This window comes from Sapajus apella, unplaced genomic scaffold (genome assembly GCF_009761245.1).
Source record: "Sapajus apella isolate SASKATOON/1434 unplaced genomic scaffold, GSC_monkey_1.0 scaffold75, whole genome shotgun sequence".
In the NCBI taxonomy this organism is placed as follows: domain Eukaryota; kingdom Metazoa; phylum Chordata; class Mammalia; order Primates; family Cebidae; genus Sapajus; species Sapajus apella.
The window spans coordinates 5,488,421-5,560,509 of NW_022437015.1; the positions used below are offsets into that span (position 1 = coordinate 5,488,421).

Consider the following 72,089-nt stretch of genomic DNA (forward strand, 5'->3'; position numbering starts at 1 on the left):
AGGCAGGGCAACATTCAAGTCCAGGAAATACAGAGAACACCACAGAGATATTCGTCAAGAAGAGCAACCCCAAGGTACACAATTGCCAGATTCACCAGGGTTGAAATAAAGGAAAAAATGCTAAGGGCAGCTAGAGAGAAAGGTCGGGTTACCCACAAAGGGAAGCCCATCAGACTCACAGCGGATCTCTCAGCAGAAACGCTACAAACCAGAAGAGCGTGGGGGCCAATATTCAACATCCTTAAAGAAAAGAACTTTCAACTTAGAATTTCATATCTAGCCAAACTAAGCTTCATAAGTAAAGGAGAAAGAAAATCCTTTATGGACAAGCAATTGCTGAGAGATTTCGTCACCACCAGGCCTGCCTTAAAAAAGGTCCTCAAAGAAGCACTAAACAAGGAAAGGAACAACCAGTACCAGCCACTCCAAAAACATACCAAATGGTAAAGAGCATCAACACAATGAAGAAAATGTGTCAACCTACAGGCAAAACATCCAGCTAGCATTAAAATGGCAGGATCAAATTCACACATAAGAATGTTAACCTTAAATGTAAATGGACTAAATGCTCCAATCAAAAGACACAGACTGGCAAATTGGATAAAAAGTCTAAACCCGTTGGCGTGCTGTATTCAGGAAACCCATCTCACTTGCAAGGACACACATAGCCTAAAAATAAAGGGATGGAGGAAGAATTATAAAGCAAATGGAGAGAAAAAAAAAAGCAGGAGATGCAATCCTAGTCTTTGATGAAATGAATTTTAAACGAACAAAGATCAAAAGAGACAAAGAAGGGCATTACATAATGGTAAAAAGATCAATGCACCAAGAATAACTAATGATCCTAAATATATACACACCCAATACAGTCCTTAACGACCTACAAAGAGACTTAGACTCCCACCCAATAGTAGTGGGAAACTTTAACACTCCACTGTCAATATTAGACAGATCAATGAGACAGAAAATTAACAAGGATATGCAGGACTTAAACTCAGATCTGGACCAAACGGACTTAATAGACATCTACAGAAATCTCCACACCAAATCCACAGAATATACATTCTTCTCAGCACCGCATGGCACCTACTCTGAAACTGACCTCATAATTGGAAGTAAATCACTCCTCAGCAAATGCAAAAGAATGGAAATTATGAAAAACAGTCTCTCAGACCACAGTGCAATCAAATTAGAACGCAGAATTAAGAAACTAAATCAGAACCATACAACTTCATGGACACTGAACAACTGGCTCCTAAATGTCGACTGGCTAAACAATGAAATGTAGGCAGAAATAAAGATGCTCTTTGAAACCAATGAGAGAATGAAGACCCAACTTATAGAATCTCTGGAACACATTTAAAGCAGTGTCTAGTGTGAAATTTATAGAAATAAATGCCCACCAGAGAAGCAAGGAAAGGTCTAAAATCAACACCTTATCCTCAAAATTGAAAGAGCTAGAGGAGCAAGATCAAAAATACTCAAAAGCTAACAGAATACAAGAAATAACTAATATCAGAGCAGAACTGAAGGAGACAGAGACACAAAAATTCCTTCAAAAAAATCAATAAATCCAGGACCTGGTTTTTTGAAAAGATCAACAAAATAGACAGACTGCTAGGCAGATTGATAAAAAATAAAAGGGAGAAGAATGACATAGATTCAATAAAAAGCAGTATAGGGGATATCACCACCGACTCCACAGAAATATAAATTACAATAAGAGATTAGTACTAATAACTCTATGCACACAAACCAGTAAACCTGGAAGAACGGATGAATTCCTGGACACTTGCACCCTCCCAAGCCTAAACCAGGAATAAGTTGAAACCTTGAACAGGCCAATAACAAGCGCTGAAGTTGAGGCAGCAATTAATAGCTTACCAACAAAAAAAGTCCAGGTCCAGACAGGTTCACAGCTGAATTCTTCCAGATGAACAAAGAGGAGCTGGTATCATTCCTTCTGAAACTACTCCAAACAAGACAAAAAGTGGGAATCCTTCCCAAATCATTTTATGAGACCAACATCATCCTGATACCAAAATCTGGCAGAGACTCAACAAAAATAGAAAACTTCAGGCCAATGTCCATGATGAACATAGATGCAAAAATCTTCTATAAAATACTGGCAATCTGATTGCAACCGCACATCAAAAAGCTTATCCACCATGATCAAGCAGGCTTCATTCCAGGGGTGCAAGTCTGGTTCAACATATGCAAGTCTATAAAGGCAATCCACCACATAAACAGAACCAAAGACAAAAACCACATGATCATCTCAATAGATGCAGGCAAGGCCTTTGACAAAATTCAACAGTCCTTTATGCTAAAAACTCTCAATAAACTAGGTATCGGAGGAACATATCTCAAAATAATAAAAGCTATTTACGACAAACCTACAGCCAATATCATACTGAATGGGCAAAAACTGGAAGCATTCCCTATGAAATCCAACACTAGAGAAGGATGCCCTCTGTCATGACTCCTATTCAATAAAGTATTTTAAGTTCTATCCAGAGCAATTAGGCAAGAAAAGAAAGAAAAAGTGTATTCAATTAGGAAAAGAAGAAGTCAAATTGTCTATATTTGTAGATCACATGATTGTATATTTAGAAGATCCTATCATCTCAGCCCAAAATGTCCTTAAACGGATAAGCAACATCGGCAACGTCTCAGGATACAAAATCAATGTGCAGAAATCACAAGCATTTCTATACACCAATAACAGACTAACAAAGAGCAAAATCATGAGCAAACTCCCATTCGCAATTGCTCCAAAGAGAATAAAATACCTAGGAATACAATTAACAAAGGATTTAAAAGACCTCTTCATGGAGAACTACAAATCACTGCTCAAGGAAGTAAGAGAGGACACAAACAAATGAAGAAACATTCCATGTTCATGGTTAGGAAGAATCAATATAATAAAAATGGTTATACTGCCTAAAGTAATTTATAGATTCAACACTATCCCCATCAAGCTAACAATGACTTTCTTCACAGAACTAGAAAAAGCACCTTAAATTTCATATGGAAACAAAAGAGAGCCTGCATAGCCAAGATAATCCTAAGCAAAAAGAACAAAGCTGTAGGCATCACGCTACCTGATATCAAACTACACTACAAAGCTACCGTAATCAAAACAGCATGGTACTGGTACCAAAACAGAGGTATAGACCAATGGAACAGAACAGAGTCCTTGGAGGTAACACCACACATCTACAACCACCTGACCTTTGACAAACCTGACAAAATCAAGCAATGGGAAAAGGATTCCCTGTTTAACAAATGGTGTTTGGAAAACTAGCTAGCAGTGTGCAGAAAGCAGAAACTGGACCCCTTCCTGACTACTTACACTAAAATTAACTACCGATGGATTAAAGACTTGAACATAAGACCTAACACCATAAAAATGCTAGGAGAAAACCTAGGCAAAACCATTCAGGACATAGGCATAGGCAAGGACTTCATGACTGAAACACCAAAAGCATTGGCAACATAAGCCAAAATAGACAAATGGGACCTAATTAGGCTCCAGAGCTTCTGTACAGCAAAAGAAGCAATCAATAGAGTGAACCAGCAACCAACAGAATGGAAAAAAAAATTTGCAATCTACCCATCTGACAAAGGGTTAATAACCAGAATCTACAAAGAACTAAAACAGATTTATAAGAAAACAAACAAACAAACAAACACATCCAAAAGTGGGCAAAGGAAATGAACAGATACTTCAAAAGAAGTCATATATAAGGTCAACAAACACATGAAAAAATGCTAATCATTACTGATTATTAGAGAAATGCAAATCAAAACATTGAGATACCACCTCATGCCAGTTAGAATGGTGATCATTAAAAAATCTGGTGAGAACGGATGCTGGAGAGGATGTGGAGAAATAGGAACACTTTTACAGTGTTGGTGGGAGTGTAAATTAGTTCAACCACTGTGGAAGACAGTGTGGCACTTCCTCAAGGACCTAGAAATAGAAATTCCATTTGACCCAGCAATCTCATTACTGGGTATATACCTAAAGGATTATAGACCATTCTATTATAAAGACACATGCACACATATGTTTGTAGCGGCACCGTTTACAATAGCAAAAATCTGGAACCAACCAAAATGCCCATTGATGATAGACTGGACAAGGAAAATGTGACACATATACACTACGCAATACTATGCAGCCATTAAAACCGATGAGTTTGTGTCCTTTGTAGGGACATGGATGAATCTGGAAAGTGTCATTTTCAGCAAACTGACCCAAGAACAGAAAATGAAACACCACATGTTCTCACTCATAGGTGGGTGTTGAACAATGAGAACACATGGACACCCTGGGGTCTGTTGGGGGAGCAAGGGAGTGACAGTGGGGTGGGGTGGGGAGGTCGGGGAGGGATAACATGGGAAGAAATGCTAGATCTAGGTGACAGGGGGATGGAGGTAGCAAACCACATTGCCACGTATGTACCTATGCAACAATCCTGCATGATCTGCACATGTACCCCAGAATCTAAAGTACAATTAAAAAACAAAAAAAAAATGTTTGTGAAAAAGTTTTGTTTGTAACGAATTGGAACATCCACCAGTGAAGCCAATTGCTCCTGAAATTTTCTTTCCATGTTTTTTTAAATCCTAACTTAGTCTCTTTACTTATTATATGTCCATTCATATTTCCATTTATCTCAAGTCAGTTTAAGCAATTTGTGCATTTCTAGAAATTTGTCCATTTAGTCTATGTGGTCTAATATGTTGGAATACAACTGTTCATAATGCTTCCTTATGATAATTTCTTATTTCTTTAAGGTCAGTATTAATATCTACTCTTTCATTCCTGGTTTTAGTAACATAAATTTTCTATATTCTCTATCAGTGTAGCCAAAGATTTGTCAATTTTGTTGATTTAGTCAAAGAATCAATGTTTGTGTTCATTTTTAATTTAGTAGCCTTCCACCATGAATTTCCTTCAACCATAAGTTTACTTCAAGTTTCCTGAACTTCATAAGTCTTGATAAGTTGTGTTTTCATCTTTGTTCATCTTATTTTCTCTTATAATATCTTCTTTGATCCACTAGTAATTAAGAGTGTATTGCTTAATTTCCACATGAAAAAAATCCCAAATTTCTTTCTGTTGATGATTTATAATTTAAAATCATTGTGAATCATCAACATACTTTATAATATTTTTAATCTTACTAAATGTATTGAAGCTTCTTTATGGCCTGCTATATGGTCTACTTGCCATATATTCCATTGGCAATGGAAAAGAATGTACAATATTGGCACTGGAAAAGAATGTACAATATATTTTGTTGTTGTTCAGTGGAATGTTCTATAAAGCCCTCTCAGGTCTAGTTGAGGTATAGTGCTGTTCAATTATTCTGTATTCTTCTTGATCTTCTGCATATTTGATCTTTCCATTGCTGAAAGTGAGATATTGCAGTCTCAAACTATTATTGTTAGATTGTCTCTTTCTTCCATTATGTAAGTTATTGTTTAATGTATTTTGTGCCTCTGTGTATGGGCGTGTATATATTTATAATCATAAAATCTTACTGATGGATCAATCATTTTATCATTATAAAATATACCACAGTAATATGTGATTATTTTAAAATCTCAGTAATAGGTGCTTATTTATTTTAAAATCCATTTTTGTCAATGTTAACATAGCCACTCCATCTCCTTATTTTTGGCTATTGTTTTAAGGAATATTTCCATCCTTTTACTTTCAAGGTATTTGTGTCTTTGAATCTAAATTTGTCTTATAAACAGCATATATTTTAACTTTGTTTATAATTCAGTCTTATAATCTGTGACTTTTGATGGAATTATTTAATCAATAATATTTAATGTTATTGACATGCTTTATGTTTTCATGCAAGTTTGCTTTTTTGTTTCTATATGTATCATGACTCCTTTTGTCCTGCATTCTTCTTATTGTCTTGAGTGGTTATTTTCTGTGCAACTTTTTCATTACTTTAATAATTTTAAACTATATTTTTGAAGTTTTTTAGTGATTGCTTTTGGGTTTTGCATATATAGCTTTACTTATCAAAATTGACTTCCTATTTACATTAACATAATTCCAAAACACTTACATTTTGATTTGATTGTAGTATTTATTAGCTTTGTTGTCTTAGGTAAGTCACTTTTCTCCCATTCATTTGAGAGACAGACTGTATTTTAGATCTCATATTAACAGATTTTCAAACCTTAGAACAGTTCAAAAGCCACACATTTTGTTAGCAACGCTGGTCGAATTGTAGTGAGAAGTTTGTATCACAAAAGATAGAATCCTTATATTTGCTCATGAACAAGACGATTTGGACAGAGTTCTGAGTTCACAACCAAATGAAGATATGATTATGACTATTAGCCCAGAAATTATCAAAATTAATGGAAGAATTATTAGCTGTGTGAGCTTCAGCAATTTACTTAACTTCTCCATGCCTTATTTTTCTCAAGTATAAAATAGGAATAACGGTAACTAAATCATGGAGTTGTGAAATTTGGTAAATAAATATATGTAAGGCACTTACAATATTGCTTGACATATAATAATGCCGATTAAATGTTTTCTACTGTTATTATTATTTTTTGATACGGTGTCTTGCTCTGTCACCAGGTTGGAGCGCAGTGACACAGTCTCGGCTCACTGCAACATCCACTTCCCAGGTTCAAGCGATTCTTCCGCCTCAGCCTCCCGAGTAGCTGGGACTACACGTGCGTGCCAAACACCTGGATAATTTTTGTATTTTTGGTAGAGACGGGGTTTCACCATGTTGGCCAGGATGCTCTTGATCTCTTGGCCTCATGATCCACCCGCCTTGGCCTCCCAAAGTGCTGGGATTACAGGCGTAAGCCACTGTGCCCGGCCTCTACTGTTATTATTTTTATTGTTACCTTGAAGTTTTTCTAATATATGCCAAATATGCAAAGTTCCTGGGCTTTTTCCAAAGTTCTTTGGTAAAAATGTTTATTTCTATTGATCTATGTCTCTGTTTGGTACCAGTACCATGCTGTTTTGATTATGGTTGCCTTGTTGTATAGTTTGAAGTCTAGCAATGTAATGCCTCCAGCTTTGTTCTTTTTGATTAGGATTGTCTTGGCTGTCCGGGCTCTCTTTTGGTTCCATAGGAAGTTTAAAGTGTTTTTTCCAGTTCCGTGAAGAAGGTTATTATTAGTTTGATGGGGATAGCATTGAATCTATAAATTACTTTGGGCAGTATGACCATTTTCATGACATTGATTCTTCCTAACCATGAGCATGGAATGTTTTTCCATCTATTTGTGTCTTCTCTTATTTCCTTGAGCAGTGATTTGTAATTCTCTTGAGTAGGTCCTTTGCCTCCTTTGTTAGTTGTATTCCTAGGTATTTTATTCTCCTTGTAGCAATTGTGAATGGGAGTTTGCTCTTCATTTGGCTCTCTGTTTGTCTGTTATTGGTGTATAGGAAAGCTTGTGATTTCTGCACATTGATTTTGTATCCTGAGACTTTGCTGAAGTTGCTTATCAGCTTAAGGAGATTTTGGGCTGAGAAGATGGGGTCTTCTAAATATACAATCATGTCGTCTGAGCAACACCACACATCTACAACCATCTGATCTTTGACAAACCTGACAAAAAAAAGCAATGGGGAAAGGATCCCCTGTTTAATAAATGGTGTTGGGATAACTGGCTAGCCATGTGCAGAAAGCAGAAACTGGACACCTTACACTAAAATTAACTCCAGATGGATTAAAGACTTAAACATAAGACTTAAACCATAAAAACCCTAGAAGAACACCTAGGCAAAACCATTCAGGACAGGTATAGGTAAGGACTTCATGACTAAAACATAAATAGCAATGGCAACAAAACAAATGGGGTCTAATTAAACTTCAGAGCTTCTGTACAGCAAAAGAAACAATCATTAAAGCAAACTGGCAATCAACAGATTGGGAAAAAAATTTTGCAATCTACCCATCTGACAAAAGTCTTATGTCCAATATCGTCAAAGAACTAACACAGATTTACAAGAAAAAAAAAAAAAACAAACAAACACATCAAAAAGTGGGCAAAGGATATGAACAGACACTTTTCAAAAGAAGACATATATGAAGGCAACAAAGATATGAAAAAATGCTCATCATCACTGGTCATTAGAGAAATGCAAATCAAAACCACATTGAGATACCACCTCATGCCAGCTAGAATGGCGATCATTAAAAAATCTGGAGACAACAGATGCTGGAGAGGATGTGGAGAAATAGAAACACTTTTACACTGTTGGTGGGAGTGTAAATTAGTTTAACCATTGTGGAAGGCAGTGTGGCGATTCCTCAAGGACCTAGAAATAGAAATTCCATTTGACCCAGCAATCCCATTACTGGGTAGGACTATAAAGCATTCTATTATAAAGACACATGCACATGTATGTTAATCGTACCACTGTTTACAATAGCAAAGACCTGGAACCAACCCAAATGCCCATCAATGATAGACTGGACAAAGAAAATGTGGCACATATACACCAGGGAATACTATGCAGCCATAAAAAGTGATGAGTTAGTGTTCTTTGTAGGCACATGGATGAACCTGGAAACCATCATTCTCATGACACAAGAACAGAAACTCAAACACTTCATGTTCTCACTCATAGGTGGGTGTTGAACAATGAGAACACATGGACACAGAGAGGGAAGCATCATACCCTGGGGTCTGTTCGGGGGGCTAGGGGAGGGACAGTTTGGGGGAGGGTGGGGAGGGATAACATGGGGAGAAATGCCAAGTATAGGTTATGGGGGGATGGAGGCAGCAAACCACCTTGCCATGAATGTGCCTATGCAACAATCCTGCATGATCTGCACATGTACCCCAGAATCTAAAGTACAATAACAAAAAAAAAGCTTATTTTTCTGTTAATACCAGCTCCACTTCTAGCAATGAAAACTTGTTTTCTAAGCTGATTCAGTTAGTGAGAAGGAAAGCTCATTTGTTTGATAAAACACTAGGAAGTAAATGTAATCCAGTATGAAGGATGCACTAAAAATCTTCTAGGGCATTTGCTTGAAAATAAATGTTATGCCCTTTCAGAGATCTAGTGTCCTAAATTAGCTGATTGGGTACCTGGCCATGTGATCCTTTTTTTTTCTTTTCCATTGAAGCGAAAGAAGATTGTATAAAAAAAGAAATGAATGCAGGATCCAGGATTTTGCCTTTCTTTGTTTCCTGAAAGACTTCAATACATCTGCTAATTAGGGGTTGCAGTGAGCAGGTATCGCACCACTGCACTCCAGCCTGGGCAACAGAATGAGACCCTGTCTCAGATGAAAAAAAGACATCCACTAATTAATACAAAGTTAGTAATTAACTGGCTCCCTTTCCCTAGAACATGGTCCAGGTACTGTGTTCATTTAAAGACGGTCAAAATTACCAAAACTGTTAGCTGGACCCATATAGGCATGGTTAAAATCCTTTGGTTACATTTATACTGTTTCTAGGGAACCTAGCATAGTGCTGAATCACTTGCACTATGGGTGATTTCACCCAGTCCTTTGATATTGTTGGCAGAAAAAAAAATTGATTTGGGTTTGAAGTGTGAAGCTCCCAACCGGCTGTTCTTAATCAAATGTTTATATTTCCATTTGAAAGTTAGTTATATTTCAGTTACTTTCTTTTCAAACAGATAAAAAATGAAGTGCATATTCCCCCAGAGAGTTCTGAATGCACTTTTTAAGCTGCATATTCATTTCCTCCCCCAGTAGCATGGACATCAACAACTCAATGAATGTCTTTTTTTAAAAAAGGACATTTTGATTTACGTTTTACATATATAAATTGGCTGATTGAAAAGAGCCCCGGGAAAACTTTGTTTTCCCCCTTCCACCTTACAAATTTTGGAGCAAGCAAAACTCTAAGGTTTGCAGCAATAAGTGAGGTAAAGGAAAAGGATATTGTAGTGGATAAACCTTAGTACTTTGTTGTTAATGGGATTTTTTTTTTCTTTATCTGTGTGTATTCTTTGGCCTAAAATAACATCTTGATGTAAATTTGTTTAAAAATTGGCAAAATGATACGTATTTTCAGCTGGTAAGTAAAAACAGTCTAGTTGTTGCTTTGGTTCATAAAACAGAAGGTCAGGGAGAATAATTTTTGCCAACACCACTATCAATTTTGGATTAAGCAGATATGAATCCTATCCTCTTGGAGTTTACAGCTGGGAGAGCTCAATGTTAATAAAATTGTCACACAAACAAATTACACAACAGTATGTAAAATATACCAGTAAAAAATGTAATACATGAAAGGTCCATGATGCTGTAGGACATACAGTGTGTGTATATGACCTAAACTAGGGGTTAAGGAAGGATTCCCTGAAGTCATGATTATTGGGATAGGATTTGAAGGAGGAATAAGAATTAAATTGGTGAAAGGAAGATTAGGGAGGGAGGAGAGTGTTCCAGGCAGAGGAAATAGCACTTAGAAATATCTGTGGTATGAGAAATCCTATCTCATTCTAGGGGCTGCAGAGGATCAATAAGGCTAAAACTCAGGGGAAGGGAGGAAGACTGATGCTAAAAGAGCATGTGACCCAGTGGCATTGCAAAAGATCTGCTACATTGTTAAGATTAATCAGAAAAGTACTTGTGTCTTTGAGGGAGAAATGAAGACAGAAGAATTGGAAGACTGATGGGTATTCACTCTAAGAGGAGAAAGGTAGTGAGCTGATCATATAGACAGGCAGTGATCATGACTATAAGTTAACCCTTCTATCACTACAGTACATTCAGTTGCTACAATAAAGTACTCCTCCCAAAGGCTTTTCTCCTTACCCTTATTTTCCCTTTACAAACTGGTCTTTCTCTCAGCTACTCTCACTTCACATCTTCTGCATTTGATCACTTGGTTCTGGTCATCTAGAAAAATATCCTCTTCCATTCCTGGTTTATTTAATACTGAATCATCCATCCCAATGTAGCACAAATGCTACTTTTTCTAGGAAACCCTCCTGGCCCTATCTGTGGGACTTCATCTCCATCCTCTGATCTATTACAGAAATCAATCTCCATATAACTGCTTTTTTTTTCAAAAATTTCCTTTGGTATCCCACTTTTTTTCATATGTCCTTGTGTCCCTACCTAGACTGTGGCATACTACAGGTCAGAGATTGTATCTTTCTCCTGTGGACTGACAAATGCACCAAGTGCTGGTGTAGGATGAGAGTTGATAAAAGACCATTTATAAAGACACAGACAATGTCAGCAACTGACAGAAATAGACATATTTGAGATAAACAGAGAGAGGAATAAAAAGAACGGAGGTTGGGGGTGGAATGGAGAAGAGGAAGCAACAGAGAAAGTGGTTTTATTTTAGAGACAGTCAGAAGTAAGAGGGCTAGTGTCAGCTTCACACTAACTTGTTTACTGGCCTTCACTGTTAGTGAGAGCAGCCACAATAGAACTGAAGAAATAGGGAAATAAACAAGCTTAAAACATGTCCTACTTGGGAGGCAGCTTAATTACTCAAACTGAAGCTCTGAAGCAGATAGAGGATCCCCCAAGACTCCAGGGGCTCTGCTCTGACAAGAGAAAGAAAGCACCTTATCCCTGGTCAGAGAATTTCATTCCAGAGAAGGGGGAGGGGCTGCTGTTGTTGTTGGTGTTGGCAGTGGGTGGAGATAGAGTAGTGAAGGCTTGCAGGGGCGGGCTGGCAGAGGGGAAGGGCCAACAATGAAGTTACAGATGGATGAGTGGGTTTCTGCCACAAAATCAGATCAAGGAGAGGGAGGGGAAGAGAAAAATATAGGGAGGAAAAAAAAGTGTGAGTGACCAAGGCAGTAAACCTGTAGAAAATTAGAAAAGAAAAACTTGCCATGAGGGAAGTAGGAGGAGGTAAACAATTGCAGATAACTCTCTATTATAAACAGATTGCATCTGTACTACTTATTTTGTTTTTTTTAGCAGAACTCTGAAATTTTCATGGTAATTAGATTTACCATGAGGCAGTTATTTAAGAGTTATTTAAGAAGTGCAGACCCTCCTTTTGCTACAAAACACTCCCTAGTCCTTGGAAGGTGAGTGTCAGGAGCTCTGGGACCCTAGTACATCTCTATCTGAGAGCACGTATCTGGCTTAAGTGAGCATAGTATTGAATTTTACTTTATATTTTTGTTATGGTGGGAGTTTGAATTTTGCAGTGTGATAGGAATATATTTATGGTACCTTTCATTTTTGCCTTTTCCTTGCCCCCTACCTATTATTTTCAATATTATTGGTGTAATTATTTTAAACAAGTAGGAGCGAACATGTTATGCATAATTGAAACACTCCTCCTAGTTTGAAGGTTTGTCTGCTCCTCTGCAGTCTTGCAGCAAAGACGGCACACAGGCTTTCTCTGTGGATTAATTGGTCAGGAAAGACACTTTTTATATTGTCAAGTGGCACTTAAGCTATTAATTCTTGACTGTGAAACTGCTTTTCCTGGGCAATGCTCTTTAAGGAAAAACTTTTTCAGTCCAGTGACTGGTGACTAAGGGAACGATGGAGCACAGGGGATTGGGCGGGATCTAGACTCCTAATAATGCCTCCTTATCCAATGAAAAGCATTTCCTATTGAGACCCCCAAGAGTTCCCCTGGGCCTCGGCTCCAGCTCCAGCTCCAGCTCGGACTTCAGGCCTTTTTGTGTCCTGTTTGCTAAAGGCATGCGGGCTACAGCATTCGAGAGAGCCGGTCGATAACAAAGGGAAAGAGATAAATGTAAATAAGCTCACATTTTCAGAATGAGCGGTTTGCAGTAAGAAGCTGCGGCAGCCCAGAGTCTGCTACTTTAGACTGGGCTAACCTTTCCCTGAGAAAAAAAAAAAATGGATAAAAATATGCACTTCCAAAGGGCGAGTTGCCCATTTACATGTTTATTAGCTACTTATCTACAGGCATCAGCACATTCTCTCATCTAGCACACTCTTTCTTGGGGTAAGTTTCTCTTTGAGAAAGATTTGATTTTGGTGTTTGGGGGTGGGGGAATAGCATAACTACAGTGGAAACACTGATGCTTTGAGAGTTTAAGGAAAGAAGTGAGACTTCAACTCTGAAGTACTGAACAAGGATCTTCGTGTTGAATGGTAAAAAACGAGAATTTCCATTGTTTTGGCAATAATATTGTTTCTGTGAAAGAGATACAGGATTTTCAGGCTGCTGTTTCACGTAAACGCAGTTGTTCTAAAGAGCTAATTTAAAATCACAGTGTGGAACAATTTAGAAAGTATGTTGGCTTGCTTTGTATTTCTTTGGTTTACAATTTATTGTGAGCTAACGTGGCTTGTATTATGATGAGGTTTCTTCTAGTAAAACTTTACATGTCATGTCTTTGATGCTTAAATGATTTATGGAGAATGTGACATTTGCTATATTGAATAATTCATGAACTTGCCCATAAAGGAAGAATCATGTTTGAATGAAAAACTAATTCTGTCATAAACCGAATTTGCTATTACATGTAAAATTAATTGCTGTTTGCCATACAAATGCATCAGTGTGACATCTTTAAATTCTCTTGTTGTATATTTTAAGTATTTTCAGTAAAAAAGATCTTGCTGAGTTATAAATACTGTATTTCAGTTACTTTTTAAAAGGAAATTCAGAAATGTAATTTATCATTATTTCAGCGTGGAAAAGACCAGACAAATTAAATAGTGCATTCAGAGCTTGGTGAGGTTATTCACTTTGCTAACTTACCAAATTATAGCATCTTTCTTTTTCTTGACTAACATGAAGACAATAATAATAATCTGAGATTCAAATTATCCAATGGCTTTACAACACGTTTATTTTTCAGAACAAAATTCCAAACATCATACCCCATCAACATAGATTATAAAATCTTTTGCCTTGTCACAGATGAAAAGTTACACTCTTGCCAAGAAGGATGAGTTCACCTGATAAACTTGATGGCATCTACATTCTGAAGCATCTCCTGCCAATTAGAGATGGGAATGAAGCCTTATTGGAACAATCAGGCCGGTCTTTCAGAATGTGTGCTCCCTGAAAGTTAAAGGGAGAACCTAGAAGATGCCTCACAGCAACACTCAGGCCAGGCTTAGCTAAAGCTTGATCTATTCAATTGCCTTTGTGAGAAAATGCAGTGAGAATTGTTGCCCTTGCTGTGGTTTGGTCAGTGCCTAATTGTGCACTTGTCTTTTGTCTGTGTATATGGCCATCATATATAGTCTGCCCTTGGCCTTCTTGATGGGGGAAGAAAAAAACCTGTAATTTGTTTGTGAATACTGGAGATCGGGAGCCTGATGAAAGGTTACCTACCACTGGGAATCCAGCCTTACTTTAAGTGGATAAATAATCAGTTATCAGAAAAATGCAAAGGGTAAATGATCTAATGAAACTACATGGCTAAGTCCTGAAGTATGCTGATAACCTCATATTCTGAAGGCTGAAGTGACCAGTAAACAGGTGGGAAGGGTTGAAGACTGAGACTAAACAATTAGAGTTGATATGCCGGCTGAAGAGAGCAGGACAGAGGATGAGGAAAGTATGGGAATTTGGAAGACTTTAGGATATTAGTGGCATCTTTCTCTGTGATTCGTAGCTTCTGGTATTAATACTATTTATTTCTAATTTTAAAATAAATTTAGAAATCATTTAATTAAGTCTAATAAAAATGAAAGGCCATCCTTGCAGACATTGAGGAAATAAAAAATGTTTTACAGTGGTGAATGTAAGCAGGTGAAAATAAATGGTGGAAAAGAACAGCTAGTAAGGCCACCAGCATGACACTCGTTGAAGGTTGCTTTTCTGTCAGTCAAGACTAAAGATTAAAGGAGAAGAGAAACTGAGACTCAGAAATGGACTGTGACTTACTCTCACAGAGCTCGTGATGGGGCTGGGTGTGTTTACACTTAATTAATATCAACTATAAAAAATTCTGGGTATTTGAACTTCCCAGTTTGCTTGAAGTTTGAATAAAAGGTTTTCTATGTAATATTTATCAACTGTGAAAGGCATAAAATGGAGAAATGTTAATGCTTCTATCTTCCTTTAAGATAAACAATAAAATAATATTCATTTCATTCCAGGAATACAGATCCCTGGAGGAGTGTGAAAATCAACTCTCCTTAATATTAAGGTGATCTCAATATATCTTAAATTATCTAATCATTTTATTTGTTTATTTTGGTTTTTTAGTTTATAGAAAAATCATTTTGGGAGAGTTGTAATACTATTTAGCAGTTTGCTTTATTTTAAGGTACCTCTGTTTAGAAAAGGATGAGATGTAGCAATAGTGTAAGTTTGGAGCTAACAAATAATTCTACTTTACGGGTAGAGGCACTGTAATGGGTAAAGTCTAAACGCAGTTGCTATTTGTAAGAATTCCATTGCAGAGTAATTCTGGTTCTATTCAAATATTTTGCGCAGAGTTTGAATTAGAGATGTTACAGACATGCTATGTTGGGTAGGTCTGGGACATCCTGGTAAAGGTGCAGTGATTGTCAGTCAGTGTGCTAATACCCAGTAATTGAAGCCTTGATTATATAACTGTAGTTCAGGGGAGAGAGAAATTGTGTGGGCTGCAGGTAAGAGACAAGACAGTGGAGTCTCCACCTGTTATTCCAGTTGTCTTTCCTCTTCCCTTATTAAGGATCCTGCCCAATAGTAACAGTTATGGTCAAGAAAAAAAAAAAAGACTCAATGTAAATCCGGGCCAAAACAAAATTCTCCTTTGTTTTCTTATTTTTAATGTAATGCATTACCTTATGGAAGTGGGGGAAATATTTTTATGCCTTTTGTCACTTATTATCATTAAATGATTATAGGTTATCACATATGGATATTATGCTTTAGTGTTTAGCCAGTACTACCAATAAAATATAGCACAGTAGTGACAGGTTGGAAAATACATTGTTGCCTGCAATTGTGTAATAATGAAATCCACTGCATGTAAATACCATTTTAAAATTTATTGGTTCTCATTTACTCTGCTTTATATCATATAATACTTTTTTCTATTGTATGATCTTTTATAAGATCATTTTATTGAAAGTATACATTTTGTTGAAAATCTATCAGCTCTCTTTATGGCACACTATTATGACTATTTCTATTTCACAGCACCCGTTGGAGGAAATCTATAACTACAGTGCCTCCAGGAAGCTAATTGTTTATTGCAGTCTTAGATAAAATTGGTGCCAACATTTGGTTCGAACTAATGTGGTGAGTCCTACCCTCCTGATAATAGCTTTCTCTACAAATTCCTAATTTAATTGTCCAACTTTTGTTGTAAAAATAGTTCTAACTTATTAAAGAGTAAATGATTTGAAGACCCAGAAAGAATGGAGGGACTGTAATTTGTTGTAATTCAGGCAATTTTGATGTAGATGAATGTTGATTCTTTAGCTCAACCCCTCTCTGCCATTGGGATTTACCTTTAGATAATGGGAGACTTTTTTATTGCTGTTATCAGGTTCAGTGTTGGCTTATATCACATGAATTCTTGTCCAAATTGACAACTGATTTGGCTGCTCAAATATAAGGAATAATGCTAAAATCCTGGCTGGCATATATGACCCTTACAGAAATTGGAAATGAGTTCTTTTGGGAACACCCAAATATTGTCCCAAAAAATCTGTGGCTTCTGCTGAGATGAGATATTGAGTCTCAAGACTCAAGACAATTTCATAATATTAGGTTGAGCAATTTATCTGCAGTTGTCTTACTCTGTAACTAAGTACTAGGGAAAATTTCACATTAGTGGGGCTGATGCAATCTTTGGCCCCATCATGTTGAGCACCAGACCACATTACTCCCAAAAGATTGGACTGCGTTTTCAAGTGAAGTGTTAATGAGAGACTGAAGTATTTTTTTTTTCTTTTTTGGTGAAAGGAAAAAAAAAATATCAAGTTAATCACTGAGAATAGGATCTTATCAAATTGAGGCCCATGTCCTCAAATAAAATGGAGGGACAAAGCAGCCTTAATAATCTCAGTGAAAACCAGATTAGATATAGATACGCCACTTTTAAAAGAATGTTTCTTGTATCAAAAATAAAAGAGATTGATGTAGATCAATTTCCTAGCTCCATTCTTGAGTGAAACATTTATCTACAGTTTCCTCCATATGGAATGCCGTAAAGTTAGATTTTGTTTTGAAAACTATTATGAAGCATCAACCAATGCATATGAATATTGATATAAAACCTGTATGATTATGACTTGTGTCTGTGACCTGACCTAAAAAATTTCCTTAAGGAGTCTTATCTGTTAGAAATCACTAATTTGAGAAGCAACAGTCTGAATGTATTCCCTATTGCTCCAGCAGGATTGTTTTGAGCTGTATTTTTCACAACATTTGTGTATTTTTAAATCTATTTCACTGCTAAGTATCGATAGGCAAGAACACAATAGATTTCATCTTCGTCTGAAAACTATTGTATCAACTTTCATTAGCTTTGACTAGAGTTGAACAAGAAAATGCTCTGGAGATGAGAAGCACTCTGACCTGGCCTGCACTCATGGAGCAAAGCAAAAACTATTTTAGTATACTCTGCATTCAAGACCTTATCTTCCTGAGTTCTGGACTGTCTTCAGAAGGGAGCAAAAGCAAGTTAGCTTTTCTTGTTTTTTGTTTTTTTTTTTAAAGTACATAGAAAAAATTTAATAAATACACAAGATCAATTTCAAGAAATTTTAAAATAAATAATGATTTAAAGTACAAACAATACTTAAAATTAGAAAACACACTATTTTGTGATAGAAAGACTGCACATCATTACACATCACGAAATGATTAATTTTACAAAGTTAATTTATAAATTTAATAGTATTGCAATAGAAATACAACTTGGCTTTTCTTTTTAAAATAGAGAAGATGATTCTGTAGTTCACATTGAATTATTAAAAAAATTAGGAAATCTTCAAAAAGAAATTAATGTGTACAGGTAGAATAGAAGGTCATTGGAGCAGGGATCTAGTTATAGCTCAAATAATGATGCACATTTATTTATTTTGTTTTTATTTTGGGATGGAATCTCGCCCTGTTGCCAGGCTGGAGTGCAGTGGCATGATCTCGGCTCACTGCAACCTCCGCCTCCCAGGTTCAAGCCATTCTCCTGCCTCAGCCTCTCGAGTAGCTGGGACTAAAGGTGTGTGCCACCACACCCAGCTAATATTTGTATTTTTAGTAGAGACAGGGTTTCACCATGTTGGCCAGGATGGTCTCAATCTCCTGACCTTGTGATCGGCCTTTCTTGGCCTCCCAAATTTCTGGGATACAGGCATCAGCCATTGTGTCTGGTCAATTATGCACATTTAATACATCACAAAGTTAGACCTCAAATCAGTGGGGAAACATGGACGATTCATTAACTGGTGTTGGGATATATGTGTAGCCATCCAGGCAGAATAAAATTGGATAAATGTCTTCTAATTTACAACAGAATTAGTTGCAAGAGGACCATATAGTAAATGAAAAGAAAAAAGAAAGAATAAGTGTCCTAAAAAGAGTCATGCAGTTGCCAACACAGTCTTACCTACTTTGCTCCCCACCTCTCTTCTCCTGTCTCCTTATCTATTTTCACCATAGTTCAGTCTACACTAACCACACTGGCTTCCCTTGAACACATCAGGCAAATTCCCAGTGGAGGCAACTTGCTCAAGGTGTTGCATTTGCCTGGAGTGTTCTTCCAGATGTCTGTTTAATCATCTCATCTCTTTTAAGTGTCTCTGTCTCCCTTTCTTTCTTTTTTTTTTTAATTGTACTTTAGGTTCTGGGGTACATGTGCAGCTCGTGCAGGATTATAGTGATTATCTCAATAGATGCAGAGAAGGCCTTCGGCAAGACAACTTTTCTAGGATATTGGGAAGTCAAAGTTTAGCACCTCATGAAGTGAAGTGATTTGATTATTCAAAATTATAGGGCTAAAAGGCTAACTTTACTTCTTTCAGGAGACTTAAAGACTCCAAACATGGTATACCTGTATTTTACTATCATTAGAAATCTAAAAAGGGAACAATTGTGGCCACTCTGAATTAGCTCCATGTGTAGATCAAATTTAAAAGTTAAGAGTCAGATTTCTTTTTGGTCAACCTCCAGGGAACTTGCTTCCTGTCCAGTGTCAATAAAAATGCAGCTACCCAACACTGTCTGACACCCTTAGGTGATTAATTGTTGGAATAATTGGCAGCAGAGTTTTACAGAAGATAGTAGTTTAATGCTTATTGCAGTGGAAGATGTAATTAACTGCATCAGCATATATTTTTCCTTCTTCATCTCATCTGAAGCTCAAGTGTTGGTCCTTTGCCTCCATTTAGTGCACAATATGTTGGCTATTGAAGAGGATTTAATAGTTAGAAACACGGTTTCTTTTAGTCAAAAGAAAGGAAACAGTAAGAAAAGAGGCAAATATTGATTCTTCTTCAGAATCATCTCAAGAGCCAAATGCCTCTCTGATTTTTTAATCATACCTGTATGGGAGATATTACTTAGGGGGCACACTCCTGGATTGTCCTGTTTGAGTAAATTGTGTAGTTAGGGCTGAAACTCAAGTTGGGGGGCTTTCTGAGGTACAAGGTATACATGACACTAGAAGGGTGTGTTTCTAATGTGAACTTCAGGGTACCAAAAAAGACAGAGATATAAATTTACAGTTGTTTCAGGAAGGGAGAAGGAAACAAACTTATATAATATTTCTCTGTGGTTAGGTAGGGCCGAATACTGGCAAGCTTATAAAGCTATTCATAAGCCCTGCTGAATCTTCCTAGCTTTAGCTGTGAGGCTTAGGGGTAAAGTTTATTCAAGGAAGAGAAAGAGTATAGCCAAGTTACAGAGTGAACCAGTGTCTGAGTCAGAAATAGAACTCCTTGCTTCTAAGGCTGTGTTAAGTCCCAGCACCACACCCTTACTTCTAGACGGCAAAGGTGGTATGTGTTCAAGCAAGGGGAGCTATGAATAGGGCCATAGTGGCAGTTTTCCCATGCCCTCTCTTCAGGATTGAGAATGTAATCCTTTCTTGTCTGTGCTTTCTCTCCCACAAAGTTTGACTACTCAGAGCAGCAGAGCAGAAATAGCAGGCATTTGCATACTGCTTGCTGTGGATATAGTGTATATGTTCCTGGGAACATAAACTGAAGTGAGGGGATGGATATGCTAATTAGCTTGACATAATTACCTCATATATTCAAATATCATACATATATTCAAATATCACCTTGTACTTGCATAATTGTAGTACAATTATGATTTGTCAGTTAAACATAATGCAAATAAAAAATAAAATGATTGAAGTCATCAAAAAGCTGAATGGAAAACTCGGGAGACCTATTTGAAATGTATCAACTTGAGAATCACAAAACAGTATATAGCAAGTGAGCTAGAATCATGCTGCGTAAAAGGGCCACTAGTGAGCAGACTGGAGGGACTCTGGGCAGAAGGGAAACGGCTTCTATTATAAATGCATTTTCCAAATAAAATAAATGTACTGGCAGTACTTATTGTAGAAGGTAAGTGCATGCCTATAATAGTGAATAAAGCCTGGCTTTTACTGTTAGAGGTTTTGCAGTCCCATAAATTCTGTTTTAACTCTTAGTTTTATATTTTTGGACTCTTTGGTGACCTACACCTTACCCATGTTCATTGCAATGCTATAATATTGCACTTACTGTATTGAGTGTGAGCTTTCCTGCTCCTGCAACATACTCTTGTAGTACCTTTAAATATATGGTAGATGTTTAACAAAGTACTTGTCAAACCAAATGGAATGTGCATGTTTTCTTCCAATCTGGGTGGACAGAATATCTTATTATGCAGAAATCATGGATGGAAGGCAAATTTGATTATTTGTTCCATCTTATCTCTGATAGGAGGAAAATATTTTCTACTGGTCCCTAGTGTCAGAGTGGTGAACCCCTGCAGCCAGCAGGCCTCCTGAAAAAAAAGTCCATGGGTGACAGAAGATTCATTGACTTCCAATTCCAAGATTCAAATTCAAGCCTCAGACCCAGGTTGGGCAATGCTACTGCCAATAATACTTGCATTGTTGATGATTCCTTCAAGTATAATCTGAATGGTGCTGTCTACAGTGTTGTATTCATCCTGGGTCTGATAACCAACAGTGTTTCTCTGTTTGTCTTCTGTTTCCGCATGAAAATGAGAAGTGAGACCGCTATTTTTATCACCAATTTAGCCCTCTCTGATTTGCTTTTTGTCTGTACCCTACCCTTCAAAATATTTTACAACTTCAACCGCCACTGGCCATTTGGCGACACCCTCTGCAAGATCTCTGGGACTGCATTCCTTACCAACATCTATGGGAGCATGCTCTTTCTCACCTGTATTAGTGTGGATCGTTTCCTGGCCATTGTCTATCCCTTCCGATCCCGTACTATTAGGACTAGGAGGAATTCTGCCATTGTGTGTGCTGGTGTCTGGATCCTGGTCCTCAGTGGTGGTATTTCAGCCTCTTTGTTCTCCACCACTAATGTCAACAATGCAACCACCACCTGCTTTGAAGGCTTCTCCAAACGTGTCTGGAAGACTTATTTATCCAAGATCACAATATTTATTGAAGTTGTTGGGTTTATCATTCCTCTGATATTGAATGTCTCTTGCTCTTCTGTGGTGCTGAGAACTCTTCGCAAGCCTGCTACTCTGTCTCAAATTGGAACCAATAAGAAAAAAGTTCTGAAAATGATCACAGTACATATGGCAGTCTTTGTGGTGTGCTTTGTACCCTACAACTCTGTCCTCTTCCTATATGCCCTGGTGCGCTCCCAAGCTATCACTAATTGCTTTTTGGAAAGATTTGCAAAGATCATGTACCCAATCACCTTGTGCCTTGCAACTCTGAACTGTTGTTTTGACCCTTTCATCTATTACTTCACCCTTGAGTCCTTTCAGAAGTCATTCTACATTAATACCCACATCAGAATGGAGTCCCTGTTTAAGACTGAAACACCTTTGACCACAAAGCCTTCCCTTCCAGCTGTTCAAGAGGAAGTGAGTGATCAAACAACAAATAATGGCGGTGAATTAATGTTAGAATCCACCTTTTAGGCATGTGAATTGTGTTCAGTTCCAGATATGGTTTCTCCTATAATTTTTCCTATGCTATAAACTAAAGATTTGAAGCTAAGATACTGAGAAGAATGCACCAAATCCAGTCAGATACATTTGTTTGAAGGTATACTGTAAATTTTTATTGCTGTTTTGTTCAGTAATTATAGGTCAAGTCTAATTACAACAACCAAGATGGATTGTCAAACTCTTCTGCTTGGTTGGAATTTCATTGTATCACATTATGCAGGTGGCCAGTGAAATTTGATAATATGGAGATGACTTTGAAACTTTCAAAAAGGTATTTCCATTCCAATAATATCTGGTAATTGGGTTGGGCCTATAAATATAGAACAAATTCAGGGATTTTTTAAAAAAATTGTGTTACTACTGATATATGCTAGGTTTAAAATTTTTTTTGAATTGTTGAGTTTATTTTAGCACAAGAATATTTTTAGCCTAACATTATTAATACGAAATGTATCTAATTTTTAACATTGGTAAAATATGTTATGTGCATTTTGAAAACAGAAAATAAATTGTGTTGTTATCTATGTTGGTGGGAATAAAGAGAAAATAAGCAGGATTTACACATTTACAATCATCAGCAGTATGAGTTTTAAACACTTCATTGTTTTTACACTACATTAAAATTTTCGTGTGAAACTTCAAAGCCAGAAAGCTGCTGAATATGTATCTGGCAGGTAAAAGCTGGAAAATTACTTAAAACAACAAAATTTCAATAAAAAAACCTGAGCAACAGCAACTTTTTTTTTTCTTAAAATGTCGAATTATCTTCATTTTGGGAAACTAGGTTCTATAAAATATTTATCCTCCATATTATATGTTGGAGCACAGCACAGCCAGAAAGGGGCTGCATTTGTGCTCAGGTCAGGAGCAAATTGAAAAAAATAAAACAAAGTAATACAAAAAAATCAAACTGTAAACTTGAAATATTTATTAAAACCTGAATTAATCATTTTTGGAGGGAGGAGTAGAGATATATAACGAGAAAATACTTATTCTTTCTTTCAAATTTTGGAGCATAACATAGCCAGGGGCTGCTGTATTTGTGCCCTCAGACTGGAAGCTAATTAAGAAAAAAACAACAACAACACATAAACCAAACCAAACTAGAACAACAACAACAACAACAACAACAACAAAAACTGCAGAACCCCATGAAAAATAAAAATAAAAATAAAAAAACTCAAAAATAATTTGTAACATTTTCAGTACCATTTGTTCAGGCTCTGTAAATTTAAAAATACTATGTTATTTGCATGAAATTGTGAAGCACAATGCAGCTACAAAGTGGCTAAATTTGTCTCCTGGTCAAGGACAAATTGTGGGAAAAAAAGCCAAAAATCAAACTGCTGTAAAACAAATAAGCACAAACGAACTTTAGAGATTGCATTTTCCAACCATCTGCAAATGTTACAAAACACTATAACATTCATATGATGTTTTGGATCACAATGCAGCTAGGGAGCAGCTAAACTGGCACCCCGTTTAAAAGCAATTAAAAACAGTATCTTAAAATCTACAAAAAAAGAGAAAACATTTTTTATAATTTACTTCAACAAAAACAACAAAAATCTTTAAAACTCTTACTATTTTAAAACTAAAGTGTGTATTTAAAAATATTAAAACTTGTAAATGTAACTTCTGAGCTTGAAAGATGTTACATTTGTGCTCAAGTCAGAAGCAGTGGAAATAAACTATGGTATACACACATACACAGCAGCAACAACAGAAACCAAAATTAAATGTTAAACCCTGAAAAACAACAAAGATATTTTAAATGTGCATTAATCAATTTTTAAAATATTTGGATAACATGGCAATTTAAAAATGCTAAGAATTTTTAAATAAAACTTCCAGGAAAAATGTATCCTGTAAGTTGCTTACCAGAAACTTGTGCCAGAAAGTGGTTAAAAAATTAAGATGCACAGAACAATAACAAAAATAAAATTCTAAAACAATAAGCAAATTTTTATAACTCATTAACTTATTTTTCTTTCTGATGACATGCAGACTTAAAAATGGTAAGACTTTTAAGTAAAAATCTGTGAGTATAATGAAACTTTAAAAACTGTAAAATCTGTGTCTGGGTTAGGAACAAATTGAAAAAATGCTAAAACAACAGTAAAAAAATTCTCAAAATTAGCATTACTTTTTCCAAATGAAAGTTCTAAAAGTAATTACGCATTATATAGTCTTATGAGAAAAGGCTATAGATGGAATACGTAAGGCATTAGGTTCAGTTAAATGAAATTAGGTTAAGTTCAGCTCAGTTGTTAGACTATATGGTAAGATCAAATTAGTAATAGAAGTATGAATAATCTTTTGTTTCTTTCAGTATTCATTTTTTTTTCATTTCTTGTAACTATAAAATATAGGTGAACTTTTTTGTGCCCTTGCGTTTTAACATTATAAAATTTTATGATTATGACACCAAACCATTTAATGGGATGTTAACTAAGTTGAAATAAAATATATTATTAAATGTTTCTTGTTGTGTAATTTCCATGTTTAAATTTTTTTATATTTCACTTTTTTAATTTTCATTTTTATAGTTAATATAAATTGCTAATAATAAAAACGTCACATTAACAATGTAACCAAGAGAATGTAATGTATAACTAAATATAAAAGTGACTATGTTACATCAAAAGTAAAAGCAAATTTTCAGCTGTAATTGCAACTTGGATTTTAAATGTTTATTAAATGTAATAAAATATATTTGAATTATATAGCAGTTATATTTTAATCAATTATTCAACTTTCTTTATTTGTGGCCACTCAAATGCATCTCTCCTTTATCTTCCCTCCATCTTTTCAAAAAGGAATTATTAGAATATATTTGCTCTCAAATTAATTTCAGTGCTTAATTTCTGAGGCTATCTGAAGACTAATGAAGAATTGGCAAATGGCAAATCAGTAACTTTTTAGGGATCAAGATAAAAGACTAAAGGCCTCCTTTCCTGATTTTTCTAACTTGGGTTTGATTTATTTGGGGTTGCTAGCCAAGCTGACTTCAAATTTCAATTTCTAGGATTTGACAAAATATTCTAGGACAACAACTGGGAAGCCTCGGAAAAGTTGGTGCAAACAGGTCATCTGACAACAATAAGAAAAATGTGGAGCTAAGTGGCTAACAGATTAATACCTAGAACAGGTGATGGTTCCGAGGTAGCAAGACAGAGTTTCTGAATATCATGCTCGTGTCTCTAACTCTCAGGGAAGGTCATGTTAGTATCTCAAGCACCATATAGTGCATTAGTTCCCCATGAGATGACAGCAAACTCTGCATTTTCTGATTATGACTAGCTTGATCAGCCCTAGGCTACATTTAAAATTAGAGAAGCTTTGTCACTAATGATATCCTAGGCCAGGTCCTCAGAAACACGGGGACAGAAGCTGTTGGTTTCACATCTTTACATGCCCTCTTCTACCTTTTGTCTCCACCCCCAATCCCTGTATCTTATGTTTAATACGGTTTCCCAAACTTCATGCTCTCTACTTATTTTCCTGTGGTCTTTGTGTTCTCCAACATCTCTTCCCAGCCTCTCTAGAAATATTGTTTCTTCCTGAACAAAAACACAACACATAAAGCTCTGGCAAGACAGTGAGAGGCTGAACAGATTTACATTAAGGTGTGAATGATTGATCCCTCATTTTTCCCTCCTTGACTGTTTTTAACCTTTTTTGGTGTTTGCATCTTAGAAAAGGAGTCTGGTTAATTCAATGACTGTCTGAAGTAGGATCAGGATTGGAAGAGATGGTTGTCCTGATAAATGGTAAATCATCTCTTAAGCCTCAGCCTCTCTTGCCTTGTGGTGGAGCTTTTGCACTGCAAACTTTCTTGTCCTGCTCCCTTGAACTCATTTTGTGTTCCATTGAGACCAAAACATATACCACCTGTTCTAGACAGCCCTCTTTTCCAAAACCACCTGCAGTGACTGGGAGCTTGTGCTCTCATTTCATATAGGCATGGAATCTTTCCCCCAAATGTTTCCTGATTCTGGTGGATTTGGTGAAATTATTTATAAAATACGAAGCAGTTTTTTTGTATTTTATGAGCAAGTAACCAAAAGAGCACAGGCTACGGAGTCAAAAATCTCCACTGTATGCAGATTTTTAAGAACTGTATACTGCCTACTGTTTTACTTCCTTCTGTCTCTGAGGGCCTGGGAATGAAGCTCTTCTTTCCCAAATATCCAGAGAGATACTGAGCTTAGGACCTCAGAAGAGCAGGTCTAATGTTGTAAGGCCTAAAATGTGGCAGTGAAAGAAGTCAAGTAGGTTTTCAAGTTGGCATGTCTTGTGTGGCGCTAGCAGACAGCTTTCCTTCCTGTTTGTCATCCAGCAGCTCAGACCTTGTAGATGAGAAGGTAGTCTCAAAGAGCCCTCATGCCTTCTAATGATGTTCCAGGGTAAGTTGTCTCCTCCTCACATTGTTGCTTTTCCTCCTCAAGTTGGTGGTAGCAAAACCAAAAGTATGGGTCACTTTCCTCAATTGGGAACCTGGAACTTCTTGAATAGATCCAGTTCAAGGGAGCTTGAAGTTCCTGAGAAACAAGTTGGCTGGGAGAATTTCTAGGGATGCAGAGTTCATTCATTTACTTATTCAACAAATTTCTTGAATACCAACCATGTGTCAGGCATTCTTCTAGGCATTGGTGCTACAATGGTGACAATAACATAATTTTTTTTTTTTGTCATTTTAAACTCATGCTCTGGAGTCAGAGCAAGAAATCCACCAACAAACAAACAAGTCAAAAAGTAATAACACTCTTTTCTGGCTGGAACCATGGAGGGTGTTAAAGAGAAGAAGAAAAAGGTTTCTGTGGTGCCAGAAACCCTTAAGAAAAAGCAAACGAATTTCGCAAAGCTGAAGATCAAACACCTGAGAAAGAAGTTTGCTCCAGAATGCTTCAAGAAAACAAGGAGAAAGCTTATCTATGAAACAGCAAAGCACTATCACAAGGAATATAGACAGGTGTACAGAACTGAAATTCAAATGGCTAGGATGACAAGAAAAGCTGGCAACTTTTATATAACTGCAAAACCCAAATAGGCATTCATCATAAGGATCAGATGTATTAATGGTGCGAGGCCAAAGGTCTGAAAGGTGTTGCAGCTTCTTTGCCTTCATCAAATCTTCAATGGAACCTTTGCGAAGCTCAATAAGCCTTCATTTAACAAGCTGAGGATTGTAGAACCATATATTGCATGGGAGTACCCAAATATGAAGTCAGTAAATGAACTAATCTACAAGTGTGCTTATGGCAAAATTAATAAGAAGCGAATTGCTTTGACAGATAACACTTTAACTGATCGATCTCTTGGTAAATATGGCGTCATTTGCATGGGGGATCTGATTCATGAGATCTACACTGTTGAAAACTTTCTGTGGCCCTTCAAATCATACTCTCCATGAGATGGAATGAAGAAAAAGATCACTCATTTTGTAGAAGGTGAAGATGCTGGCAACAGGAGGACCAGATCAACATGCTTATTAGAAGAACAGACTAAAGTGTCTGCCATGATTATTTTTTCTAATCTGGTCAGTTAATAAGAAGTACCTGCTCTCAAATTGAAATAAAAAATGTAACAAGAACAGATGATAATAAGTGCTATAGACTAAAATAGAGCAAACGTACATGAAACAGAATTTCATGCTCCGTAGCAGGACTGGATTTAACTTTAATGGTTGTATACATTCTCAAGATGAAGGTGCTCTGTTCTCAATAAATATATAAAATGAAAACCAATACTAAACTTCTGAATGAATGTAAGGAAGTACAAAAAAGTTGATTTTTAAATATCGCATTTCTAATGTTTGTTTTTAAATGGGTTTTGAGACCCTGAAGTGCTGTTGTCCAAAATTTGCACTTAGTTAATACATTTTTGGGTGTTTATGCTCTGGTTCAAGCCACAGGGATTGCAGAAGACTAATGAAGGCCCAAGCCCAGCCAACTTCTGGTCAGGAATGCAGATCATGTTATGGCCTAAACATCCTCTTTCTTGTGCTTTCTCTTGCTTTAGGCAAGAGAATCTCTCTCTCTCTCTCTCTCTCTCTCTCTTTCTCTCACCCCCATCCCACACGCAACCCTCCCACTTCTTGCTGTCTCTTTTCTCTTCACCCCTCCTTCCATTACTTCCTCCCCACCTTTCCTTTCAGCAAAACATGCTCCCAGTGAAGGATCTGAGTGCAAACTCTGTGCTCTAACAAAGAGCTTTGGGCTGGAAGCCCAAATCTGGTTTTGTACTCGATTCTCCTACCCACTGTGTAAGCTTGGGCAAGTCCCTTCCTTTCTTTGTGCCTGAGTTCCCATATTAGCAAAATCAGCAGATTGAACTCAGTCATCTCTGAAGTCAAACTTTTTGGAAAACATTCCACAAAATGGCTGCCTATTTCCACTTATATGTAAGGCCAGAAAGAGTTTCAATAACAATAACACTATTAATAAATGCATTTTTAAATGCTCAGTTGAGGCCATATAATTTTGTGTGCTACTTTCTGATGCATATTGAGCATTTGAAAATGTATTTATTAATATTGTTATTGTTATTGATGATGAAAATGAGGCTTAGGAAGTCTAAGTGACTTGCATAGCCTGTAAGTGACAAAACCAGGACTTGAACACAGACTATCTGATTCTAAACTCATTATCAGTCATGGATAGACTATTTCTAATGTATAATAACAACAACAAACATTTATTGAATTATTTCTATGTCTTAGACATTGTGTTTTACATATATTATCTCTTTTAATATTTATAACAGCTTTAGGAAGTAGGTAGTCTATTATCTCCACTTTACAAGTGAAGGAACTGAGACAAAGTGTTAATAAATATGCCCCAAATATCATAAATAGTAAGTGGGTCTTGATAAGAAATACAACATCTAATCAAGGTAAGGATCCTATGATCTGGCCCTTACCTGCTGCTCAGTCTCATCTTTCTTTTTTTAACTTTTATATTAAGTTCAGGAGTACACGTGCAAATTCGTTATCTAGGTAAATCTGTGCCATTGAGGTTTGTTGTACAGATTATTTTGTCATCCAGGTATTAAGCCTAGTACTCATTAGTTATTTTTCCTGAACCTCTCTCTTCTCCCACCCTTCACCCTCTGGCACACCCAAGTGTCTCTTGCTCCCATCAATGTGTCCCTGTACTCTCAACATTTAGCTACTACTTATAAGTGAAAACACGTTGTGTTTCATTTTCTGTTCCTGTGTTAGTTTGCTAAGTATAATGGCCTCAGCTTCATCCATGTTTGTGCAAAGTACATTATCTCATTTTTTTAATGGATGCATAGTATTCCATGGTGTATGTGTACCACATTTTCTTTAGCCAGCATACCATTGATAGGCATTGAGGTTGATTCCCCATCATTGCTATTATGAATAGTGCTTCAACGAACATAAGTATGCATGTGTCTTTATGATAGAATGATTTACATTCCATTGAGTATGTACTCAGTAATGGGATTTCTCACTGAATTGTAGTTCTGTTTTTAGTTCTTTGAGGAATTGCCACACTGCTTTCCACAATAGTTGAAATAATTTTTACTTCCACCAACAGTGTATGTAAGTGCTCCTTTTTCTCTGCAACCTCACCAGCATTTATTACTTTTTGACTTTTTAATAATAACCATTTAGACTGGTGTGGGATGGTATCTCATTGTGGTTTTGATTTTCATTTCCCTAATGATCAGTGCTGTTTTTTGTTTGTTTGTTTGTTTTTTCTTATGCTTCTTGGCCACATGCATGTCTTCTTTTGAAAAGTGTCCAAAACACTGCTTACAAAATCAGAGATGACACAAACAAGTGGAAAAATATTCCCTGCTCATAGATAAGAAGAATCAATATCATTAAAATGGCCATACTGCCCAAAGCAATTTATAGATTTAATTTTATCAAACAACCAAAGACATTCACCAGAGAACTAGAAAAATCTATTTTAAAATTCATAGGGAACCAAAAAAGATCCTGAATAGTCAAGGCAATCCTAAACAAAAAGAACAAAGCTGGAGGCATCATGTTATCTGACTTTAAATTATACTGCAAGGATAAAGTAACCAAAACAACATGGTACTGACACATAAATAGACACATAGACCAATGGAAGAGAAAAAAGAGCCCAGAAATAGGGCTATACACCTACAACCATCTGATTTTTGAAAAAGCTGACAAAAACAAGCAGTGGGGAAAGGACTCTATATTCAATAACTGGCTAGCTACAGTCAGAAGATTGAAACTGGAGCTCTTCCTTACACTGTATACAAAAAAATCACCTCAAGATGGATTAAAGACTTAAATATAAAACCCAAAGCTGTGTAAACCCTGGAGGACAACCTAGGCAATACCATTCTTGGCATAGGCGTGGGCAAAGATTTCACAATGAAGATACCAAAAGCAATTGCAATAAAATCAAAAATGGATAAATAAGATTAAATGAAAAAGCTTTTGCACAGAAAAGTAAACTATCAATAGAGCAAAAACAGGCAACCTACAGGACGGGAGAAATATTTGCAAATTATGCATCTGACAAAGGTCTAATATCTAGCATCTATAAAGAAATTAAACAAATTTACAAGAAAGAAAACATTAAAAAGAGGTCAGCCTCATCTCTTACTAATCTGTCCTTCACATTTGAACTCCAGGTACACTAGCCTTCTTTCCATTCTTTTATTATATTAAGTGAAGCTCATTCTAAGGTCTTTGTCTTTGCTGTTTCCTATGCATAGAACACTTTCCCACCAGGTTTTCATGTGGCTGGCTTCTTCTCATCATTTAGGTTCAAATGCTATTTCTTGAGAGAGGCCTTCCTTGATCATCCAATGTATAGTAGACACCCATTTACTTTTATCACATTACCCTGTTTTAATTTTCTTCATAGTGCTCTCTGAAATTCTTCTTTTTGATTTATTTTTTCATGTCTGTCTACATCACTCCCCCACCCCACATAAAATGTAAGCTCCATCAGCGTAGCAACCATGATTTTCTTTTTCAATATGATATCTAGTATATAGACCCTCAAATAATATTTCTTCAGTGAATCAATGTGGCATATCTGGGATGGGAAATCAGGTCTCTATGACCTTAATCCTCTAGCTCTATACTCCACTGCCTCTCAATTTATCACTTGAGCCTTCACTTTACACCAAAATGTGACATCTTTTCACATTGCTTTATGCAAACTTTCAGCAGAATATGAAATTGAAAAGCAAAGTATTTTCATTTTAGAATACAATTGGCAAACTACATACATAATTTCCTAGAGTGGCTACTGTCATTACACTATCTTTTTTTTTTTTAATTTGGGGTATTTTGCAGATTATACGGGCTTCCAAATATCCAAATGTTCAAGGAAGATCTCAAAGAAAGAAGACAGACCTTGAACATATTTGAAACTCTTAAACTATATTCAGGTCTCAAGTAGAAAACTCCACTTTTCCTTTTGCAGTCTCCTGTCATTTAATTTGTACATTCTGGTATTTGTTGGCACTTCTGAGTTACATATTAGACTGGAGCTCCCAGTCCACATGGCATGTCTCACAACACATAAAGTTGACTACAAAGAAGTATCTTGTTAGTGGTGATTCTGAAAAATCTGTCATTCCTTTCAGCACACATTTTCTTGGTTGATTTGCAGTCTGCTTCTTTACTAGAAACCACTGTCTAGCCATTGAAAGAACATATTTTTATTAAAAAAGAAAAAAAGAAAGAAAAAGTGAGCAAGAAGGAAGGGAAAAGTGCTGTGTGATTGGATGTCATCCAGGAAGTGCTTACATAGCTTTAACTGTAATGGAGTATAATGGCAGCATTTTTCTAGGAGGCTCTGGGGCCAATCCTCACAGTTTTCAGTTTGCAGTTTTACTAGGAGAAGTCTGTGCTGGCCTCTCAAATAAAATGTACTACTATCATCATCTGCCAAGATGCTAAGTGAAAAGATCCATTATTTTTGATATTTAATACCTTATAAATTATATGGAGATTGTGTTGACCGACAGGGACATCTGGAATGATGGTCAGGGATTTTTTTTTCCCTCGGTCAGATAGACTGAGTGCCTGTTTGTTCATCAATGACCAGTTATGCATTCATAGAGAAAAGGTCTCTTCTCAGCTGCTGGTCAGCTAACCTCAGAAAAATTGGGATGACTGAGTTTGAAGGAGGAGATGCAAATGAGCAGTGGCTAGTTGAAATTTATATGAGAAATGTATAGCTGCTTGTTTCCTAACAAAGGTGAATTGTGAAAGCTGACCAGGGCTTGAAGGACAGAGAAATTCCATGTTGGTTAAGCAGGGCTGGATGTGTTTTTGGTTATTTTTTTCACCTTTCATATTGGCTGCCTCTGCAGACAGTTGAAGGTTCTTGGCTTTTAAATATTGACCAGAAGTTAACTCATTTCTAACCATAGTCTCCAAGTTTGCTCCTGGATTCATTCTCAAGAAAAAAGAGATGAAAATCGCAAAACCAATGATAGCATCTTCTTGGTCATGAAGACTTTTTATTTCACTGTTAATTCACCAGTTTTTTTTTTTTTTTTTTCCTGCTGAAACACTTGCAGTTATGTTTCTGTCCACAGCTTTGGTTTGTTCTGGGGGCATTTTTGTCTTCACGTTTAAGACTTAATATAGGGAGTGCCTGACACACCCCGCCTTAAAGCAGGGCATGCCTGAGGATTAGCTGTTCTCACAAGCTCAGATGGATTTCAATGAGCCGTTCACTCTGTCTTGCCTGGCCCCCGTGACAAATGGCATGCCTTTGCTAGGCAGAAAGCTGGGGCTGAGGCTATAGAGAAAAAAGTAAATGAAAAAACCCCTTTACTAAGTTAGAAAACAGGGCATGACAATTAAGGTTAACAAGAAGGCCCATCTTCATTCAATTAACAAATGGTGAGATAAATATCAATGCAATTAATATATTTTTTATAAAGTCAAAATTCAAAGGCATCAAAACTGTTTTAGTGAACGTAATTGTTTTTAGTTAACCTTTAAAAATTTTAAATAGCATATAACAATCAACTTCAGTGTTGTTTAAACCCCAGTTAAAACACTGTACTCAAGAAGTTCTGGCTGCCAATTTTGTTTCTGCACATAGAGTTTACTGTGTGTGTGTGTGTGTGTGTGTGTGTGTGTGTGTGTAGTATGTGCACATAGTCATAGAATTACACATTATAAGTAATAGGCATATGTATCTTTATATGGGGTATGCATGTTATATATCTTTCCTTAAAACTCATGTTTTGTGAGTAGGTAATGATATTTGAAAAGGACAGTTTCTAATAGGAGTGCAACTTCAGCTACCTGATGGCCACAAACAGTAGGTATTATTAATTTCTCTTTAATGAAAGATAGGAGTGAGGGTAGGGTTATTATTATGGGAATATTTCTGCTGTGTTGCTTTCTAGAGAAATTGAAATATTACATAAAATATTATATGAGCTTTTAAAATGAAAGTCAATAATATAATGGAATACCTCTTAACTCCACAACAGCATCTATTTAGCAAAATTTTAGCTAGTTATGATTCATTTATTATTTACAGTTATCATTTAAGTCCAAGTCCAAATGCCTCTTCCTCTAAGAAAGTCTTTTTATTATCCTCAGGTAGAACTAGCTAGCCATTCTCTACTTTTGATTACCGCAGCATCCTCTTTATCATATTATACTACAATTTCTTTTCTTTTACGTCTGCCTTTCTTGTAGAACATATTTACTTTTGTGGCGCCATTCACCTGGCAGATAGTGAGTGCTCAATAAATGCTTGTGTGAAAGAATGAGTGAGTGGGAAGGTGTTACATCATGTGGGACATACAGCAGAACACTCTGGATACAGTGACCTTAATTTCTGAGTGTATTATGTGGTCCTATGGCCTATCAAATGATTTTATGATGCTTCTGGGTAAAAGTGGCAGAGGTAGGAAATGTATTTTGAAAGACAAAGTATTGTAATTGCCAGGACTGCTCTGATTTATGAGGACATTGGATACAATACTTAAAGTTGGGTCTGTCCTGGAAAAACTGATATGTATGGTTGCCACAGCAATAGAATCTAAAGAATGCTTAGAGAGTATGCACTTGATCTGATAAATGTGAGCAATCCTCCATTGTAGGGTGAAGGCTGGTGGTTCTTCTCCTCGAAAGATGGGTAGTGCTCCAGGGATATTGTAGACATGGACTGTGGAGTACAGAAATATATGGAGTGAGCCCAGATGATATAAAATTCACTCTTTGAAATATTTTTACGTAGAAAGGATAAAATACATTATTTTCTCTATGTACAGAAAATACAAGTACTCAATATATTTTCACCAATCAGACTGCCACAGGCTTTGGTGGATGTGACAGGAAGAGGTGTTAATATTTATTGTGTGCCTATTACGTGCCCAGCACTGTACTTAAACTCTATTGTACATTATCTCATGTAATTTTACCTTACAACCACTTTGTGGTACAGGTATAATCACATTTTTGAAAACGACAAAACTGAGGTTTGAGAGGGTTGGAGTTGGGATTCCATCTCAGTCTGAATAACTGCAAAAGGGATGGAGGTAGACTTCAAAGTTATGTTTATATTACTTCTAGGATCATAATGTATCCACTGCACTTTGGTGACTGCTTAACAAATTGAATTAACAGAAGTCTATATATTCAAAGCAAATGGTTAAGAGCAGACAAGACAGGCATGCAGACACATCTAGGACTCTTTCTTAGAGAATCTATCTGACAGGATGAGGGTCAAAGAAGGGCTGAGGTTGCCAGAAAGATGGTTATAGTCTCTGGGCCAGGAAGAGACTTTAAATGTTGTATCCTATGTCCCCATAAATCACAGAGCAGTCCTGGCAATTACAATATTTTGTCTTTCAAAATAAATTACCACATATTAAACACACTGATAGAAATTTTCATGTAGCTTACCACATTTAACACACTTCCTCAAAACAATCTTACAAGGTAGATATTATTTTCTGAATTTCATATCCAGAGAAACTGAGATCCCTTAGGTTAAAAAGAAATTAGATCATTTGTCTAAGTCACATAGTTGGTGCATAATACCTCTAACGCTCAACACAGACACTCACTGTGTTTTCTTTCAAATCCCAGCCACTCTTGAGTATATTTTGAGCCCACATGTGTCTCTTCTTCATATTCTACCCAAAGGGGGCCAGGCCATGGTTGCCTCCCCCATAATGGACTCCTTCCTTTTTATCACAGGACTCGGACATTTCTCAGCAGTGCCCAGGAGCAAGCCTGCCATTAATACTGCAAGTGACATACTTTACTATATATCTACTGCCATTCAGACTGTAAGACCTGGAAAACATGAACTTGCCACCCCTCTGACATTGGAGTTGTCAGGAAAACAGCTCTCAGAAAAAACAGCACTCCTGGACTCTTGCAGCTCGAGATTGGGCTGCCACCTCAGCAAGTAATCAAAAGTGTCAGTGAGTATTTATGTTCTGGTTGGATCTTGAGGTTGTTTTGAAATGCCACCGTGCAACTGGGGTCATGGGGAGTGAGAAGTGAAGAGATTGAGGGCTGGGCCTCTGAAAACCTGCTAGTTATACATTTTTCTGGAGGCTGCTTTATGAGCTATGCGTGGAATCCTTCATATATGTGCATGGCCTGTAGAAACCAACATGTGCTTTCACCCGCTTTAAAGCCTGCTCCTGAACATCCCCCTGCCCTATGTAAATGGTTCATGTTTTTCCTCATGTTTGTCCACTTGTTGCCTCAAGGGAAAACCAAAAATGGCTGCAAGTTTGTGCTTCTTGAGAAGCAAATGTCTTGTGTAGTTCTAATGGTAGAAAAATACTCCTTCCATTTGAGTGGAAAAAGAAGAAGGCCTAGTCAAACACAGCACAGGAATGGAGCAAAGAACTGTGAAAGAAAAAAAAGACTTGAGTAGTCCCTATCCTCCTCTGATTTTCTTGCCTTCTCCAGGCATATAATGTAACTACCAAGCATTTCCAAGAAACTCCTAAAAATGTTGTCTTTAGCCTGTGGGATTTGTATCATAAACTGTCAATAGTGTGTTCATTTCCTTTCAAGGCAAGTTACAGGCACTTCTATACATCAAACCTTTCATTCAGTAAGAAGTGTTTCTGTGGTGAGAAATTTACTCTATCAGAAGCATTTCTAAGGTTCAGGCAATGGATTATGAGTGGTGGCTTTACTGATCTGGTGAAAGAAAACATTCAGCACAAAGGGTATTTCTGCTGGAATGCAGAAGGGAACCATTACCTTATCTCTGGGAAGAACAATAGCCAGAGCAGAGTACATGGCTCATGAATCCACTATTTGCTGGGAAGTTACTCTGGCTAATTCACCACCAGGTGAGAGCCAGCAAAGATCCCACCTTAGAATTGGACAGACCTGAGTTAAAATCTCAACTTTTTTTTTTTTTTTAAGCATATGTCTCTTTTGTAAGTTAATTTTAAAAAACTTTTATTTGCCATAGGTTATTGGGAAATGGGTGGTGTTTGGTTACATAAGTTCTTTAATGGTGATTTGCGAGATTTTGGTGTACCCATCACCCAAGTAGTATACACTACACTCAGTTTATAGTTTTTTATCCCTCACCTGCTTCCCACCCTTTCCCCCTGAGTTCCCAAAGTCCATTGTGTCATTCTTACGCCTATGCATCCTCATAGCTTGGCTTCCACCTATGTGTGAAAACATCAGATGTTTAATTTTTCATATCTGAGTTACTTTACTTAGAATAATAGTCTCTATCCAGGTTGCTGTGAACGTCATTAATTCATTCCTTTCTTATGGCTGAGTAGTATTCCAACGTGTACATATCTATATCTATATCTATCTATATCTATATCTATATCTATATCTATAGATAGATAGATAGATATGCCACACTTTCATCATCCACTAGTTGATTGATGGGCATTTGGGTTGCTTTCACATTTTTGCAATTGCAAATTGTGCTGCTATAAAGATGTGTGTGCAATTATCTTTTTTGGATGATGATATCTTTTCCTCTGGATAGATTCCCAGTAGTGGGATTGCTGGATCAAATGGTAGTTCTACTTTATAAAGGAAACTCCACACTGTTTTCCAAAGTAGTTGTACTAGTTTGCATTCCCCCCAGCAGTGTGGAAGTGTTCCCTGTTTATCACTTTTGTGCCAGAATCTATTGTTTTTTGATTATGGCCATTCTTGCAGGAGTAAGGTGGTATTGCATTGTGGTTTTGATTTGCCTTTCCCTGATCCTTAGTGAAATGGAGCATTTTTTCATATGCTTCTGGCCATTTGCATATCTTCTTTTGGGAATTGTTTGTTCATGTTCTTAGCCCACATTTTGATGGAATTGTTTGTTTTTTTTCTTGCTAATTTGTTTGAGTTTGTTATAGATTCTGAATATTAGTCTTTTGTCAGATATATAGATTGTGAAGATTTTCTCCCGCTCTTTGGGTTGCCTGTTTACTCTTCTATTTCTTTTGCCATGCAAAAGCTCTTTAGTTTAATTAAGTTCCAACTATTTATTTTTGTTTTTATTGTATTTGCTTGGCTCTTGGTCATGAAATCCTTGTGTAAGCCAATGCTTAGAATAGTTTTTCTGATGTCATTTTTCTAGAATTTTTTATCGTTTCAGGTCTTAGATTTAAGTTGTTAATCCATCTTGAGATGATTTTTGTATAAGATAAGAGATGAAGATCCTGTTTCATTCTCCTGTATGTGGCTTGTCAATTATCCCAGCGCAATTTGTTGAAAGGATGTCCCTTTCCCACTTTATGTTTTCGTTTGCTTTGTGGAAGATCATTTGGCTGTAAGAATTTGGCTTTATTTCTGGGTTTTCTATTCTGTTCCATTGGTCTATGCACCTATTTTTATATGAGTAACATGCTGTTTTGGTGACTACGGCCTTAGTATAGTTTGTATATATTGTGATACCTCCAGATATGTTCTTTTTGCTTGGGCTTGCTTTGGCAATGCGGGTTCTTTTTTGGTTTCATAGAATTTTAGGATTTCTTTTTTTCTAGCTCAGTGAAGAATGATGGTGATATTTTGATGGGAATTCCATTGAATTTGTAAATCGCTTTTGACAGTATAGTCGTTTTCACAATATTGAATCTACTCATCCATGAGCATGAAATGTGTTTCCATTTGTTTGTGCTGTCTGTTTTCTTAAAGGAGTGTTTTGTAATTTTCCTTGTTGAGATTTTTCACTTCCTTGGTTAGGTATATTCTTAAGTATTTTAATTTTTTGCAGCTATGATAAAAGATGTTGAGTTATTGATTTGATGCTCAGCTTGGTCACTGTTGGTGTATAGGAGAGCTACTGATTTGTGTACATTAATTTTGTATCCAGAAACTTTGCTGAATTCTTTTATCAGTTCTAGGAGCTTTTTGGAGGAGTCTTCAGAGTGTTCTAAATATACAATAATATCATCAGCAAATGGTGACAGTTTGACTTCCTCTTTACCAATATGGATGCTCCTGATTTCTTTATCCTGTCTGAGTGCTCTGGCTAAGACTTCCAGTGCTATGTTGAAGAGAAGTGGTGACTGCGGATATCCTTGTCTTGTTCCAGTCCTAAGATGAAATGCTTTCAATTTTTCCCCATTCAGTATTATGTTGGCTGTGAGTTTGTCATAGTTGGCTTTTATTACATTGAGGCATGTCCCTTGCCTGCCAGTTTTGCTGACAGTTTTAATCAAAAGAGGATGCTGGATTTTGTCAAGTGCTTTTTATGCTTCTATTGAGATAATTGTGTAAGTTTTGTTTTTAATTCTGTTTATGTGTTTTATCACATTATTTGACTTGCATATGTTAAATCAACCCTGCATCCCTGGTATGAAACTGACTTGATTATGATGGATTATCTTTTTGATATGTTGTTGGATTTGGTCAGCTGGTAAAAATTTGGTTAGCTTAATAAAAATTCTTTTATTAAGAATTTTTGCATCTATATTCATCAGGGATATTGGTCTGTGGTTTTATTTCTTGGTTATGTCCTTTTCTGGTTTTCGTATTAAAGTGATACTGGGTTCATTGAATGATTTAGGGAGGATTTACTTTTTCTCTGTCTTGTGGAATAGTGTCAATAGGATTGGTATGAATTCATTTTTTAATGTCTGGAAGAATTCAGTTGTGAATCTTCCTGGTCCTGGACTTCTTTTTTTGTTAGTAATTTTTATGTTACCATTTCAGTTTCACTGCATGTTATTGGTCTGTTCAGGGTATCTAATTCATCCTGATTTAAGCTAGAGGGATGTATCTTTCCAGGAACTTTTTCATATACTCTAGGTTATCTGTGCATGTAAATGTCTTTATACTAGTCTTGAGTGCTCTTTTTATTTCCGTGGTGTAAGTTGTAATATATTCTGTTTTGTTTCTAATTGAGCTTATTTGGATTTTATCCCTACTGCTATAGTTATTCTTGTGAGTAGTCTATCAATTTTATTTATCTTTTCAAAGAACCATTTTTGGGTTTCATATATCTTTTGTATATTATTGTTTCAATTTCTTTTAATTTTTCTCTGATTTCTTTATTTTCTTTATTCTGCTGGGTTTGGGTTTGATTTGTTCTTGTTTCTCTATTTCCTTGATGTATGACTTTAGATTGTCTGATTTGCTCTTTTAGACTTTTCAGTATAAGTGCTTAGGGATATGAGCTTTCATCTTAGCACTGCCTTTGCTGTATCTTAGGGCTTTTGATAGATTAAATAGATTTGAACTATTTTCATTCAGTTCAAATAATATTTAATTTCCATCTTGACCCAGTTACCATTCAGGAGGAGGCTATTTAATTTTCATGTATTTGCATGGTTTTGGAGATTCCTTTTGGAGTTGATTCCTAGTTTTAGCCCACTGTGGTCTAAGAGAGTGCTTGAGGTAATTTCAATTTTCTTGAATTTATTGAGGTGTGTTTAATGGCCTATCATATGGTCTATCTTGGAGAAAGTTCCATGCACTCATGAATAGAATATATATTCTGTGGTTGTTGGGTAGAATCTTCTATAAATATCTGTTAAGCCATATGTTCTAGGATATAGTTTAAATTCATTACTTCTTTTTTGACTTTCTGTCTTGATGACCTGTCTAATGCTGTCAGTGGAGTATTGAAGTCCTCTACTATTATTGTGTTGCTGCCTATCTCATTTCTTAGGTCTATTAGTAATTGTTTTGTAAATTTGGGAACTTCTGTTTTAGGTGCATATATATTTAGGATTGTGATATTTTCCTGTTGATCTAGGCCTTTTATCATTATGTAATTTCCCTCTTTGTCTTTAACTTCTGTTGCTTTAAAATACTTTTTGTTCCATACAAGACTAGCTACTTCTGCTCCCTTTTAGTGTCCATTTGCATGGAATGTCTTTTTCCGCCCCTTTACCTTAAGTTTGAATCTCATTTGTTAGGTGAGTCTCTTGAAGGCAGCAGATAGGTGGCTGGTGAATTCTTATCTATTCTGCAATTTTGTGTCATTTAAATGGAGCATTTAGTACATTTACATTCAACGTTAGTGTTGAGGTGTGAGGTGCTATTCCATTCATTATGCTGTTGGTTGCCTGTATACCTTTCTTTTTTAAAAAAGTTGTATTTTTGTTTTATAGGTCTTGTGAGATTTATGCTTTAAAGATGTTCTGTTGTGATGTGTTTTCAGATTTGTTTAAAGATTTAGAGCTCCTTTTAGCAGTTCTTGTAGTGCTGACTTGGTAGTGGTAAATTCTATCAGCATTTGTTTGTCTGAAAAAGACTGTATCTTTCCTTATGAAGCTTAGCTTTGCTGGATACAAAATTCTTGGCTAATTGTTTTGTTCAAGGAGGCTGATGATAGGACCCCAATCCCTTCTAGCTTGTAGGGTTTCTGCTGAAAAATCTGCTGTTAATATGATAGATTTTGCTTTGTAGTTTACCTGATGCCTTTGCCTCACAGCTCTTAACGTTCTTTACTACATCTTAACTTTAGATAACATGATGACATTGTGCCTAGGTGATGATTTTTTGTGATCAAATTTTCAGGTGTTCTTTTAGTTTCTTGTATTTGGATATCTAGGTTTCTAGCAAGGCTGGGGAAGTTTTCCTCAATTGTTTCCCAAAATATTTGTTCCATACTTTTAGATTTCTCTTCTTAGGAATACCATTTATTCTTAGGTTTTGTCATTTAACATAATCCCAGACTTCTGGGAGTGTTTTTTATATTTTCTTATTATTTGTTCTTTGTCTTTGTTGAATTGGGTTAATTCAAAAACCCTGTCTTTGAGCTCTGAAGTTCTTTCTTCTGCTTGTTTGATTCTATTGCTGAGACATTACAAAGAATTTTGCATTTCTATAAATGTGTCCATTTTTTCCTGAAGTTTTGATTGTTTTTTATTTATGCTGTTTCACTGAAGATTTCTCCCCTGATTTCTTGTATTATTTTAAAAAAAAATCTTTAAATTAGGTTTCACCTTCCTCTGGTGCCATTTTGATTAGCTTAATAACTGACTTTAATTTTTTTTTTCCGGTAAATCAGGGATTTCTTCTTGGTTTGGATCTATTGCTGGTGATCTAGTATAATTTTTTGGGGGTGTTAAAGAACCTTGTTTTGTCATGTTACCAGAATTAGTTTTCTGGTTTCTTCTCATTAGGGTAGGCTCCGTCAGAGGAGAGGTCTAGGACTCAAGGCTGTTCAGATTATTTTATCTCATGAGGTGTTCCCTTGATGTAGTACTCTACCTCTTTTCCTAGGGATGTGGCTTCTGAGAGCCAGCCTGTAGTGGTTGTTAGCTCTCTTCTGCATCTAGTCACCAGCAGGTCTACCAGGCTCCGGGCTCGTACTGGGGACTGTCTGCACAGAGTCTTGTGATATGAAACATCTGTTGGTCTCTCAGCCATGGATACCAGCACAGTATTTGTTGCATCTCCAGTGCCTGCAGGAGCAATCCACTTCCTTCAGAGGTTCTGTGGATTCTCTCCACTTTCTTGATTGATTCCTGCAGTGGTTCTGAAGCAAAAGTTCATGATGTGAGACTCCATGCACTCCTCTGTCTGTCCAAGTGGGAGCTGCATTCTAGTCCTTCCTCCCATCTGCCATCATCCCAAGTTATACATCTCAACTTGTTCACATTATAGTTACAAGGTTTTTGACAAATTACCTGACTCTTCTGGATTACAGCTTCTTTATTATAAAATGAAAATATATAATAACATTTACAACTTAAGACTGTTGTAACAATTAGAGATAAGTTAGTGCCACCCCAAACCTGGTAGTTACATAAGTGTATACAGAATATGAGTCAAAAAATGGAATTCTACTATAGAACTTGACCCTAAAAAGCTGTATGACCATAAAAACATTTATTTCCCTTTCTGGGTCCAAGTTTCCTTATGAATAAAAGGAAGGGAACAGACTAGGCAATTGTCAAATGCTTTTCAGCATTAGGTTGGTGCAGTGTCAGAGCTGCTTTCCTGGAGATGCAAAGAAGGCTGAGTGTGCTTCATACTTACTTGAAGAGTGATGCTTTTGCCTTTGGTAACTTTGATTAGTTCACAGTACCAGCCCCAGAGCTGCATCTGAAGCTAAGAAGGAGAAAAGAAGGAAACACTGTGATTCTGTAACTTGGGAATTTCCCTCTTTCCCTTTTGTGCAAGAAACATGACTTTCCTGGACTCCATTTTCTTTATCTGTAAAATGGAGTTGTTTTGTAGGATTGTTGTGAGGATCAAATGAGGAGATCAATGTAAAGCACCTAGCATAGTTTCTAGTACAAAATAGATACTCAATAAATGATAGTTTATATTATAATCGAGCTGGGTTTAGGCAATCAATACATAAGAGAACTACTTTTAAACAAATCCTTGGATAAAATCAAGTTATTAGATAGATATATACCTTCATTAAATATTACTTACAAGATATAGTTGTCTTGGACGTGTGAGGGACAGGCAGGGTAATGAACAACTACGTGCATAATTTCATCATTCACTGAGACAAGAAACACAGGTGGAGGAAAAAGTAATGTGTTCAATTTTAGATATGTTGAATTTGAGAAGCATGTAGGCCTTACAAATGAAGGTTCCACTAAGCAGTTAAATATGTCCATTTGAAACTCAGGAAAAAATTCTGGATTAGGCAAATGGACATGAAACCATAGAGATGGTAGATAAACACACGGGGATGGATGAGATTATTAACATAAATTATTTGGAGTAAAAAGCATAGCAGGACAGGGATGGAACACTGAGAAACATCAACATTCAAATGGCAGGTAGAGAAATAGAGCAAAGGGTGACCAGAGATGTCAGATGGAATCCTGGTAAGGATTACACTACAAAATCCATTGGAAGAGAGCTGTCAGGAAAGAGTCGTCAACAATATCAAATGCTGACAAAAAGGCAAATGCTTTAAGGAATGAGTATTCTTGGATTTAGCAATAAAAAAAAGCTGTAGATTAATATTAATCATTAATTTTCACTGAAGGACAATATGAGAAATGACCAAATGACAAATATGAAAACACATCCCATAAAACTACTATTACCAAAGACTAGCGTGACTAATTATTTTTCCTGTCCCTCATATATAGATAAACTTGTTAAATTCTTATTAGAGAGTAGTGCCAGGAAAAATTTTCTCTCTTTCATGCATCCATTCCACAGACAGCCATTGAATACCTACTATATGACACACTGATAGGTGCTTGGGTTACAAATAGAGTTGAGTCACAGTTTTTACTCTCAAAAAACTCATTAAAACTTCATTTATTCATATAATAAATAATTATGAATCTTCTAAAATATGCCAGATCCTGTGCTAATCACAAAATTGGTATAGTCCCTCCTGCATAGTGTTTCTAGTTTATTTCCTAAAGAACTATCAGGCTTTTATTTATTGGACAATGTTCACTGTATAACTATTAAATTTTGCTTTTTGTTTCTACATCCAGGGACTCCCAAATTACATTCACTTAAGTATCTGGAATGATCCTATCCGACTCTGTATGAATTGCGACAATATGACTTTTTAATCGTTCTTTAACAATTCTAATTGTACATATCTTTTATCATAAGACTCTGAAATTTTTTCCTGGAAACAAGCAAAGTACGAGTAAAAAATAAAGGCATAAATACAAGCAAATACATAATAAAAAGAATGGACACAGAGTCCTTCCCAGCTATTGCATTTTGTTTAGATGGCCTTCACAGTAATTACCCCTTGATTTCTTTTATTCTTGTCCGCCTCCAAAATTCCAAACATCCCATTAGGAAAACTTAACTTCCAAAGCACTCATTGAAATGAACAAGATCACATAAATATTGCCCCTCAACTACATATATAATTCACATATATCCATGAGCTGGAGTCACAGGGAATAGCTGTGTGGAAGACAGAAATGGATGAATGATACAAACCACATTACACTTTTTTTTTTTTTTTTTAACAAATGACACTTTATTTAGGGAATTTTTCCCCTTTCCCCTTTATCTTCAAAGCTCTTTGTTTAACTTGCACATGTACTTCCCAGTTCCTTTGTGTGATATATTGGATAGGGAGGGAGATGGCTATGAAGAGACTGGGCATTTGATCTGTTTCACCCGTGTTTGAGGACTAGAAAAATGATTTCTAGTAATTGGGACAATGACTACCACATCGATAAAAAAAAAAATTGGCTTGCCCGATGGAGCTTGTTAAAATAGGATTTTATCTGTACATGTATGTGATAGTAACTGATTGCATTATTATGAAATAAATAAGTTGATTTGTATGCATTATGCTGTTTTATTTTAAAAAGAGAAGTTCATAATAAGAGCCAAGATAATTACCAATAAAACCTAAATATTAGGCATAGTTCAAAGTTCAAAGATGATGTGATGATTCTTCAAAGATCCAGAACCAGAAATACGATTTGATCCAGCAATCCCAGTACTGGATATATACGCAAAGGAATATATATCATTCTATTACAAAGATACATGTGTGCTTATATTTATTGCAGCACTACTCACAATAGCAAAGACAAGGAATCAACTCAAATATTCATCAAAAATAGATTGGATAAAGAAAATGTGGTATATATACACCATGGAATACTATGCAGACATAAAAACGAATGCAATCATGTCCTTTGCAGGAACATAGATGAAAGTTGAAGCCATTATCCTCAGCACGCTAATGTAGAAACAGAATATCAAACACCACATGTTCTTACTCATAAGTGGGAGCTGAACAATGAGAATACATGGACATGATGAGGAGAACAACACATACTGGGACCTGTTGGGGGTGGGGTGAGGGGTTGAGAGCAGTAGGAAAAATAGTTAATGCATGCTGGGCTTAATGTCTAGGTGATGGATTTATAGATGCAGCAAACCACCATGGTACACGTTCATCTTTGTAACAAACTTGCGCATCCTGCACTTGTACCCAAGGACTAAAAATAAAAATTAAAAGAAAATAAAGAAAAATCTTTTTTCCTTAAATCTTAAAATTATGATATTTTTTTAAAAAGGATGCATCATATTTAGGCCATTTATTTGAATATTTTTTTCTTATTTGATGTAAGTGCTTATAGCTATAAGTGTCATTCATAGTACTGCTCTCACCTTATTACAAAGGTTTTGGTATATTGTGTTTTCATTATCATTTGTTTGAAAATTTTTTTGAATTTCCTTCTTAATTTCTTTATGTACCCATTAATTATTCAGGAGCATATGGTTTTATTTCTATTTGTTTGTGTAGCTTCCAAAATTACTCTTATTTATTTCTAGTTTTGTTCCATTGTGGCAATAGAAAATGCTTAATATTATTCCAATTTTTTAAAATGTTTTGAGATTTGTTTTATGACCTAACACTCTTCTTCAGAGTGACTTATGTGCTGTGTAGAAGAATGCATATACTGCAGCCATTGGATGGAATGTTCTGTAAACATCAATTAAGTTTATTTGATTAATAGTGCAGATTAAGTTTCATGTTTCTGTCTTGATTTTCTGTCTGTGTGATCTCTTCAATACTGAAAGTGGACTGTTGATGTCTCCAATTACTTTTGTATTGGTATCTATTTCCCTCTTTAATAACATTAATATTATATATCTGGGTACTTCAGTGTTGAGTACATGTATCTTTAAAATAGTTGTGTCCTTTTACTGAATGTACTCCTATATCATCAAATAATGACAAAAAGTCTCTCTTTATGGTTTATATTTGAAATTTATTTTGTCTGATACATGTATAGCAACTCCTATTCTTTTTGTTTGTTTGTTTGTTTCCACTTGCATGAAATATTTTTTTCATCTCTGTATTTTCATTCTAAGTGTGTCTTTATATGACGTGTTTTTCTTGTAGGCAATGGACTGTTGAGTCTTATTGTTTTATCTATACAACCATACTGTCTTTTGATTGGTGAGTTTAGTTTACTTACATTCTATGTTATTACTGACAAGTAAAAACTTACTCTTGCCATTTTATTTGTTTTCTGGTTGTATTTTGATCTTCTTTTCTTCCCTTCTGTATTTGTTTTAGTGAAGGTGGTTTTCTCTAGTGGAATGATTTAATTTCTAGCTTTTCATTTTTATATATCCATTGTATATTTTTTGATCTGAGATTATCATGATGCTTGCAAATACTATCTTAGAACCCATTATTTTAAACAGATGATAACTTTTTTTTTGAGACAGAGTCTCACTCTGTCACCGAGGCTGGAGTGCAGTGGTGCAATATTTGCTCACTGCAATCTCTGTCTCCCAGGTTCAAACAATTCTCCTGTCTTAGCCTCCTGAGTAGCTGGGACTACAGTTGTGCACCACCACAACTGGCCAGTTTTTGTATTTTAATAGAGAATTTCACCATGTTGCCATGTTGCCCAGTTTGGTCTTGAACTTCTGACCTCAGTGTGATCCATCTGCTTTGGCCTCCCAGAGTGCTGGTATTACAGGAGTGAGCCACCATGCCATGCCCAGCCTAAACTGTTGACAAGTTAAATACTGACTGCATCAACACACAAGTAAAAACAAAACTGATAAAAACTCTATATTTTAACTTTATCACTCTGCTTTTGAACATTTTGTGGTTTCTATTTATATCTTATTTTACTGTCTGTAGCCTCAGAAGTTGTAGTTATTTTTTATTGGTTTATTTTTTGTTTTTCTGCTTAGAGAGGAGCAGTTTATACCTCATAATTACAGTGTTATAATACTCTGTGTTTTTCAGTGTACTTACTCTTACTGGTGAGTTTTTAAACTTTAGATGATTTATTATTGCTCATTAACCTCCTTTTCTCTCTGAAGATTTTCCTTTAGCACTTCTTTTAGGACAGTTTTGATGTTGAGAAAATCCCTCAGCTTTGTTTTTCAAGAAAGTCTTTGTCTTTTTTTTTTTTTTGGCATGCACCACCATGGCCAACTAATTTTCGTATTTTTATTTATTTTTTACTCTAATTTTAAAAATTATACTTTAAGTTCTGGGGTACATGTGCAGATTGTGTAGGTTTGTTACATAGGTATACATGTGCCATGGTGGTGGTTTGCTGCATCCATCACTCTGTCATCTACATTAGGTATTTCTCCTAATGCCATCCCTCCCCAACTTCGCCACCTCCTGTTATTCCTCCCCTCGCCCCCACCCCCATGTTTGAAGTATATATTCACTGGATATACTCTTCAAGAAAAGCGGGTTTTTTTTTTTTTCTTTCAGCATTATAAGTCTGTCGTTTCTCTTTCTGCTGGCCACTGATATGACTGCTGCCAGTCATATTGGAGCTCAATTGTATATTATTTTCTTCTTTTCTCTTGCTGCTTTTAGGATCCTTTCTTTATCATCTTTGACCTTTGGAAGTTTGATTATTAAATGCCTTAATGTGGTCTTATTTGGGTTAAAGCTTCTTTGAGTTCTATAACCTTCTCATGCTTCAATGTTGATATTCTTGTCTGGGTTTAGGTAGTCCAAGTTAGTTATTATTTTGAGTAAATTTTTAAATCTTTTTCTCTTTCTTCTTTTTAAGATCACTAGTTCTCAGATTTTTCCCTTTAACAGTATTTTTCTAGATCCTCTAGGTGTTCCTTTTATATTTTTTTGCTTTTGTCTCCTCTGACTGTATTTTCAAATAGCTTGTTTTTGAGCTCATAAATTCTTTCTTCCATTTGATTAATTCTTCTTTAAGAGACTGATGCATTCCTCGGTATGCCCATTACACATTTCAACTCCAGAATTTCTGCTTGATTATTTTTAATTACTGTAATCTCTTTGTTAACTTTATCTGATAAAGTTGTATTATTTTCTCTGTGTTATCTTTAATTTTGTTGAGTTTTCTCAATGCAGCTATTTTGAACTCTCTGTCTGAAAGATCACATGTGCTTGTTTCCCCAGGATTGGTCACTGGTGACTTATTTAGTTCATTTGGTGAGGTTATGTTTTTATGGATGGTTTTGATGCTTGTGGACATTTGTTGGTGCCTGGGCATTAAACAATTAAGTATTTATTGTAGCCTTTGTAGTCAGGGCTTGTTTGTACTCTTCCTTCTTGAAATTGTTTTCCAGGCATTTAAAGGGACTTTGGTGTTGTGATCTAAGCCACATCTGCATTAGGGAGCACCCAAGCCCAGTGAGGCTGTAGTTCTTGCAGACTTGTTGAAGTACCCCCTTTGTGGTCTTGGAAAAGATCCAGAAAAATTCTGAGGATTACTAGACAGGGACTCTTGTTTTCTTCCCTCAATTTCTCCCAAACGAATGGAGTATCTCTTTCTGTGTTGAGCCACCTGGATATGGGAGTTGGGTGACACAAGCACCCCTGTGACCACCACGGCTGAAACTGTGCTGGGTAAGACTTATAGTGAGCTCCGTATTGGGTCTTGCCCAAGGCCTGCTGTAACCACAACCTGGCTACCACATGTTTGTTTCAGGCTGTAGGGCTCTACAATCAGCAGGGAGCAAAGCCATCCAGGCTTGTGTCCTTCCCTTTAGGGCTGTGAATTCTTCTTGGCCTTGGGCGGGTCTAGAAATGCCATTTTGGAGCCAGGAACCAGAGTAAAATACCTTAAAAGTCTACATGGTACTCTACTGTGCTGCTGCTGAACTGAACCTTATGAAACTCTCATTCATTCTCTGAGGAATTTGGACTAGAATATCTCTAATGACTCCTCCAGCTCTGTCATAGAGATTAAGTGCGTCCCACTCTTCCCACACCCCTTTCCATGAGCAGAGGAGCTTCACTTCATGGCCACCACTATGACAGAGTCATGGGGAGTACTGCCAGTGTACTGCCAACTTTCACTTAAAGCTCAAGGTCTCTTAAGGCAGATTGTTGTGGATGCTGCTTGGTCTTAAGAGTCACCCTTCAGGGTGGTGGGCTCTCCTCTGGCCCAGGGCAGGTCCATAAATGCTGTCAAATAGCCAAGACCTGGAATCAGTGACCCCAAGGGTCTGCTTGGTGTTCTACCTCACTGTGTGCAAGCTGGTATTTGATTTTTTATTCTTTTGAAGTTGCTTTATTTTTGTAGATAGCTGTTAAATTTTGTATTCCTGAAAGGGGGGCAATTGGTGGGTGCTTCTATTTGGCCACTTTGCTCTGACCACAGCTAGAGTCACTCTTTGATGAGGCAGCATGGTAATAAATAGGTTAACTCAGGATTTGCTAATTGCCTCAGTAATATAGATTTGTTATTGATCTTTTATTGTCTATTGTATTTATTGATGACAATTTTATTTTTCTCTCTTCTTGTTTTTACCTGTAGGTAAAAGAAATATTTTACTCTGCTCAAGACAAACAAACCTATCCACTTTGAGACATTGTGAGATTTTGGAGAGAAAATTTGACCAGGATTCAGATATATAATCTTTATTTTTGAATTGCGTATTCTTACACAACTCTCATCCATTATCTGATAAAATTGGACTAGAATACCTCTAATGTCTCCTACAGCTCTGTTACTGTGAAGCTAGTCCAATGACTTATTTTCTTCCCTTATTCATTTTATTTATAACATTCTGATTATTTTAATCTGTGAACCCATGGTTCTGGGCAGGCCAAAAAAAAAAAAAAAAAACAGATGCAGCCCCTTGGATGAAATGGAGTGTCTTTAGATGGCTCTAGTAAAATGAAAATAAATAGTAGAATTAAAGTATGAAGAGGTACAGAAATGTGTGACTTGTTTAGGAGGAGGCAAGAAAAATTCTGGAACTTGAACACAAATATGAGCATGAACACAAGGCGTTACCAGGCTGGATGGACAATTTAGGAAGGGCCTGGTTTGGCAAGTTTGGTGATTGTGGTAAGGGTAAAAATAGGAAAGCATAGAGGCAAAATATCTATGGTATATCTGTGACAAGAAATGGGTAGCTACTTAGAAATCTTCTTCAGTAAAAAAGTGATAATGAACTTAGCATCTTCTGTGCACAAGGTATGTGACATTCATTGTGCCAACTTGATCCTTAGAATAACCCTGTTAAATTATTATTACTAGGCTTATTTTATAAAAGGACAAAATCAAGGATCAGAAAAGTTAAGCAAAATACCCATGTTCAGGCAGCTAGTATGTGGTAGAGCTGGGATTTGCATTCAGACCTATCTGACTCCAAATCCCTCTTCTTAATCTTTTTCTAAACTGCAACTCTGCATTAATAGGTACAAAATAAAGACAGAGGAAGTAGAGTTATAAGCAGAATCAGAATAGAATAAGAGTTCAGGGTATGGACTTTGGAGTCAGACTATCTGAAGTGGAATTCCTGATGCAAGCAGGCAAGTCATTCAAACTCTTTGATGCTCAGTTTCTTCATTTATGAAATGGAGAGGTTAATATCGATTTCAAGGATTATTGTGAGAATTAAATGGGTTAATCTATGTAAATTTGGAGGTACAATAAATATTAAACAATGAAATAATAATAATAAATATTAACTAATGAAAGAACTAGATCCCAGGAAACGTTTCCATTTTAAGTGACTAAGATACAATGAGCCCCAAAGGAATATTTTTCCACTTAACAATTGTGATTTGAGTCAATTCTTACATAAAGTCGTGGGTGGCAATTGTCAATGAATGCTTCATTTTAAGAAGTATTTTTAAAAATATGAACCTTCTTAAACATTAACAATGTGGTTCTTGTTATTTATTTATTTGTTTATTTATTATACTTTAAGTTCTGGGGTACATGTGCAGATCTTGCAGATTTGTTAATAGGTATATATGTGTCATGGTAGTGGTTTGCTGCATCCATCACCTTGTCATCTACATTAGGTATTTCTCCTAATGCTATCCCACCCCAATCCCCCACCCCCTGCTATTCCTTCCCCAGTTTCCCACCTCCCAGGCCCCAGTGTGTGATGTTCCTCTCCTTGTGTCCTTGTGCTCTCATTGTTCAACACTAACTTATGAGTGAGAACATGCGGTGTTTGGTTTTCTGTTTCTGGAATATTCTGCAGTCATAAAAAAAGATGAGTTCATGTCCTTTGCAGGTACCTGGGTAAAACCGGAAATCACCATTCTTGTACTTTTTTATTACAATAGAACCAATCAAAATCTATGTGCCTTTTGTCTTATTGATCACATTAAATGATAAATTTGGACAAGTGACTGTCCTAATAACTAAAAAAAAAAAATAGTTGAACTGCTAATGTACAAATATAGCACGAGGTTCATTTTAAAAACCAGACCAATCTTCAATAGACCAACTCTGTTGAGATTTCCACTTGTCCTCCAGGCAGTTTCATGGTCAAAACCATGAAGACTTAGCCTCCAAAATGTTTTCATTTACTGTAATTTACTTTCTATTAACTTTAGAAAGGACTAATTACAATATGTCTTGGAAAGGAAAGAAAGAAGTCTCTTTAATTCTACTGAAGTTGAGATTCTGTGTGTTTGATTTCTTCCAACCTCTTCAAAGAGCACTCAAGGAGTCCTGAGAGTAAGAGAATTCCCCTTTTCATGTGAAAACAAACTTCTGCCTCTAAACTGAGTGTGCTGAACTTCCCAAATTTTTCCAGCATTGGCTTGTGATCTGAGTTACATGCTCAGTGAGACAAGGCAGGACTTTAACAGGAAAACTTTAAAGTCTGAGTGTGTTTACCTTTCATTTTGGTGACTTTGATGTTTGATTTATATTCAATTGACCAAAGTTTTACTGACCTCATTAATCGTGCTTCTTCTCAGAACTGATTCCTCATAGAAACTAAGATATGTATATCCTCATTTTTTTTGTCTGAGTGGGCAAGAAGTGTGCCAAGCTGGATGTTTGTTTCCATTTCACACCTTTCTAGACATTTATTAATTAAAAGCAGTTGTTGCTAACTAGGGACAGTTTGAATCAACCTCAGTGTTTAGAAGGGATTCCATGAAAAACGAGTAGCACTCAATTTTTTCTAGTCAGGTAGACAGGCTGGCCTATCCCTTTTCACCCTGTGATTTCTGCTGCTTCTCCTCATAATCCACTTTAGATCTAGACAGTACAGAGGTATGGGAAGCATTACAGTTAAATGCACTCCTCCTCCTCTACTTTGTATTTTCTAACCTAAATTACGGGGAAAGAGAATCAAGAACATTGTTTTTTTTCCCCCCTATTTATTTATTTTATTGCATTTTAGGTTTTGGGGTACATGTGAAGAACATGCAAGATTGTTGCATAGGTACACACGTGGCAGTGTGATTTGTTGTATTCCTCCCCATCACCTACATCTGGCATTTCTCCCCTTGCTATCTCTCCCCAGCTCCCCACACCCCACCGTCCCTCCCCTATTTCCCCCCAACTGACCCCAGTGTGTAGTGCTCCCCTCCCTGTGTCCATGTGTTCTCATTGTTCAGCACCCGCCTATGAGTGAGAACATGCGGTGTTTGATCTTCTGCTCTTCTGTCAGTTTGCTGAGAATGATGGTTTCCAGGTTCATCCATGTCCCTACAAAGGACACAAACTCATCGTTTTTGATGGCTGAATAATATTCCATGGTGTATATGTGCCACATTTTCCCTGTCCAGTATATCATGAATGGGCATTTGGGTTGGTTCCAGGTCTTTGCTATTGTAAACAGTGCTGCAATGAACATTTGTGTGCACGTGTCCTTATAGTAGAATGATCTATAATCCTTTGGATATATGCCCAGTAATGGGATTGCTGGGTCAAATGGAATTTCTATTTCTAGGTCCTTGAGGAATCGCCACACTGTCTTCTACAATGGTTGAACTAATTTACACTCCCACCAACAGTGTAAAAGTGTTCCTATTTCTCCACATCCTCTCCAGGATCTGTTCTCTCCAGATTTTTCAATGATCACCATTCTAACTGGCGTGAGATGATATCTCTATATTGTTTTGATTGCATTTCTCTGATGACCAGTGATGATGAGCATTTTTTCATATGTTTGTTGGCCTGATGTATGTCTTCTTTTGTAAGTGTCTGTTCATATCCTTTGCCCAATTTTGAATGGGCTTGTTAGTTTTTTTCTTGTAAATCTGTTTTAGTTCTTTGTAAATTCTGGATATCAGCCGTTTGTCAGATGGGTACATTGCAAAAATTTTTTCCCATTCTGTTGGTTGCCGATTCGCTCTAATGACTGTTTCTTTTGCTGTGCAGAAGCTGTGGAGTTTGATTAGGTCCCATTTGTCTATTTTGGCTTTTGTTGTCATTGCTTTTGGCGTTTTGGTCATGAAGTCCTTGCCTACACCTATGTCCTGAATGGTTTTGCCTAGATTTTCTTCTAGGGTTTTTATGGTGTTAGGTCTTATATTTAAGTCTTTAATCCATCTGGAGTTAATTTTAGTGTAAGGTGTCAGGAAAGGGTCCAGTTTCTGCTTTCTGCACATGGCTAGCCAGTTTTCCCACCTCCATTTATTAAACAGGGAATCCTTTCCCCATTGCTTGTTTTTGTCTGGTTTGTCAAAGATCGTATGGTTGTAGATCTGTTGTGTTGCCTCCAAGACCTCTGTTCTGTTCCATTGGTCTATATCTCTGTTTTGGTACCAGTACCATGCTGTTTTGATTACTGTAGCCTTGTAGTATAGTTTGAAGTCCGGTAGTGTGATGCCTCCCGCTTTGTTCTTTTTGCTTAGAATTGACTTGGCTATGCGGGCTCTCTTTTGGTTCCATATGAAGTTTAAGGTGGTTTTTTCCAGTTCTGTGAAGAAGGTCATTGGTTGCTTGATGGGGATAGCATTGAATCTGTAAATTACTTTGGGCAGTATGGCCATTTTCACGATATTGATTCTTCCTAACCATGAACATGGAATGTTTCTCCATCTGTTTGTGTCCTCTCTTATTTCGTTGAGCAGTGGCTTGTAGTTCTCCTTGAAGAGGTCCTTTACATTCCTTGTTAGTTGTATTCCTAGGTATTTTATTCTCTTTGTGGCAATTGTGAATGGAAGTTTGTTCTTGATTTGGCTCTCTTTAAGTCTGTTATTGGTGTATAGGAATGCATGTGATTTTTGCACGTTGATTTTCTATCCCGAGACTTTGCTGAACTTGCTTATCAGTTTCAAGAGATTTGGGGCTGAGACGATGGGGTCTTCTAGATATACAATCATGTCGTCTGCAAATAGAGGCAACTTGACTTCCTCCTTTCCTGTTTGAATACCCTTTTTTTCTTTATCTTGCCTGATTGCTCTGGCTAGAACTTCTAGTACTATATTGAATAGGAGTGGTGAGAGAGGGCATCCTTGTCTAGTGCTACATTTCAGAAGTTGAGGCAGCAATTAAGAGCTTACCACCCAAAAAAAAGCCCAGGTCCAGATGGGTTCACAGCCGAATTCTACCAGACATACAAAGAGGAGCTGGTACCATTCCTTCTGAAACTATTCCAAACAATACAAAAAGAGGGAATCCTTCCCAAATCATTTTATGAGACCAACATCATCCTGATTCCAAAACCCGGCAAAGGCTCAACAAGAAAAGAAAACTTCTGGCCAATATTCATGATGAACATAGATGCAAAAATCTTCAATGAAATACTGACAAGCCGATTGCAACAACACATCAAAAAGTTTATCCACCATGATCAAGTAGGCTTCATACTGGGGATGCAAGGCTGGTTCGACATACACAAGTCTATAAACGCAATTCACCACATAAACAGAACCAAAGACAAAAACCACATGATTATCTCAATTGATGCAGAGAAGGCCTTTGACAAAATTCAACAGCTCTTTATGCTAAAAACCCTCAATAAGCTAGGTATTGACGGAACGTATCTCAAAATAATGAAAGCTATTTATGACAAACCAACAGCTAATATCATACTGAATGGGCAAGAACATTGTTTTACCTGTTATCCTTCTATTTTTCATTGCATTTCTTAAACAGAAATCATTAGGTCATTTTCAGAGTCATTAGCATAGATTAAATTTTTTGCTCCTCACAGGGTCAGCATTGTCATAGGGCCTGAGAAGAAAAAGAATTTTGGTCCTGTTTCCTATAATTAAACTGGGAAAAATGAGACAGTCATACAGACATATACAAATCAGGCAGTAAATCATTAAAATGTTAATTAAATGTTGACCACAATAAGTAGAGTTGGTTGGAGCTCAATTTAGAATAGTTAGAAAAGTGATATTGTTTGGCTGTGTCCCCACTCAAATCATATCTTGAATTATAGTTTCCATAATCCTCATGTGTTGTGTGAGGGACCAGGTAGGAGGTAATTGAATCATGCGGGTGAGTATCTCCATGCTGTTATTGTAATAGTGAGTTCTCATAAGATATGATGGTTTTATAAGTGTATTTCCTTCCTTTTGTTTGGCACTTCTGCTTGCTGCCATCATGTGAAGAAAGATGTGCTTGCTTCTTTTGTCATAATTGTAAGTTTCCTGAGGCCTCCCGAGCCATGCTGAACTGTAGGTTACTTAAACACCTTTCCTTTATAAATTACCCAGTCTTGGTTATGTCTTTATTAGCAGTGTGAAAACAAACTTATATAGTAAATTGGTACCACAGAGAATGGGGTGCTGCTGTACAGATGCCCAAAAATGGAGAAGTGACTTTGGAACTGGGTAACAGGCAGAGGTTCGAATGGTTTGGAGGGCCTAAAAAAGAGAGAGGAAAATATGGGAACGTTTGGAACTTCTTAGAAACTTGTTGAATGCCTTTGACCAAAATGCTGATGAAGTCCAGGCTGAGGTGGTCTCAGATGTAGAGGAGGAACTTCTTGGGAACTGGAGTAAAACTCACTCTTACTATCCAAAGAGACTGATGGCATTTTGCTTCTGCCCTAGAGATCTGTGGAACTTTGGACTTGAGAAATAATTTAGATTATCAGGTAAAAGTATTTTTTAAGCAGCAAAATGTTCAAGAGGAAGTGGAGCATAAAGATTTGAAAAATTTGCACACTGATGATGTGACCAAAAACAAATCACATTTTCTGGGGAGAGTTTCAAGACCACTGCAGAAATTTGTATAAGTAATGAAGAGGTGAATGTTAATCACCAAGACGATGGAAAAAATGTCTCTAGGACATGTCAGAGACCTTTGTGGTAGTCCCTCCCATCACAGGCCCAGAGGCCTAGAAAGAAAAAAATGATTTTGTGGGCCAGGCCTACGTCTCCCCTGCTGTGTGCAGCATAGGGACTTATTGCCATGCATCCTAGCCACTGCAGCCATGGCTAAAAGGCGCCAAGGTACAGCTTGGGCTGTGGCTTCAGAGGGTGCAAACCCCAAGCCTGGGCTGCTTCTATGTGGTGTTGGGCCTGCAGCTTCACAAAAGTCAAGAATTGAGGTTCGGAAACCACCTAGATTTCAGAGTATATATGGAAATGCCTGAATACCCAGGAAGAAATTTGCTGCAGGGGCAGAGCCCTTATGGAGAATCTCTGCTAGGGCAGTGCAGAAAGGAAATGTGGGATTTGAGACCTTGCATAGAGTACCTACTGGGGCACTGCCTAGTGGAATTGTGAGAAGAAGGCCACCATCCTCCAGACACTAGAATTGTAGACCCACCAACAACTTGCACTGTGCACCTGGAAAAGCTATGGACATTCAACACCAGCCCATGAAAACAGAGGAGAGGGTGGCTATACACTTCAAAGCCACAGGGATGAAGCTGCCCAACATTGTGGGATCCCATCTCTTGCATCAGTGTGTTCTGGATGTGAGACATAAAATCGAAGGTCATTTTGGAACTTTAAGGTTTAATGACCATTCTTTTGGATTTCAGACTTGCGTGGGGCCTGTAGCTCCTCCATTTTGGCCAATTTCTCTTATTTAGAATAGGTGTATTTTCCCAATGACTGTACCGCCATTTTATCTAGAATATATCTAACTTGCTTTTGATTTTGCAGGCTCATAGGCAGAAGGGACTTGCCTCGTGTCAAATGAGACTTTGAACTTTGACATTTGGGTTAATGCTGTAATGAGTTAAGACTTTGGGGGAACTGTTGGAAGAGCATAATTATGTTTTGAAATGTGAGGACATGAGATTTGGGAGGGACTAGGGGTAGAACAATATGGTTTGGCTGTGTACCCCCCAAATCTAATCTTGAATTGTAGTTTCTATAAACCTCACATGTTGTGGAAGGGGCCTGGTGGGCAGTAAGTGAATTATGGGATCAGTTAACTTCATGCTGTTCTCATGCTAGTGAGTGAGTTCTCATTAAATATGATGGTTTAATAGAGGGCTCTTCCCCCTCTTACTCAGCACTTCTACTTGATGCTGCCATGTAAAGAAAGATGTTTGCTTTTCCTTCCACCATGGTTGTAAGTTTCCTGAGGTCTCTCCAGTCATGCTGAACTGCGAGTCAATTAAACCTCTTTCCTTCATAAATTACCCAGTCTCAGGTATGTCTTTATTAGCAGTGTGAGAATGAAGTAATACAAAAAGGCTTAATAGTGGAAGGTAATGGTATCTTAAGTATAGGTAGAAGTTGGATAGATGATAATTAAATTTCCATATTAAATATGGAAAGGTTCATAATGTGAACAAAAACCTGAAGGTAATCAAACAGATGTGTATAGGACTATGAGGAGACCACCCTGGGAGGAGAAGAAGTACTGAGGTGACAATCTTACATACACTACAATGAGATATTCTACATTGGATAAACTCAGATGAATAGAAATATCTATAAAGCTTGTTAAAATACAGACTGCTGATCTCCACTCTTAGAGTATCTATTTGGTAGATCTGAGTAGGACCAGAAAATTTGTATTTCCAAATACCATGAGACTCTGCTGCTGCTGGTGTTTGAGAATTACTAACCTAATTCAAAGAATCTTGAAACAAATGCAATATCTTGTCATTATTTTTTCAACCACAATGAAAATCCGAAAGATTAAAGAAGGCTGCCTATGGAACTGTCAAACCTATCAGTATCCAAACATATTTTTGTAGCTGCCATTTCTTCAAATGAGAAGTGCCAATTTTAGGGATAAAATTTGCAAGTGTATGCTAGGCCGCAATGGTGAAATAACATGACTTAGCAGGTCAATCAGGCCTCAATCCTAAGTTTTCCAAAGTATTTTGGAAAAAGTTAGTAAACATATGTAATTATTCTCCTTTTTTCTGGTAGATTTACAATGTTGGATTGATAACTGGTATAGTGAAATTTCTTCAGCAGTGTTCAGTCTTGCACTCTGTAATTTCAATTGCTGTACTTCTAGATGGGACATCACAGCTCTGGTGGAATTAATAACACCCATAAAAACTACATCATGAATATGCAGTCACTTAGCTCAAGGGAAAGACTTCAATAGAGTAGATTCTGCAAAGAAATTTATCCATAACCAGTGTTTCTGCTGAGCTGATCTATTAAAAGGACTCATTAAATGGTGTCCATTCTATATGAATGCCAACATATTTACTCTTGTGCTTGTAAAAAGAGACCTTAATGATGAATCTATTCCTGAATTAAACATAGGTAAACATTTATTCTGGAAACTTCTTAAACATACTTGTTTTTCTAAATCTGAATCAGTGAGAGAACAATCATGAGGATTCAGAAACTTTGACTCCCGAGTTTGTACTCAGTACATTAATGTTTTTCTCACCACCTTTATTTTCTCTCTTTTTGGAAAAAATAATCTTTACATTTTCTGAGATAAATTGATAGCTCAGAAATTTAGCCTTTTCGGAGTTCATGCCTGATAATCAGGTCTGTGCATAGGGTGGGACAAGTGAAAAACAGCCTTAGGCTATACAGCCAGGCATAAGCTATACTAAATGAGAGAATCCAGAGATAAACTACACAGGGAGAATTCGCTGGAGCTAGACAAAAATACTCTGTGACTTCCTTAGTCATCTGGCATTAGGATTCTCTGAAAGATAATATGAATCACCTTACTGAGCCAATAGTAACCTCATATTTTACTTTCCATTTTCTGTATCTTTAATATATTTGTTTGGAACAAACAATACCTTTAGTCCTTTGCACTAAACTAGGCTTTCCTATTTTCTCCATCTGTTTCCTTGCAACACATCTATCCATTCATTTCTTTATTGGATGGGTATTTTTGAAGATGTTGTTCAATCTAGTATGGCATTTTTTGGACAGGTGACCAGAAGACCAGGGTTCAAGTACTGGTTTTGCCACTTGTTGCGTGACCTTAAAAGACAGACTTGCACAATTATATGGCTCAGTGGCTCCTAAAGTGTGAAATGTGTAACACTAATAGGTTTCTAAGTTGATTATAGTTGGTATATGGAGGAATACTTTTAATTTGAATATTAATTTGAACATATCTTCAACTAATATTATAAAAGCTATCTTGCCCTGCCTGACACCAATACCCATACATGTACTCTAGAGTTTGGGAATTGAACTGTCCTGCACACTGCCAATGGTACCTGAGTGCACCATCTGGGTGACTGAGGAAGATTGACCCATCTCTAACCCCTACCACTGGTGCCTATGCACATCATCTGGGAGCCTGGGGACTCCACCCACCTGTGCTAGTGCCCAAATACATTATCAAGAGCCTGACAGACCTGTTCTGCCCACCACTTTTGCTGGCACCCAGCACCCAAGCACACAATCTGGAAGCCTGTGGATTGACCTGCCCTATCTGCCTGAGCTGATGCCTGTGCATACAACAGGGAGACTAAAGGCAGGTCTGCCTTGCCCAATGCCACCACCTCTAGTGCCTGAGGAGCACCCCACCTAATGTCCACGTTCCCAGAAAAGCCTTACAACAGCATCCATCAGCAAACACAGTGTAAGATACTTCAGAACTTAAAAACACAACTGATGCTGATTACAGCTGAAGAAATCATACAGAGAGTACACTACTTTATCCACTCAGAATCAGAGTCAAATATATTTCTACCCATCCAACATGAAAGATACATCTATAGAAACTGTTTTTCTCTATGAAAGCCAATACATAAAATTGGAAGAAGTGAGTGTTATACCAGATGCACAGATATCAAAGCAAAAACAAAAGAAACAAGGAAAAGCAAAGAAACATGATTTCTCCAAAGAACACAGTAATTCTCTCGTAACGGGCTCCAAAGAAAAGAACATTTATAAAATGCTTGAAAAACAGCATTAAAAATACTGGTACTAAAGAAATGCTATAAGATAGGATAAAACACAGATAAGAAATACAAAGAAATGAAAATCAGGAAACAATTCATGATTTGAATGAGAAATTCAAAAAAGAACAAAATACAAATTCTAAATCTGAAGTATTCAATGGATGAAAAGAAAAATACAATCAAGACCTTCAACAATAAACTAGATAGAAGAATTTCTGAATTTCAAGTCATGTCTTTGGAAACCACTCAGTTGGACAAGAAAAAAACACACACAAAAAAAATGATGAAAAGAATGTAAAAAGCCTATGTGTGTCAGGTGCAGGGGTTGACACCTATAATTCCAGCATTTTGGGAGACTGAGGCGGGATGATCACTTGAGCCCAGGAGCTCAAGACCAGCCTGGGCAAAATGGATAGAACCTCATCTCTACATAAAATTAAAATAAAATAGTTGAGTGTGGTTCTGGGTGCCTGTAGTCCCAGCTACTCAGAAAGCTGGGATTGGAGAATTGTTTCAGTCAGAAACTCAAGGTGCTAGTTAGCTTTAATCCCACCAGTGCACTCCAGCCTAGGTAACATAGTGAGATCCCATCTCTAAAAATCATAAAATTAAATTAAAATGAGAAGCCTGTGTAAAATATAGTCTCATGGAATCCTTAGAGTATTGCTTTTCCAGCTGGAAACTTCAATAGCCATTGGTGCCTTTGCTGAAGTTTTATTTGGGCCCACTGGGCTTGTTCCACCCACTCAGCCCAGCAAGTTGCAGTCAGCTTGTACCACTGGCCTGGATCCCATGCCTGCCAGGGGTAAGCCAGGCATAGAATGGCAAGGGGTGTGTGAGCAAGCATGGAGTCCTGCCATTGCACACATTCAGACATGCGAACTGCAGTGGGGTGGGCTGCTACAGGTGCTAGCACAAGCAGTGGCTTCATGCAAGGCTGTGGCTGGACCAGGCAAACCACAAGTGGCTTCCACTGTGGGCACCAGGGAATGTGGTAGCACCTGGAAGGTTGGAGAAGTCAGGAACTGCAAAGCCAGACAAATGGTGTTACAGCCCTGGCTTGGGGAACCCCTAGGTCTGGGATCCCTTAAAGGATGCAGCTTGTCTCTCCTCATTGCCCTCAATGGGGCAAGTGAGGAGTGTGTTTTAGCCCTATTTGGGTAATTGCTTTTTCAGTCATGCCATTTGGCAGGTACTGAGTTCTTGTCTTGCATCCAAGAAGAATGAGGTATATGGACAATTGGAGTGTGAGCAAGGCAGAGAGGAGATGCATTGAGTGACAAAACAGCGGTCAGGAGACCCAAAGTCTCCTGATGACTGTCCTGGATGAGTGTCCAGTTTCTCAGAAGAGAGGAGACCTGGAATGAATAGCTCCTTTCCACGGGCAGGTCATCTGGATGAGTCGAGGAGACCTGAATTGAGTAGTACTTTCCCACAGCTGGTAGTCCGGACTTCTCTGTGAGTCTGGCTGAGTCTGAGATTCCTGTGGGCCTCAGAAGGGAGGAAGTGCATGCTGATTGGTCCATGGGTAGCCTTGGGTGGGCCTACGAAAAGCACCACAAATTCTCACTTTGGGCCACAGATTTCACCTGGGACTGACAGCCCAGACCCCAGACTTCAGGGCATTCCCAATTTGAAGATGGGACTTTACTGGGGACTTGCTCCTTTCTGCCCAGAAGCCTGTCTGCCTAGTGCTGCCATCTACATGCCATCTACCATGTCCAGGCTATTTGTGCTGAGGGACATCTGCAGGCCTGCATGGAACCACCCTCAACCCTCCTTTGGCCTCCGTCCCATGCTTGTCAACTAGAAGACAGCCAAGGCAGCAGGAGGCTCGTGTGTCAATACCATCCTGAGTGTGTGCACACTCAGCTGGGATGTGATAGCACCCAGGCTTGACCACAACTTTGCTCCACCCTGGATCAGGCAGCAGGAGCAGAGAGAGGCCAATCCACAGGAGCAGGCACTTCTGAAGCTGTGGGGAGAGGAGGAATTCCTGGGCCCCTGAGAGCACAGGGATGCCTGGGTCCATAGCCATGGTTGACACTCCCACCTTGCCATCTCAGAAGGGGGCAGGGTTTCTGCCTGTTCTCAGCTTCTGTCAGCTCTGTGGAGTGTGCATACCCACCTATATCTCCCCTGCTGGACCAGTGTCTTTGCAGAAGACACTTAAAACAGGCTGCTGCTGCCATGAATAGGACATCACAAAGTGACCAAATATTTAAATTCTGGAATTCCTAGGAGAAGAGATGGGAAAAGGCATAAAAAACCTATTTAATAAAATAATGGCTGAAAACTTCTAAATCTTGCAAGAGATAGAAAAATCCAGATATAGGAGGCTCAAAGTATACTTACAAATAGATTCAACCTAAAAAGGTCTTTTCTAAGCCACATTGTAGACAAATTGTCAAGTCAAAGACAGAAAGAGAATTATAAAAACAGCAAGAGAAAAGCATAAAGCTACATATGAAGGAATTCCCATTAGACAGTATATTTTTTCAGCAAAAACCTTACATGTTAGGAGAGAAAGGTATGATATATTTAAGTTGCTGAAATTAAAAAAAAATTTAGCCAAGAATACTATAGCCAGCAAAACTTCCATTCAAAAATGAAGAAGAAATAAAATTCTTGCCAGATGAACAAAATCTGAAGGAATTCATAACCACTAAACCAACCCTACAAGAAATGCTAAGTGGAGCCCTATATCTGGAAATGAAATGATGCTATTTACCATCACGAAAATATAAAATCCACATAAATAAGGGAGAAATAAAACTCAAATATTACAACTACAGAAAACCACCAAACTTCAATGATGAAAAACAAAAGAGAAAGAAAGGACTGGAGGACACATAAACAAACAGAAATTAATAAAATGGCAGGAATAAGCCCTCACATATCAATAATAACCTTGAATGTAAATAGATTACATTTTACACTTAAAAGGTATAGGGTGGCTGAATGAATAAAAAAACCATAACCCAACAATATGCTACCTAAAATAAACTCATCTCACCTCTAAAGTCACATAAGGACTAAAAATAAAGGGATGAATGAAGACGTTTCATGCAAATGAAAACCAAAATTGAGTAGGAGTAGCTATATTTAGATAAAACGGGTGTTAAATCAAAAACAGTAAAAAGAGAGAAAGTAGGTGATTATATAAAGTGATAAATTCAGTAGGAGATTATAAGAATTTGAAACAAATATGTATTCAACACAAGTGTACCCAGATATATAAAGCAAATATTATTACCTAAAAAGGAAGATATAAATTAAAATACAATAATAGTTAGAGAATTTACCACCCCACTCTCACCATTGGACAGATCATCTAGACCAAAAACCATCAAAGAAACTTTGAATTTAAACTTCGTTTTAAAGTAAAAGGACCTAAAAGACATTTATCCAAAGCTTTCACCCAAAAGCTGAGAAATACACATTCTTCTCCTCAGCACATGGAAAATTCTTCAGGATAGATTATATGTTAGAATATCAAACAAGTCTCAACAATTTTTGAAAAAATTAAAATTATATTCAATATATTCTCAAATCACAACGGAGTAAAATTAAAAACTGATTTCAGTTACAGAGGAACTTTGGAAACTGCACAACAAAAGTAAAATTAAACAGCATACTCCTGAATGTCCATTGAGTTAATAAAACCTTCAGAAGAAAATAAAATTTACTGAAGCAAATGAAAACGGAATCACAACATACTAAAACCTGTGAAATACAGCAAAAGCAGTGCTAAGAGGGAAGTTTATAGGACTGACCTCTTACATCAAAAAAGTAAAAACATTTTAAATTGAAAACATCAAAAATCTACTGATACACTTAAAGAACCTACAAAATTAATAACAAACCAAACTCAAAATTAGTAGATGGAAAGAAATAATAAACATCAGAGCAGAATTAAAATTCAGGTTTAAAAACAATACAAAGAGGCATAAAAACAAAATGGTGGTTGTTTGAAAACATAAACAAAATAGACAAATCCTTAGCTAAGATAAGAAAAACAGAACAGCCCCATATAAATAAAATCAGAGATAAAAAGGAAAAATTAAATGATGCCACAGAAATATAAAGAATCATTGGAGTGAATGAACAGCAATATGTCAACAAATTGGAAAACCTAGCAGTAATGAATGAATTACTGGGCACATATAAGCTACAAAGATTGAATCTGTTCCTATTGGTAGGAAAGTGTTCATACGAATAATGAGGAATAAGATTGAATCAATAATAAAAATCCCCCAACAAGTAAATGAATTGACATATGAATTCCACAAACTTATAAAGAAGAACTAACACAAATTCTTCTTAAGGTGTTCCAAAACATTAAAGCGATAGGAATTTTTTCTAACTCATTTTACAAGAATTACCCTAATACCAAAACCAAAAAGAACAAAACAAAAAACCAAATGTATAGGCCAATATCCTTCATAAATATAGACTCAAAAACCCTCAATAAGATATTAGCAAAATGAATCTAACAACACATCAAAAAGACAATACACTATATCTAGTGAGATTAATTTCAGGAATCTAAACATGTTTCAATTTATGCAAATCAATAAATGTGGTACATCATATAAGAAGACGTACAATTATGTCAATAGATACAGGAAAAGCATTTGCTAAAATTTGACACCCCTTCATAATAAAAACTTACAACAAATTAAGCATAGATGGAACATATCTCACTATAATAAAGGCCACATATGAAAAACCTACAGCCTGCATAATATTGGATAGGGAAAAAATGAAATATTTTTCTGCAACAACTGGAGCAAGGATGTCCACTTTCACCACCCTTACTTAACATAGCACTGAAAGTCCTAACCAGAGAAATCAGGCAAGAGAAATAAATAAAAGGCATCTAAATTGGAAGAGACGCATGCATTCAAATTACCCTTCTTTTTAGACAGCATAATATTATGTATAGAAAACCTGAAGTGTCCACCAAAAGAACTCCTAGAACTGACAAACTAATTCAGTAAAGTTGCAGGGCACAAAGTCAACATAAAAATCAGTAGCATTTCTATGTACCAATAATGAATTAGCCGTAAAACATAAGCTAAGAATACATTCCCATCTACAATAGCTAAAACAAATAAATCTACCTGGGAATAATTTTTTTAAATTTACTGTTACATTTTCTTTCTTTCTTTCTTTCCTTTTTTTTTTTTTTTTTTTTTGCCTTTTTAAAAACTTGTAATTTAGGCTCTGGGGTACATGTGCAGATCATGCAGGATTGTTGCATAGGTACATACATGGCAAGATGGTTTGCTGCCTTCATTCCCCTATGAACTATATCTGGTATTTCTCCACTCATTATTCCTCCCCACCCTCCCCACCCCCGCTGACCCTCCCCTAGCCACCTCCTACTGATGGCAGTGTGTGATGCTCCCCTTCCTGTGTCCACATGTTCTAACTGTTCAACAATCACCTATGAGTGATAACATTCAGTGTTTGTTTTTCTGTTCTTGTGTCAGTTTGCTGAGAATGATGGTTTCCAAATTCATCCATGTCCCTATGAAGGACAGGAACTCATTGTTTTTTATGGCTGCATAGCATTCCAAGGTGTATATGTGCCACATTTCCTTTAATTCAGTCTATCGATGATGGACATTTGGGTTGGTTCCAGGTCTTTGCTCTTGTTCAACGTAGAAGTGAACATATGTGTGCATGTGTCTTTATAACAGAACAATTTATAATTCTTTGGGTATATACCCAGTAATGGGATTGATGGGTCAAACGGTATTTCTATTTCTAGGTCCTTGAGGGATCGTCACACTGTCTTCCACAATGGTTGAACTAATTTACGCTCCCACCAACAGTGTAAAAGTGTTCCTACTTCTCCACATCCTCTCCAGCATCTGCTGTCTCCAGATTTTTTAATGACCACCATTCTAACTGGTGTGAGAGAGTATCTCAATGTGGTTTTGATTTGCATTTCAGTGATGATGAGGATTTATTCATGTTTGGCCTCATCAATGTCTTTCTTTGTAAAGTGTCTGTTCATATACTTGACCCACTTTTAAATGGTTTTGTTTGTTTTTTTCTTGTAAATCTGTTTTAGTTCTTTGTGGATTCTGGATATTAGCCCTTTGTCCGATGGGTAGATTGCAAAAATTTTTTTCCATTCTGTTGGTTGCCAGTTCACTCTAATGATTGTTTCCTTTGCTGTACAGAAGCTCTGGAGTTTAATTAGATCCAATTTGTCTATTTTGGCTTTTGTTGCCATTGCTTTTTGTATTTTAGCCATGAAGTCCTTGCCTATGCCTATGTCCTGAATGGTTTTGCCTGGGTTTTCTTCTAGGGCTTTTATGGTGTTAGGTCTTATGTTTAAGTCTTTAATCCATCTGGAGTTAATTTTAGTGTAAGGTGTCAGGAAGGGGTCCAGTTTCTGCTTTCTGCACACAGCTAGCCAGTTTTCTCAACACCATTTATTAAACAGGAAATTATTTCCCCATTGCTTGTTTTTGTCAGGTTTGTCAAAGATCAGATGATTGTAGTTGTGTGGTGTTGCTTCTGAGGCCTCTGTTCTGTTCCATTGGTCTATGTCTCTATTTCGGTACCAGTACCATGCAGTTTTGTTTATCGTGGCCTTGTAGTATAGTTTGAAGCCTGGCAGCATGATGCCTCCAGCTTTGTTCTTTTTGCTTAGGATTGTTTCAGCTATGCGGGCTCTCTTTTGGTTCTATATGAAGTTTGAAGTGTTTTTTTCCAGTTATGTGAAGAAGGTCATTGGAAGCTTAATGGGGATAGCGTTGAGTCTATAAATTACCTTGGGCAGTATGGCCGTGCTCACGATGTTGATTCTTCCCAACCATGAGCATGGGATGTTTTTCTATCTGTTTGTGTTCTCTCTTATTTCATTGGGCAAGGGTTTGTAGCTCTCCTTAAAGAGGCCTTTTACATCCTTTGTTAGTTGTATTCTTAGGTATTTTATTCTCTTTGTTGCAATTGTGAATGGGAGTTAACTTTTGATTTGACTCTCTGTTTGTCTGTTATTGGTGTATAGAAATGCTTGTGATTTCTGCACATTGATTTTGTATCCTGAGGCTTTGCTGAAGTTGCTTAACAGTGTCAGGAGATTTGGGTCTGAGATGATGGTGTCTTCTAAATATACAATCATGTCATCTGCAAATAGAGACAATTTGACTTCCTCTCTTCCTATCTGAATATGCTTTATTTCTTTTTCTTGCCTGATTGCCATGGTTAGAACTGCCAATACTATATTGAATAGTAGTGGTGAGAGAGGGCATCCTTGTCTTGTGCCAGATTTCAAAGGGAATGATTTCAGTTTTTGCTCAATCAGTATGATATTGGCTGTGGGTTAGTGGTAAATAGCTTTTATTATTTTGCAATACATATCATCGGTGCCTAGTTTATTGAGGGTGTTTAGCAAAAAGGGCCATTGAATTTTGTCAAGGACCTTCTCTGCATCTATTGAGATAATCATGTGGTTTTTGTCTTTGGTTCTGTTTATGTGATGGATTACATTTATAGACTTGCATACATTGACCAGCCTCGTATCCCTGGGATGAATCCTACTTGATCATGATGAGCAAGTTTTTTGATTTGCTGTTGCATTCTGTTTGCCAATGTTTTTTTGAAGATTTTTGTGTTGATGCTTGTCATGGATATTGGCCTGAACTTTTCTTTTTTAGTAGCATCTCTGCCCTGTTTTGGTATTAGGATGATGTTGGTCTTAAAGAATAAGGTGAAAGACCTCTACAGCTAAAACTATTAAACATTGATGAAGGATATTGAAGAAGACACAAAGAAATGGAAAAATAACCGAAGTTCATGGATCAAAAGAATTAATTTTGTAAAAACGTCCACGTTACTCAAAACCGTCTATAGATTAAATGTAATCCATATCAAAATACCAATGATATTTTTTTCATAAATAGAAATAACAATCCTAAAATTCACATAGCATAACAAAGGATACTGAACATCTAAAAGCACGCTGAGTGAAAAAGAACAAACCTCCAGGCATCACATTACCTGACACTGAGATATACTACAAATCTATAGAAAACTAGATACATTGAGCAATGGAACATAATAGAGAGCCCAGAAATAAATTCACATGTTTATAGCCAATTGATTTTTGACAAAGGTGCCAAGAACATACATTGCAGATAGGATGCTTTCTTCAGTAAATTGCGCTAGAAAAACTGGATATTCATGCACAGAATAATAAAACTAGACCACTATGTCTCAACGTGTCCAAAAACAAACTAAAAAAACTAACTGAAACATAAGACCAAAAACTATAAAATTACTACAAGAAACCATAGGGGAAATATTTTAGGCCATTAATTGAGGAAAAAAAAACTATAGCTAAGGTTTTAAAAGCATAGCAAACAAAAGGAAAAACAGACAACTGCAACTATACTAAACTAAAAAGCTTCTGCACAGCAGAAAAAGCAAAATAAAGAAATTCAAAAGACTAAAGGGACAATCTGCAAAATCAGGGAATATATTTGCAAACTATTAATCAAAAAAAGAATTAATATCCAGAATATATGAGAAACTTGAACAATTCAACATTCCAAAAACAAATAATCTCATTATAAAGTGGGCAAAGGCCTGAATATGGCCAAGAGGTATATGAAAAATTGCTCAACATTACTAATTATCAGGAAAATGCAAATCAAACCACCATGAGATATAATCGTATCCCAGTTACTGCAATTATCAAAAGACACACAAAAAAAGGCTGGCAAGAATGTGAGGAAAAGGGAACTCTTACATACTGTTGGTGCGACTGTAAATTAGTACAGCCATTATGAAGAACCCTATGGAGGTTCCTCAAAAAAGCTAAAAATAGACGTACCATAAAATCTAACAGTCCCATTCCTGGGTATTTATCCAAAGGAAGAGAAATCAGTGTATTAAAGTGATACCTGCACCCTCATGTTTATCGCAGCACTATTCATAATAGCCAAGATATGGAATTGACTTAAGTCCATCAACAGAAGAATGAATAAAGAAAATGTAGTGTATATACACAATAGAATGTGGTTCAGCCATAAAAGAGGATGAAATTCTGTCATTTGTAGCAAACTGGAGGACATTACATTAAGTGAAATAGTCCAGGCATGGACAGGCAAATATCACATGTTCTTACTCATATGTGGAAGCTAAAAAAGGTTGATCTCATGGAAGAAGAGAGTATACTAGTGGTTAACAGAGACTGAGAGGGCTGGGTGGGGGAAGGAAGAGAGATTGGTTTACAAGTGCAAACATATAGTTAGAAAGAATAACTTCTAGTATTCAACAGCACAGTAAGGTGACTATAGTTAAGGATAATTGACTGTATACTTCAAAATAGCTAAAAAAAAAAAACATTAAAATGCTCCCAACACAAATAAATGATAAATTTTTGAGGTGATGGATATTCTAAATACTTCAATATTGTCGTTACACATTGTATGCATGTATCAAAATAACACATATGGCCAATAATATGTACAATTATTATTTATCATAAAAAGACTCATACAAGGATACTTATTCATAGTCGCTATCTTTTTGAGCAAGTGGCATCTAAGAGAGAAGTCTGAACATTTTATCAAAAAACTATAACTAAAACAATGTTTCTGAATTCACATATACAGTTGCTTAGAACAGGCTGGCCTAAGTATTGAAGCAAAAATTTGCATTGACTTAAAGTAAAACATAAAGTAAACAATCATAGCGAAGGTATGCTGACATGACAAAATTGCAAAAGTGGCCAGTGAATAGCTGAATTTTGAGAAATATTTCCATACTTAGGGAACTCAGAATGTAATTAACTATTCATTCAGTTATCCACTCAACACCTATTTACTGAGAAGATGCTTTGCTTCGGGCATTGTGTTATGTACAAGTACCAGGTGGTAGGTGTGCAAATAAAAACACAATTCCTCTTGACACTCACAAACCTCACTTTAGTACATTAAGGATATGTAAACAAATATTTATAATAAAACACAGGAAATTCTACCAAAGAGCATTGAACAAATTGTTTCAGAGAAACTAAAAGGAAGAAGACTAACACTTATGGGAAATGGGAAACTTTACAAAGTAATTGCTTTTTGAGTTGAGTCTTGAAAAATGAATAATGTTAAATAGGCAAAGAGGAAGGCAGAAGGAACAGTATGATTGAGTGTAAAGTTGCACACTTTGGGAAAAGTATATGTTTTCTGCAGATAATAACCTGTAGTTTGGGGTTGTGGGAACATATAATATTGGAGTGGGGGAGAGGAGCAGAGGTGAGACTGAAAAGGAGACAGGGACGAGGTTGGGAAGGCACTTTGGTGCCATGTCAAGGATATGCAGACCATGGTGAGAAGGCCATGGATAATTAAAGAATTTTATTAGAGATATGTCATAATCAAATTTACATATTTAAAACTTACTCTAGTATAGAGATTGAATTACAATAGGGGAAGACTAGAAGCAAGGAAACTTGTCAGAAGGCTGGTTCAGGTAAGAAATAAGTTCAGGTAAGAAATAATAACGGCAAGGGGACATACTTTTATTTCTTACCAAACTGGAGCAATAGGAATTGAATAGGAATTGAGTCTAAGAGAAATTAAAGAAGATCTAAAACATAGAGAGCTATAATCTGCTGATAGATTAGAAGACCCAATGTTATTAATGTGACAAATTCTCTCCACATGCATTTGAAACTACCAAAAATTACAAATAAATGATATCTATAAAAAATCAACAGGGTTATATAGAATAAATTCGATCTAATATTTGATAGCACAACAGGATGACTATAGTCAACAATAAATTATTGTGCATCAAAAAATAACTAAAATAGTATAATTAGAATATTTGCAACATAAAGAAAGATAAATACTTGAGGTGATGGATACCTCACTTACACTGTTGTGATTATTATCCATTATATGTCTGTATCAAAATATCACATATAGCCCATAAATATATATATCTACTATGTACTCATAAAAATTAAAAGTATTCAATAGCTGATATAACAATTAATGGAGAATGATTAAGTGCTTTCTACTTCAAATCAGAAAGAAGACAAGGAGGTACATTTCTCCCCACTTCTATTCAGCATTCAACTGGAGGTTGTAGTCAATTAAATAAGGTAAGATAAAGAAATAAAAGACACCGAGAAGATTCAAGATGGCCATTTAGGAACAGCTCAGGATTGCAGCTCCTAGTGAAAGCACGGAGGCTGAGTGGACGCCGCATTTTTATTGCCCACAGACTAGGAAATTCCCAGGCAGAGGAGCTCCATGGGTCGCCAGCGCGGCTGTTTCAGCCAGTGCGGCTGTGCCGGCCAGTGCTGCTGCTTTGCCCAGCGCGGCTGCTTTGTCAGCGCCCAGGAGCAGCGGTTCTCTGTACAAAATACACCGGTCCGGGTGCCCTTCTGGCTGGCGATTGGAGCCACTGGAAGTCGCCCATTCATCTATTTAAAAAGGGGACTGAGCAGGGAGCCAGGACAGTAGATTCCAGGGCAAAAAAAGCGCCACGAATCTCAGTGCCACTGTTTAAGCCAGCACAGTGAGTTGTCACACAAGAAAAAACACACACCGCGGCGCATCTTCAACAGGCGACTGGAACACCAACTTAAAAAAAAAAAAGGCTCTGAGGCAGGGAGCCA

The 72,089-nt window shown here is 36.8% G+C and overlaps 1 protein-coding gene and 1 long non-coding RNA gene across 2 annotated transcripts; one reads left to right on the plus strand and one right to left on the minus strand.

Annotated features, from left to right (window-relative positions):
- Window positions 1-12,608: 12,608 nt before the first annotated feature.
- On the plus strand, window positions 12,609-24,795 carry LPAR4 (lysophosphatidic acid receptor 4). Its single transcript, XM_032251360.1, has 3 exons — window positions 12,609-12,957; window positions 15,072-15,121; window positions 20,850-24,795. Exon 3 carries the CDS (start codon window positions 20,929-20,931, stop codon window positions 22,039-22,041), a length of 1,113 nt encoding a protein of 370 aa, XP_032107251.1. The 5' UTR covers window positions 12,609-12,957; window positions 15,072-15,121; window positions 20,850-20,928; the 3' UTR covers window positions 22,042-24,795.
- An 11,708-nt stretch (window positions 24,796-36,503) lies between these two features.
- Window positions 36,504-51,402, minus strand: LOC116532322. The gene is made up of 2 exons (XR_004260820.1): window positions 51,363-51,402; window positions 36,504-36,729 (listed from the first exon to the last, which is right to left on the minus strand). It is a non-coding gene; the product is annotated as an uncharacterized LOC116532322 (long non-coding RNA).
- Window positions 51,403-72,089: the final 20,687 nt, after the last annotated feature.

What these genes read in the sequence shown, in the direction of transcription:
- LPAR4 (XM_032251360.1), top strand. Translation starts at nt 20,929, where the DNA reads ATGGGTGACAGAAGATTCATTGACTTCCAATTCCAAGATTCAAATTCA.